This window comes from Euprymna scolopes, chromosome 45, assembly GCF_053919585.1.
Source record: "Euprymna scolopes isolate OS-2025 chromosome 45, ASM5391958v1, whole genome shotgun sequence".
In the NCBI taxonomy this organism is placed as follows: Eukaryota; Metazoa; Mollusca; class Cephalopoda; order Sepiida; family Sepiolidae; genus Euprymna; species Euprymna scolopes.
Window position 1 is genome coordinate 49,745,183 of NC_136526.1, and position 72,089 is coordinate 49,817,271.

General features: G+C 33.1%; 1 protein-coding gene and 2 pseudogenes across 1 annotated transcript; all 3 read left to right on the top strand.

The window, feature by feature from the left end:
• Nucleotides 1-31,534: 31,534 nt before the first annotated feature.
• Nucleotides 31,535-31,692, top strand: LOC145269953 (U2 spliceosomal RNA; annotated as a pseudogene).
• Nucleotides 31,693-32,064: 372 nt separating this feature from the next.
• On the top strand, nucleotides 32,065-39,398 carry LOC145269578 (uncharacterized). The gene has a single exon (XM_080125322.1). It carries the CDS (start codon nucleotides 32,422-32,424, stop codon nucleotides 33,874-33,876), a length of 1,455 nt encoding a protein of 484 aa, XP_079981448.1. The 5' UTR covers nucleotides 32,065-32,421; the 3' UTR covers nucleotides 33,877-39,398.
• Nucleotides 39,399-52,621: 13,223 nt separating this feature from the next.
• LOC145269954 (U2 spliceosomal RNA) lies at nucleotides 52,622-52,779 on the top strand (annotated as a pseudogene).
• Nucleotides 52,780-72,089: the final 19,310 nt, after the last annotated feature.

Here is a 72,089-nt window from a genome sequence, read left to right on the forward strand (position 1 = left end):
GTCTTTTTGACTTAACTCAGTTTAATAACTAATGTATTATCTGCAGAGAAAAATTATTATCTTAAGGCTATCTCATTTATTTATAAGTAATTTGGATAAACCAGGTACTTCAGGGGAAAAAAAATATATATGCCTAACTTAGATTTCGGACAACAAATCGTAAAGTAGTTATTATCGAGTATATACCGGACAACACTATAATTGCCAGTGGGGTGGGGTAGGATGGTTTATCGTAACTAATCTAGTGGTGTTAGATTCGGTGTCTTTACCATTATAGAATTCTCTGTTCGTCGGATCTAGAGTTATTGGTTATTTTAAATTTACATTTATGTCTACATCTGGCCATCAGTTCATCTCGTTTGTTTAGGAGATTACTGTGTTGGTACTTCAGGGTTCTTATTTTTTCCTCGAGGCATAAACTGCATCTCTGCCGAAAGCCGTTTGGAATGTCCGAATGACATAGGATTGACCATGAAATCACTGGGGATCGATTCTCATTTTTTAATAACCACCATTGTTTAGCTAACTCGGTTTTATTCTTAAGTTCTGGGTTATTGAAAGAATGTTTGTGGTCATAAAAACGTTGTTTCCAGCTTCCGGCGGAGATACCGAAGTAAACTTTTTTTTCCCTGTTATTATCTTCTGGGTGGATCGTGGCCTTATAAACCACGCACTCAACTTTACAATTACCGTCCAGTGGGCAGTTATTTTTCACTTGGCAGTTACATTTGTCTACTGTAGCCTTATTTCTATTAGAGTTGTTTAATATTTTATTATTATGAGTGCTAATTATTCTGTCCATGTGTTTAGTGCACGAGTAACTTATTTTAATAGTTTTTCTATTAAATATCTTCCTAAGTGGATTATTTATGGTAAAATGTTTATCTATTAGGTTAAAAAATACTTTCCCTATGTTTATGTTGGATAGTTGACAGTAAGGGGGATTAAACCATATTATTTTCCGGCCTCTGTTCTTAGATTTATTTTTGTTTTTATTTTCCTTCTTAATATATGTGAGTTTTTCACTGCATCCGCTTATCTCTAGTGCTCTATTGTATAATTTTTTATTTGCTTCAAAAATTTCTTTGTTAGCCGAAAGTTTATTAATCCTAGTGTTAATCGTTTTAGGTATTTGTTTAATTATGCAACTTGGATGGTTAGATCTAGTATTAATATAAGAAGGTGTGTTATTATCTTTATTGAAAGGCTTGTATATCCCCTTTCTTAAGTCTAGAGTTATGTCTAGATAATTAACTTCTTTACAATTTGGGGTAATATCTATTTTAAATCCTAGGTATTTGAAGGCTCTTACTAATTTTTTATGTATTTTCGATACCATGGGGCCGTCACTATTAGGGATAACAATTAGTCGATCATCCCTGTATAATCCCACTAAGTTAGGCTCTATAATTCTGCTAATAGTGTACATTATAAATATGCCCACTAGGTCGGCAATCTGGGCTGAGTCAAAAGCCCCCATCGGGACGTCAAACTCGTTGTTATTCGATTTGATCCATGTTTCCTGATTGTTTAAAAGGATGGATCTGCGACAAGCCATAATCAGTTTTACCTGATCATCGGATACATCCACGAAATTCCTAGCATAATTAATGCTGTTCATGAGTAATTCCTTGGAAATTGAGGGATAGAAATCCATGATATCGAATTGGATGAAACAAGCATTTCTCTTACTTTCAATCGATTTAAACCATTCGATAGTATCCGAAGAATCCTTCCACAGATTGAATTTAGTGGCCTCCAGGGTTACCTTAATAATGTTCCTGATAATCTCCCTAGATCCATGACCGAGTTCCGATTTAGTGGAGTTGATCAGTCTAGACTGCTTCTTGATGTGGAAATTTTTCTTGTGGTCCTTGATGAGTATGTATGCGTTTCTCTTATCTATTTTTCCCACTCTATCTTCTATACCCAGTTTGGATGCTAATACTTTGGTTTCTTCATTGATTGTATTTTCAGTGTCGAGGGTATCCTTTTTATAACTATTACAGATGTTCTCCAGAATAGTTTTCTTGTATTCAGATGGGCACATCTTGTAAATATTCGTTGATTTATCAGCCTTCACCCACACTTTGTTAGACTTTTTAATCTCTGCGATGTCATTTTTCAGGATTGACTGGAATTTGTTTGAATGCCTCCGGAACTTAATTCTTTTAACTAAGTCAAATAGATCAGTCTCGAATGGCTTTAAATAACCCAGAACTTAAGAATAAAACCGAGTTAGCTAAACAATGGTGGTTATTAAAAAATGAGAATCGATCCCCAGTGATTTCATGGTCAATCCTATGTCATTCGGACGTTCCAAACGGCTTTAGGCAGAGATGCAGTTTATGCCTCGAGGAAAAAATAAGAACCCTGAAGTACCAACACAGTAATCTCCTAAACAAACGAGATGAACTGATGGCCAGATGTAGACATAAATGTAAATTTAAAATAACCAATAACTCTAGATCCGACGAACAGAGAATTCTATAATGGTAAAGACACCGAATCTAACACCACTAGATTAGTTACGATAAACCATCCTACCCCACCCCACTGGCAATTATAGTGTTGTCCGGTATATACTCGATAATAACTACTTTACGATTTGTTGTCCGAAATCTAAGTTAGGCATATTTTTTTTTCCCCCCGAAGTACCTGGTTTATCCAAATTACTTATAAATAAATGAGATAGCCTTAAGATAATAATTTTTCTCTGTAGATAATACATTAGTTATTAAACTGAGTTAAGTCAAAAAGACCAAATACTAAAACTAGATATTATTAGATTTGATACAAATCAACACAAAAATATAATTATTTTACTTATTTCTTTATGCGTGCATGAGAATAATTTTGTTGTACGGAGTGAATAAAAATATATATTAACCGAAACTAGATACGTCCTATCGAATTGGGGGCGGCCAATATTACATTTTCCCACTTCTTAATCAATTAAGAATTGAAATATTAATTACAACGACCGCTATAATAACCAATAAAATTATTTACATAAAAATATATAAAATATTAAATACATAAGACTCAATTTTTTAAATTCATAGTATTATATTACAAATACAATATTTAAATGAATTATAAGATAATATTTATTTCTAACTAATTTTTACATAATAACATACACATAGTTTTAAAACTTTATATATAATATTCTTTTTATTTTTATTTTCTTACTTTTATTTATTTATTTTTATTTTTTATTTTTTTATTGATTTATTTATCTTTTAATAGACCTACTTTCCATGACTCAATTAACTATAGGACGCGTGTACAAACATCCAGTTTATTTCCCTTACTTTTCTCAGAGTTTCTAGACTAATATGACAGTTAACATTAGATCACTGTCTCCTCTTCTTTTCTTCCTCTTTTTTTCTTCTTTTTTCCATTACGCGCTGTTCTATTTCTTTCACTATATATCCGTATACTTTCGCCCCTTTCTTCCTAGGTTAGTAAACGCGTGTCAAGGCATTTACATGTCAGAACGTACATCTTAGAGGCGTGTGTGTGTGTGTATGTGTATGTGTTGCGTGTGTGTGTGTGTGTGTGTGTGAGAGTGTGTGTATCTATGGTTACATCGAGCTGCCGCTTATAAGTGTCTAATCTAATATTTTTATTTGTTATTTTTAATTTTTATTTTTTTAAATCCCTACCACCCTCTCTATAAAATGTATTAAGTTGATTGCTACTACCACCACCTTTGGTTTTTTGAGGGTCGAAGCCCGATCTTTTCTTTCCTTTTTTTTCAGTATAAAAAATGTAATTGTCTGATTTAGATGCTTGAAAATACCATAAGGTTGAAATAAATTATTGCATCGACAATTATGTAATTTCCGTGTTATAATTTTTATCTTATTGCTCTGTTTACCACATTGAGCTCTTATACCCGGATTTCCTCTGGATTTATTCCATTATAACACTATATATATATATAAATTGCTGGCGAATATTCGAGCATGTTTGCTATTTGACGTTTTTACAAACAACCGACGACATGTGCGTGTGCCAATGTCAAGGTCGAATCACCTGTGTTAGTTGAAATGCGCACTTGTCACCGCCAGGCGGCGTCGTCTGCTACAGGGTATCTATTCTTTACTTGATCCATGATATTAAATTCAAATATTACGCGATATGAAGTTTAAAACCGATTTTTTTTATATAACAGGTTTCCAATAATAATAAAAAATATATTCATATAATATAATATATGACTCTTGAGATAATAAAAATTGCAAAAGAAAAATCGACAAAAAAAAATTCGTTTCGATTTGATTATTTAAAATGACAGAGGTTGTAATCAAAATTTGTGCTTCTTTTCAAAAATATACGGAATCCTGTAAGCACAAGCATTTGTAGATACATGTATCAACAGAACAGGTTAAAATTAATTTTATCGTCAGTCCAGTTCGTTATTAAAAATCTATTTGCTTTACAAAAGGTAAGTAAGTCTTATATTATTTTTTATACATTTTTATTGTTTTTTTTTTATTGTATATTTTATTTATTCAGAAATGTCTGATAAATTTATCATTTAATGTATACATTTTTAATTCTTTGCGAGCTTTTTTCTTATATATTAAAATCATTAACACGGACTAGTTGTTTTTCGTAATATATGAGAAATTATATTTTTGTGAACTTATGCACTTATTTTACCGTTCTAAAATAATAACGATAGTAAAATAACGTCATTTGCAAACAAATTTTATAGTAATAATGCTCTTCCATAGAAATTACAATAACACACGAACTGATGACGCCGTGTTTTTTGTTTAGTTTGATGACGTAGTACACAACATTTTGGAAGTGCCTATAAAACTAACTTTAATTTTAAAATTTCGATGTTTGGAAAACAGTTCATAATACATATTTCATTATAAAAGTTCTATTTTTGTTTGACAAAAATTAAAACAGTTAATAAATAAATAATAATAATAAAAAAGTCCATTAAGTTCAAAACCAGACTGTTTGAATAAAACTTAAAAAAAAAAAAAGTTCATTCAATACATTTTTGGTCATCCGTAGCTGAAAATATGTCGCACACGCACGTCACTTCGGCCAAATGGCTTTGTAAACAAAAGAAAACGAATCTTCAGGATTACCGGAAATATATTGCCTAGTATCCGAAAAGTTATTTGTTTGCAAAAAATTTAAATGCGATAATCGGTTTCAACATATCCTAAAACTTGTAGAAGTCGTTCTCTTAAAGGTGATTGTTTACATGGAAATCAAATTTGGTTTAAACGACTACTTGGTTATCCCCCTCCCCCCAAGAAAAAAAGAGAAAGAAGAGCGAAATCGAATACAGAAGGGGAGATAATTAAAAAAAAATCTATTTCCGACTTTCAATCGACGGAAAGGAAAGCTTTTGTTTATTCAAAGATTCTTTAAATACGACTTTCCACCGAAAAAAAAAATAATAATTTTAATTTTTCAAATCATATGTTTTAGCCTTCGTTTTTTTTTTTTTTTTTTTTTTAAGGCAAACAAATTATGTGTATTTGATTCAGAGTAAGTATCAATTCCTTCAATTTTTTTGTCAATGTTTTTGTTCCATTTGATTTTAACGAAAACACACACTTTTAAATTTCATTTATTAATCCAAAAATAATTCCCTTTTTAACGACATTTATGTTCAGTTTATTTCCATTAATATTTCAATCGAACTTCAAACTTATTTATTTAATGTTAATCATTTTATCAAACGTTTAGCCTTCCATAAAACAATATTATGTTTAGAAGGTAAATATGAAAAATCTTTCCCACCTCGAATAATGCTTTAAAATTACAAGTTTTATAAGTTTTCGGAGGCGCTGAAAAAGAAAATAACTTTTTAAATTACGGCAGAAGAGTTGTTTCCAAGATATGAAGAAATGTTAGTTTTAAAAAGCGGGGGATCACTTTTCTATAATAATTTAACCTAAAATGAGAACCCATTTTATGGCCACGTTTTTGGGGATGGGTTGGGGGGTACTTTTTTTACAACCTTGGAAAATCCTTTAAAATTACACTAACGTTTGAAATTTCAGCAAACAAGTAGTTTACAAGATATGAAGAAATGCACCCATTTTTTTTGGAGGGAGTGGAGGGCGCTACCCGTTTATGTTTTTCATTTTTTTGGGGTTTTTTTTTTGTAGGGGGGTATTCAATTATAGAACTTGTATAGATTTTAACAGGCGTTTCTGCAGCTTAATTAACCGTTTTAACGTGAGTAACGTGCCGACATCAACCGATCAGAAGAACTGTTTCCGTAACTTTCCAACATTAAGCGAGCAAAAGAATCGTTTAATATTTCACAGAAATTCTGCTTACATGTGGTGTTGGTGGGGGTGGTCGGATGATGGGTGTTGTGGCGGCTGTGGGTGGAAAGAGAGCTGGCTTTCCAACCCCAAAATGTGTACATCAAGTGGGTTCTCACTTTACGTTAAATCATTATAGAAAAGTGATCCCCCACTTTATCTAAACTAACATTTCTTCATAGCTTAGAGACTACTGGTTTGCCTTAATTTTATACGCCCCAAAAATCCTTTAAAAGTGGTAATTTCAAGGATTTTTCGAGGGTGGAAAGAGTCGTCATATTTAGCATTTAGAAAAATGTTACGTTGTTTTCTCATTAAAATATCCAATCATGTATTTCATTATATGTAATATTGTATTTTAAAAGAATGTCTTACTTAACAATTAAATTCATTTAAATACAATACAAATGGAAAATTAATAATGATAAAAAAATTTGATTTATCTAATTATTTGTGATCTATTTGCGTTAAGAAAGATTTTAAAGTTTCAATATGAAATAGAATCATTTCAGTTGCCATATGTATATTGTATATTAATTACTTAAATAGAAATTATATTCGAATCAAACAAAATGTTAATATTACAAGTAAACGGCTTTACAAATATCTTTGTTTTGTTTTTAATAAAAATGTTGAATAAAAAAATATTTCCCTAAATATATTTTATGAAAAATGTATGAATAAAAATTCATCTGAAGTTCAGAACATTTGAAAATCTTATAAGTTAATAGATTTTTTGGTACTTATGCACTATTTGACTCGCACGCTAAAATAATAACATTATTTAGAAAGCCGTTCTTTACATAGGATGTATTTTGTAACTATTCTCAGTTCACGTTAACATTCACTAGGTGTATCAGAATTTTTTGGGAATTTTTGACACACCTAACACAAAACTGCTCATAAAATATAAAAAACTCGTAATTCCTCTTTTTAAAGTGGGTTGTTTATTTTCTTTATGGAATATGTTTCCAAAATAAACTATAAAGTTGTTTAACAAATAATAGAAATATTTTTTTTTTAAACAGTGTTTACAAAGTTCCTGCACACGTGCATGCAGCCATTTTTATACACATGAAATCAATTGAATTTTACGAGGTAAATTTTTTTCAATTTTTTCACTTTAAAAATCTATCCAAATTTTTCTATTGGTTCAATTTTTAAGATATTTTCGGTTTCAATGTGACATTTTATGTTCTTTCCAATTAATTGAATATAATATTATAGACAGTCGTTTTTTTTTTTAATTCACCCCCCCCCCATTTTGAAATTTCTATTAAAATGAAAATAATTCATTTTCTCACCTCAAATATATATATCATAAATTGAAGCTAAAAGATCAATAAATAAAATAAGCTAATTTAAAACAGAAATAGAACATTTATTTGCAAATTTTCCTGAAAAGTCTAAAGTTCAAAACCTTTTTTAAATTACGTTCATTTTTTTTAAGTGAAACCTTACAATCTTGTTATATTGTTCAGAAAATTTCGTAGATTTAAAACATTTTTTTCTATTTCATTCAATGTTTTTTTTCGAGATATTTAAAAAAAATTCACTCGATATTGATTAGTATTTTTGTAGGTAAGTGATTTTTGGAATGTATATATATACATATTTTATCAGAATACGTTAAAATTCGTTGATTTTCTTTTAATCTTCTTAAAAGAAAACTGATTTTTAAAAAATATTGCATAATTTGCTATTAAACCAGTTATTTTTTTAAAAGTTAGTCTTTGCTCCTTTAAGTAAAGAAAACAATTAGGGTTTGAATTACATTTTTCAAGTAGTTGTAAGCTTCGAAAGATAGGAGGTCAAATTATCCAATTTTTTATCACGGATTGTTAATGGCGTTTTCTGACACTGCTAAACATTCACGCCCCCATACAATGTGTTCCTTTCTTCTTCCAACTATTTCTGTGGATTAATATTGATTGAACGCTAAGCTATCAGATTATAAAAATTAAATGAAAAAAAGATTTGAAAGGGGTTCAATTACACATACAATATTCTAGTAAATTGATCCCCCATTTCTTGAACTTGCATTGATAATAGTTTCGTTTTGACGTTGGATCCTTCATTCTACAGCCCCCTCCCCAACTATTATTATTATTATTATTAATAATAATAATTTGTGATTTTTTTTTAATTTTGGAAAATTAAAGTCTGCCCTCGCACCCATCATTATTTTATTTACTTTTAACCCCCACCACCATCGCCATCATAATTATTGGCTCACAATGAGCTTTCAGAAGGTCATCCAAGATCTCTCCTTAAAAATAACCTGTGGTGTTCCCTGGAAGCTGGGTTACAACAAGTCTCCCCAGATTTCCAGTACTCTTCACCTCTTTCGATAACATTAGCAAATATATTTGCATTATCGCAACAGCTGGTTGCCATTGATTTGCTGGCAGCGGCCATTGGTCTCCACTGAAATCTGAGTGGCAATAAGCCTCCTCAGGGTCGCAGTTCTCTTCAATATTGTCAAGCAGAGGTCTGGGCAGTGCTTGTTTGTTGGTTTTACCTTCCACCTTGACCTTTCTTAACTATTTGACATCACTCATGGGGGGGTGATGAGGCAATGGGAAGGGATAAGGGAGGGGTAGACAACTTATAGATATGCAGCTTCAATGTACTAGGTTCCATGTAATGCTTCGTCATGTTTTGCCTCTGCAGCAGTTTGTCCGGCCTGCACATGAGACTCATGTGTATTAATCTCCACATGCAAGGGTTTTCCTTAATATTTCAACTGTTTTCATTATTGTTATTCATTGTATCTTTCCATTCATTCCTCTGATTCCAAATTCTCCCATTTTTTTCAAATTTTTTAGGAATTGTTCCTAGTGCTCCTATTATTATAGGTATTATCTTGATTTTCTTCATCATCCATATTCCTTTCAGCTTTCTGGCTTGCTCTGTGTAATTGCCCAGTTTATCCTTTTCTTTGATATTCACCCTCTGCTCACCTGGAACAGCAAATTCTATGATTTGATAGGACTTTTCTTTCTTGTTAATTATTATGACATCTGGCTCTCTTGCTTGAATGGGTTTATTTATTTGTATATCCATGTCCCACATGATTTTGTGATTATGATTTTCAACTACTGTTTCCAGCTTATACTTGTACCACTTGTCTGTGTGTTCGCGATGCAGTTGTTTGCATAATTTCCAGTATGCTGCACACGTCACTTGGTTGTGCCCAGTTTTGTATTCCTATTGGGCCAGTTTGCTGCATTCACTTACTATATGGTTTATCATTTTGTCTCTTAATCCACACAATCTGCATTTGCTGTTTTCTTGTGTTTTGTTGATTTTTGCCTTGATGTGGTTTGTTTTTATTGAGTTAGCTTGTGCTGCAGTTATTAGATATTCAGTTTTTAAGTTAATGTGTTCTTTTCTCATCCATGTCCAAGTGTTTTTGTTAGTCTCATCTTTTGTCATTCTTATGAATCTTTCATGTCGCTGTTTCTCTTCCCATTGTTCTTGTTTTGTCTTATTCTTTGTCTCTGCACAATCATGTATTTTTCTAGTTGTTTTTGTTTGTGCAATTCACACACAGTCTTCAATACAAACTAGCCCTCTCCCGCCATTTTTCTTTTTCACATAGAGTCGATCAACATCCTCCTTTGGGTGTAGTGCATTGTGCATGGTTATGAATTTCCTGGTGTTCTGATTGAGCTGTCTCAGTTCTTCTGTAGTCCATCCTATGAACGGTCCAGAATATCTTATTAGTGATAGTGCTCAGATAATTATACCTTTTAATAGGTTTCTGCGATATAATTTTGTTTCCAGGGGTTTTTCTTGATCTTCTGATGTATTCCTTTCCAATTCTTTCTTTCATTTCTGTTGACTTGATGGTGTCTGCTTCCAGAGCTCCCAAATATTTATAGGCGTCTATTATTATTATTATTATTATTATTATTATTATTATTATTATTCCCCTAGTGCCCTCATCTCCGTTTGGTTATTAGTTTTTATTATTATTATTTTGCGATTCTTTTTTTATTTGGGGAAAAGTTCGGTCTGCTCCCCCGTCACTATTTTGTTAATTGCGACTTTTTCAGAGATTATTTAGATTAAATCAAATAGCATTTTTGGTAAATGTTACCCCCATCCCACCGTACACACACACACACACTCTCTTTCCAAGAAACAGGTATTCATGAGACGCAACATGACCTAACATTTCCCAACAATGTTTGTGTTATTAGCACTATGAAGTTCTTATAATGGCTACTTCATCAGAATCCCCAGATATATTTACTCACAAAATGGCTACAGACAGGAGTATATTTATTTCTTATAAAATGTGATGGTGCATTTAAAAATAGGTTTTAATTGTATTGATTTTGCAGAATATGTATGAAATTATTATCTTTTCTTGAAACTTATCTTTTAATTCATTGCTATTTTGCAGGATATCATTCATTTATGAGAACAACGAATATCATTGGATTTGAATGGATTTACATGTAACATGGAACTGCATTGCAAAATATATTTTAAAATTTTCTGTAAATCCTCTAATCAATGTGAATAATATGTGTTTTCTTTTCGTCAAATTACATCTTATGATATATTAAAGAAAACGTTTCCTTGTTAAGTGTATTCAATTTCTCACAAAGTGCTGAGATTCAAACTGTACTAAAAAAATATCAAATAATACATGTTTTAAAATAAGCTTGAAATCCAATACTTCAGAATATATAGTTCTTTCTAACAAATAAGAAAAATTCATATGCAAACCATATTCTTGTGAAGTATCTGGATTTTCTTGTACAAATAAGTAAATATATTGCCGCACATGTGTATGCATACATGAGAGAAGCTCATACGTATATCCTTGTTTTTTTAAGAGAAAAAATATGATGCAACACTTGCAAACACCCACTGGAGAGAAACAATATTCTTGTGAAATATGTGGATCTTCATTTGCAAGAAAACAAAACATGTTGCAACATATGCGAACACACCCTGGAGAGAAACCATACTCTTGTGAAGTGTGTGGCTCTTCTTTTACAACGAAACAAAGTATGTTGCAACATATGCGAACACATACTGGAGAGAAGCCATATTCTTGTGAACTATGTGACTCTTCTTTTACACAGAAAGAAAGTATCTTGCAGCATATGCGAAAACACACTGGAGAGAAACCTTATTCTTGCGAAGTATGTAGCTCTTCTTTTACAACAAAACAAAATATGTTGCAACACATGCGAACTCATACTGGAGAGAAACCATATCCTTGTGAAATATGTGGGTCTTCATTTGCAAGGAAAGCAAACATGTTGCAACATATGCGAACTCATACTGGAGAGAAACCATATTCTTGTGAAGTGTGTGGCTCTTCTTTTACAACGAAACAAAGTATGTTGAAACACATGCGAACACATACTGGAGAGAAACCATATTCTTGTGAAGTATGTGGTTCGTCTTTTACAACGAAACAAAGTATGTTGAAACACATGCGAACACACACTGGAGAGAAACCATATTCTTGTGAAATATGTAGCTCTTCTTTTACACAGAAAGAAAATATGTTGCAACATATGCGAACACACACTGGAGAGAAACCATATTCCTGTGAAGTATGTGGCTCTACTTTTGCACAGAAAGAAAGCATGTTGAAACACATGCGAACACATACTGGAGAAAAACCATATTCTTGTCAAGTATGTAGCTCTTCTTTTACAATGAAACAAAGTATGTTGCAGCATATTCGAATACATACTGGAGAGAAGCCATATTTTTGTGAAGTATGTAGATCTTATTTTACACAGAAATGCAATATGTTGCAACATATGCGAACACACACTGGAGAGAAGCCATATGCTTGTGAAATATGTGCCTCTGTTTTTACAACGAAACAAAGTATGATGAAACATAGGCGAAAACATACTGGAGAGAAACCATATTCTTGTTAAATATGTAGCTCTTTTACACATAAAGAAAGTATCTTGCAGCATATACAAAAACACACTGGAGAAAAACCTTTTTCTCGTGAAGTATGTAGCTCTTCTTTTACACAAAAATCACATACGTTGACACATATGCGAACACATACCAACCATCCACTATGACTATGCAATCCCTACAGCCACATACCTAGAAAACGGAGCTATAAAACCCGACATTGTAATATGGGACAAGAAGGAGAAGGAAGCAACCTTGGTGGAAGTTAGTGTCCCGAATGATGCTGGGTTAAACAGAGCTGAGAGGGAAAAGATTACTAAATACCAGGGTCTTATGTATGACATGAAAAGAAACTGGAACCTTAAGAAGATCTCTATCATTCCAGTAATTATAGGAGAACCGGACTTATGAAAAAGAATTTTACAAACTATCTTACAAATATACTAGGTAAACCAAGTGCAAAGGAGATTCAAACAATTGCACTTAAAGGGACGGTTAGAATCTTAAAAAGATCTCTCGGTTGGAGTGTCTAAAATAGCAGGTGTATGTTTGGCATCTGGTAGGATGCCCCATCCCTGGCTTAAACAAAATGATAAGAAAAATGAAAAAATAGAGAGAAACTATATCCTTGTGTAATTCGTGGTTCATCCTGTTTTTTTGTCATTTTTCTTAACCTTTTTCTTCTAGGGGATGGGACATCCAACCAGGTGTCTGACATTTACCCCTATTTTAGTGAGTCCAACCAAGAGGTCTTTTCAGTATTCTTGCCGTCCCTTTCAGTGAAATCGTTTGTATTTCACTTGCACTTGGTTCACCGGCTATGCTTGCTATGTAATTTTTAAAGTTCTTTTTCATATGTCCAGTTGCTCCTATGATGACTGGTATAATTGAAACGTCTTTTAATTTCCAATTTCGTTTCATATCATACATAAGTCCCTGATACTATGTTATCTTTTCCCTCTCAGCTCTGTTAAGCCCTGTATCATTGGTTACACTGACCTCTATTATGGTCCCTTTTTGTTTGCTCTGTCCCAAATCACTATATCTGGTTTAACAGCTGCGTTTGCTAGATATGCACCCGTAGGGATTATGTAGTCATAGTGATTGGTGTAGTTGTCATTCCCTACTGTTCGTTCGGGTATATGTTTCCAGGATTTTTGTACTATACTGAATGTTGAGTTTCTTACATATTTGAAGGTATTTTCAAACTCCGTTATGGCGATCTGTATAATAACCATCTCCAAGTAGGACTTTGAAACTAGAAATCAGGTGGCCCACACTCTCAACCTCTGTGCTATATAGCCTGAATTTATTATTGTTGCTTAGACCACTCATCTTTTTGAAGGCGTTCGTCATGAGGCCCTGGTCTTGTGCAGCCAATATCAACATCTCTTGGTCGTAATTGAGGGATCCTCTTTTGAGCCAGTCCAGGGAACCATCCCTATCGATATATTCTTGGGATAGTTCAGTCGGTATGTAGTTTGCACGTTCATGGTTGATTCATTCTTCTGTTTTAACAATATGGAACTGGCTAGTGTATTTTTTCCGACTTTTCTGGGCTATGTCAGTGGCAGGCTTGTTGGTGTTCTCTACATCATTTGTAAGGCAATCCTTTCCAAAATGAGTGGGAAGTTGTATTATAGATGTTGTACTATTGCTCGGTTCTCATAATGGTCTTTAATTTTCATCAGCTTGGTGTTACAGGAACTTATGTACTGACCTATGCTGACGATTGTGGCTCTGTGTTGATGATTGACTTCCGAGAATCCCATACCTCCTCGCCTGGGTAGATACAAACGAGGCATGCACTGATTTCGATAAATAACTCGGTACAAGGTTAACATTTTCCTTGTCTTTGTGTCAAGCCAATTTATGTCTTTTTGAGACCAGTCAATAATGCCAAAACGATAAGTTTATACTGGCATGGCAAGTTGGTTAATTGCTGTAACTTTGTTCTTGTTTGTGATTTCAGTTTTGCAGATTTTTCTTACCAGGCGTAAATATTATTGGCTTTGTTTCTCTCTCATCTTGGAATGCTGGATGGACTCATTTTCATCAATGCCGAGGTATTTGTATGTTTCCTGTTCATCCAGTTCTCTGATTTCACTATTTTCATTGTGCTGGATGTTTTCAGTAGATATCTTCTTGCCAGCTTTCAGAGTACGTTTAGCACACTTATCCAGCCCGAGCTTCATATTTTATGTCATGGGAAAAAATGTGCACAATTTTTAGTAGATGATCTAAATCCTTATCCGAGCTAGCATACAGCTTAAGATCATCCATGAAAAATAAACGGTTTATTACCTTGGAGGATTCTCTTTGGCGGCTGTAGCTTAGATTATAAGCACCTTGGCAGTTCTTTAGAAGCTTACTTAGAGGATCAATTGCTAAGCAAAAGAGTAGAGGAGATAAGCTGTCTCCTTGGATGATTCCTTTTTTATTTTTATATTTGGAATCAATATCATTCCCCCGCTAGTGTTTAAGGTAATGGATGTTTGCAACTCCTTCATTTGGGCAGCTATACTTTTTCGTATGGTCGGCTGGATTTTGTATAATTCGAGGAATTTTAGTATCCACGACTGGGTTACACTATCAAATGCTTTCTGACAATATATCCATGCCATATTTAGATTTCTTTTTCTTTTCCTGCAATCTTCCAAAATGGTTTTATTGATGAGCAATTGATCTTTGGTGCCCAGGCAGTTTTTCCTACGTCCTGTTTGTTCCTCCTCAAGATAATCTCCGGATGAAAGATGTTCATATATGCTGTCAGCTATTAATCCAGTGAATAGCTTGTAATCATGGTTATGCAGCATATTGGGCGATATTTGCTGGGGTTTTTAGTTTCTGTGGCTTTAACTATTAAGCTTGTATCGCCTTTTAATAGACATGATGGTGGCGCTTCATGAGGTTTTAACAGTCTGATGAAACATCTGCTATAATGATCATGCAATGCTATTAGCCGTTTCAACCAGAAGTTAGATATGTTGTTGATGTCAGGTTTCTTGTGATTTGAAGCTCTTTCCAGTTTTGATCTTATTTTATCTGGCGTTATTTCTGGCTCTGGCATTTCTCTTGTTTTTATTTGCAGTGATAATATCCTCGATCAACTGGGTCTCTTCGTTATGTACTTCCTCTTTTTCAAATAAGGGTCTCCAGTAATCGTCTAATTCCTGTTTACATGGGGGATCTCGGATTTTAATTTCTTCTCTTATTAGATTCCTGTAGAAAGTTCTGGGATTGTGTGTAAAAAGTTTATTCTGTAGAATGAAACACAGTATGCTATGAGATATGCGAATACATACTGAACCTGAAGTCCTTCCTAACTAATATTCCTGGTGAACCAAGAGCAAAAGAGGTCCAGACAATTTCACTAAAGTGAACAGCGAGGATAATAAAAAGAGCTCTCGGTTGGTTTCAACAAAAAGCAGGGCAATGTTGCCAGCTGGGTTGGCTGCTCCATACCCAGAAGTACAATCTTCAAAGGAAGACAATTTTAAAAAAAAGAGAGAAGCCATATTCTTGTGAAGAGTGATCTTCTTTTACAACAAAAGGACCAGACAAGTCATCAGCATCGTGTAGCATTCAATAGCACCAGACAATATTTGATGAGTTTCCAGAATCGCACTTCAAAATTTTCAACATAGGAAACAAGAGCTAGCAGACACACTTCCATCATAAAACTGACCAAGAATTAATAGAATTACTGCTTTACAAATGAGACGGAATCGGAGACCAAGTCTGCTACTGAAATAGTCCAAAGAAGTCGACAAAATAGACCAAAAACTTCCTTTGTGAAAAACTGGAAGAAAAAGCTAACCAACAACGCGCCAAGTATTATCGGGATGAATTACACGCAAGACTTTATAGATAAAGACTCAACTATAAAAATAATAATAGCTGTCCAAGATTAAGGCATGATGACCCATGTGGTTAAGAAAAATACTAATCTAAGCAATGACAAAAAGTGCAGGGTCTGCCACACAGAAGTAGAGGGTATAAACCACCTGACATTTAACTATGGTTCTGTCGTGAGCTGGCTACTATATGATCCAACATAATTGAATGCGTAATAATCTCCATTGAACAATTAGTAAAATGTTGAATATCAAATGTAGCAGCAAGTCCTGGGAAGATTCACCAGAAAGAACAATTGCAAATAAGTCATACACTATTTACTATGAGTATTAAGTCTCTAGGGTTTTGTACCTAAACATTGGAGCTAAAGAATCTGATGGGGTAATATGCGACAAGAATGAGAAAGAAGCTACGAAAATAGAAGGTAGTTTTCCCATGATGTTTGGTAAAACAAAACTGAAAGGGAAAATATGACGAAATACCAAGTTTGTCTGTTACAAAGAAACTGGAATCTTCGGAAGATCTCGAGTGTTTCAGTAATTATACAAGCAACTAAACTGAAGGGAAAGTATTTCAACAACTATCTTGGAAATATAGTCAGTGAACTAAGTGCAAAGGAGATTCAAAAAATTCTAAAGGGTAATAAGAACTTTAAAAAGATCTTTCGGTTGGAATATATGAATCTGTAGATGAATGTGTTGCATCTGGTTGGAAGCCCTATTTCCAGCTTGAACAAACTGAGTAGAAAATTTATAAAAAACAGAGAAACAATAATCCTGCATAATTTGCGACAACTCTTTAAGAAACAACGTACATTGCAACACACATGAACACATATTTGAAAAAAAAAACTTGATAATTTCTTATTTTTGTATACTTTTTAAAATAAATCAAACATTTTGCATATGTACACATGGCAAACAAAAATACATTCTTAGGGTATCATCGATTACATTTTCCATAGATACACAATGTTGAAGCAAAGTGAACCACATACTCAATAGAAACTACATTTCAGTAAAATATGTAGCTCTTCCTCTTCAGACAAATCAAATTTGCTGATGCTAAAGAAGCACATTCTCATAAAATATTTACATAATTTACAATGTAACTTTAGATGTACAGTTTTTCATATCCCTCTAGTTGCAAGTACGTGTTCTATTATTTCCTTTCGTTTTTACTCTTATAAAAATGTAGTGCAATACTTGTACGTATCATTCATTAATTGTATAATAAACTCAAAAAAGTGAATAATTAGTTGTAGGTCACGTTTTTTATGATTAATTATGCATGGAGAATATTTTATTTTGTTTTCTTTCATGATTTGTTTTCATCTGTATGCTAAGAATTTGCAAGGGTGGATGGTGTGTAACTTATTTCCAACCGTTCTTTCTAGCATATGTCCAAAGAGCTCACTGCTTTCATTCGATATTCAACTTCTTACATATCGTAGCTATTAACACCATTTATTATGTCGTATTATATAGTAGCTGTCCTTATAACAAGAACTTACAACTAAATGTCAGGTGGCCCACACACTCTAGTTCTGTGTTGCAGAACTTTCAATTGTTGTCATTGCTGCTACACTTTTAGGATTGAAAAGTACTCGTTTGATTATTTTGATTTGATGAAACATTTTCCTCAGACAAAACTGATTTGAAAAAATGTTTATCTCCTGTATAATCCGTTCCTCTACATACAATTGGGATAATTAATCTAGTCTTAATCCATCATTGCTTTATGAAATATAGACTTTTTTGCTATTATGTTTTTTTTTCTTAAAGACATTGGAATAAAGTTTTTGCCTCGATAAATATGCTCTTCATAGCTGGGAAGAATGTCCAAAAGTAAAATATACAGCTAAGATTTAAGGCTTAGATCTGCAGAAAAAATGCAAATATCTTGCTATAAAAGATCATATGCTACAATTAGGAAACACGTGTACGGCATATAGTAAAAAAATGTAAACTATAAACTACAAAGAAAAACAAGGTAATTGTCATTAACCAACTCGTCATGCAACTGATAATATTGAGCTTTAAAATTATTGATAGGCAATAAAATGGTAAAAATAGGCATTAAAACGAGAATATTTTGACACTGTACACAGTAACGTACAGGAACCAGCGTCTATTTTGGTTTTCATTTGTATCTGCCGAAATTGGAACATTATAAAGACACTAATGTCTGATTACTTTCCTGAATTTCTAACTCATGATGGTGTGTGTATATATATATATATATATATATATATATATATATATATATATATATATATATATATATATATATATATATAAATAATAAATAAAATGGACGTTTTTTTTACTATTGTAATTTCAATCATTTCCAACTTCGTAATAACAGTCTTCATTTCTAGCGGGAACTGGCTGATGTAATCGCCATATTTATCATGTCCGAGTACTTTTAAATCCTCAAAAGAAAAAAATATAAATTGCTCCAAACCAGTTTGATTCAATTTTCCCTGATTTATCCTTCGGTTCTTGGGATTGTTTTGGAAACATTTAGCGGAGAGGATGGAGTAGTTAGGACGGCAAAAATCAAGCAAGGATGTGGCGCAATACAGGTTCACTCACTAAAGAACCTCTTTCCTCTGGAATTGTTGTCTTACAGGGATAATCCAGTTCAAGCCTTTCCGTCTTCTGTTGATTAGCCTATGGACGGTCTTAGCACTCCCCCTCCGGAGGCAGAAGCGATCTGGCCTTGTCGCATATGTAGTTCTCCACAGGGTAATGAAGCTATGATCTGCTGTGATAATTGTGACAACTGGTGCCATTTTAAGTGTGTGAGAATTCAATCCCCCCTCCTGTAAGGCAGAAATGGTAATGTCAAGGTTACGCCCCTTAGAGACGGCGCCAAGGAAGGCCTAGACTTCTCCCAGAATAGTCTAGGATTTCTTTGATTAATTTACACACACACACACACATATATATATATATATATGAAAAAAAAAATGAAACAATATATATTGATACGTTTATTGACCTTTTGCGTGTTCTTATTTCTACTTAATTTTTTTTCCTTATCCTTTGGGGAGTGTGTGAAAGAAATTGAAGAGGTTAGCGATTGTTGGAGGAAATGAATTTGTGTACTTGCCTTATTATTAACAAAAGGAAATGACGTTGTTGTTATTTGACCATTTTTAAAGGCTTTCCCTTGGATCATGTGATCATTGGTCACATGATACTTCTGCATATATTGGGGAGAATACTCACCATCTGTGGTTGTTTTTCCTTTTTCTTTGGATCTGAAATTGTTTGGACGTCCTTTTTTGACTTCTTCCATATTCTTCATATTGACTTGTTATTATTGAACCTTAAGGGTTTTATTGACACTTCAAGGATTGTATTGATTGGACTACCTAGTTGGCGATTGATACAATTAACAGACTGTGTGTCGCGGAAGGGGCAATTCTTCCGCAACTAAGGTAAGTTCACTTGTTCCTTCCTTGGCTAGAACGGTCGATAACCCCTCCGATCTTTTTCATAATTATTTTTTCGAAACTATTTTATTTAATGAAATATGCCACAGAGAAAAAATGCTGCCTAAATATACATATAACTATTAATAAAGAAGAGCGAGCCAAACAACAATCATCTCAGAATGACACAAAATCAGAAACAATTCAAATTGAAATAGTAAAAAAAAATCTATAATAACAAACGCACAATTCTATGAAAAAAAAAAGAAAAATGAGCCTACGAACACCTTACTTAATATTTTTGAACTATCGCAGTAATATATAGATAAATATTGCTCTATCGACTGGTTTAAACCTGTATTGAAGTTTGCAATGAAAAAGTAGGATGCAGGGGATATAACTCCATCTAATTCTTGAAGTTTGCCAAAATTTTACGAGATTCTTTTTTGTTACAGTATTAAATAATTTTAGGTACTTCTATTTCCTGTTTACAACCAATGAAAGAGAAAGTTTTATTTCTTCTTGAAATACTACTTGCCAGAAAAATTACATTTTGAATTTTTTAATCATATATTTTATCAATCGTTTTTTGTTTGAAGCTGTAGACGGAAGATGGACTGACCGGTTTCTGAATTCATGATAAAGTCGAGAACATGTGTTAAAACACCTTTCTCTAGCAAGGAAAAAATACATAAGCAAATAGCTATGATTCGGGAACAATTACAAACATTTAAAATAACAATTTTTATTAACGAGAAAAGTATCATGTTTGTGTGTGCTATAGGTGCAATTCACAGTCCTTGAATGTGCGGTGTCTTCCCATGTGGGCGAAATAAAAAAAAAAGATTGGGGTATATTAATGATGCTGTGAAGTGTGTATATTTTATAATACAAAAATTCGGGAACATCATTCACGTGGAAAAATAATATTGCTTGGTTGGAAATTTATTGCTGGGAGCTTCTAGTGACTGAAGAAATCCTTCGAAACTGAAGAAGTTATTAATGTCAGGGTAATTTAACAAAGAACAGTTTACAAATGCGAGACTAGAGAGAAAAAGTTTGTTAACATAAAGTATTCATCCATTGTTGCTTGTGTTAGCTTCCTTAGTAAGAGATTTCTTCTGTTTACAGTGTTTTATATGACACTTTAATTTGTGCCACTTGTTGTATAAGCGTATGCACCGCCAGAAATAGCAGAAAACTCAAGTTGTTGTGTAAAACGAAATTAAATTTATTAAAATCCATTATTTCTGAGTAACTTCCCCCCCCCAGAAAGATACAACCCTGAATTTTATCATATAGAAAGCAGGATAATGTAAAAGGTTTCATACTATTTTTAATAGAATTTTAAAATTTCACCAAAAGTACAAAAAAAAAACCCGACATTTTTGTCTAGATCAATAACATATCCCCCGTTTTGGCGGTGCACGGTGCATATAAGCAGTTGAGTCCAGATGGTGGTAATTTCGAGCTGATTACTCAAGCTGCAAAAAACTGGCTGGAGACCACGGAATCGTTGCTGGTACTTGTGTAAAGTCTGCCTCAACTCAGCAGCGCTTATGTCAACAGATCATTAAATCTAAGGGAGGTAATCTAGTATTGAAATTCAAGTTTTCCTTTTAACTGCCGAATAATCCGCCAAAATTACCGTGCATAATGCATTTTTTTCTATCTTGATAACTACTTATCTCTGCAACATTTCAATGCGATTTTCGTATTCAGCATAGTCGAAAACCTAAAGATGTCGTCATTTTAAAGAAAATTGTGGAGGTGGACCTAAACGAAACATTTACCAATAATATATTTTTTAAATCTTGATTGTTTATACTTGTGGTTTTATTATGCATAAAAATTGCCTCGGCCTAGAAGGATTTCACCTTCACTGACCACCGACATACATCGCACTGTAAATAAATATTGAATTGTATTAAAAACGTACAAAGAAAAAAAAATAGCTCAAGCCGTATAGAATTAACCTTTTTTATATAAGTTTTATTCAAAAAGTCTTTATTTGAACTTAATGGACTGTTTTTTGTTGTTGTTTTTTGTATTTATTAACTGTTTTATTCTTTTTATCAAACAAAAATAGAACTTTTATAATGAAATATATATTATGGATTTTTTTTTCAAACATAAAAATTTAAAAATTAAAGTTAGTTTTATTTAAAAAAAAAGAAAGAAAGACGAGGTGTTTTTTTTCGATTAAATTATAAACTTTATTTGAACTTTCAACAAACTTTTACAGGCATAAAAAATAGACTTTATAGATATTTTATAATAATTTTTTTAAATATATTTAACGAAAAGTTTTTTTTTTATCATTTCATTGTTGAATAAAATTTCAAAATGATAAATGGTGAAAAAAAATATCTCGAAAAAACAAACAAACAAGAAAAAACACTATTAGCAGAATGTACACTATTAGCAGAATTATAGAGCCTAACTTAGTGGGATTATACAGGGATGATCGACTAATTGTTATCCCTAATAGTGACGGCCCCATGGTATCGAAAATACATAAAAAATTAGTAAGAGCCTTCAAATACCTAGGATTTAAAATAGATATTACCCCAAATTGTAAAGAAGTTAATTATCTAGACATAACTCTAAACTTAAGAAAGGGGATATGCAAGCCGTTCAATAAAGATAATAACACACCTTCTTATATTAATACTAGATCTAACCATCCAAGTTGCATAATTAAACAAATACCTAAAACGGTTAACACTAGGATTAATAAACTTTCGGCTAACAAAGACATTTTTGAAGCAAATAAAAAATTATACAATAGAGCACTAGAGATAAGCGGGTGCAGTGAAAAACTCACATATATTAAGAAGGAAAATAAAAACAAAAATAAATCTAAGAACAGAGGCCGGAAAATAATATGGTTTAATCCCCCTTACTGTCAACTATCCAACATAAACATAGGGAAAGTATTTTTGAACCTAATAGATAAACATTTTACCATAAATAATCCACTTAGGAAGATATTTAATAGACAAACAATTAAAATAAGTTACTCGTGCACTAAAAACATGGACAGAATAATTAGCACTCATAATAATAAAATATTAAACAACTCTAATAGAAATGAGGCTACAGTAGACAAATGTAACTGCCAAGTGAAAAATAACTGCCCACTGGACGGTAATTGTAAAGTTGAGTGCGTGGTTTATAAGGCCACGATCCACCAAGAAGATAATAACAGGGACAAAAAAGTTTACTTCGGTATCTCCGCCGGAAGCTGGAAACAACGTTTTTATGACCACAAACATTCTTTCAATAACCCAGAACTTAAGAATAAAACCGAGTTAGCTAAACAATGGTGGTTATTAAAAAATGAGAATCGATCCCCAGTGATTTCATGGTCAATCCTATGTCATTCGGACGTTCCAAACGGCTTTAGGCAGAGATGCAGTTTATGCCTCGAGGAAAAAATAAGAACCCTGAAGTACCAACACAGTAATCTCCTAAACAAACGAGATGAACTGATGGCCAGATGTAGACATAAATGTAAATTTAAAATAACCAATAACTCTAGATCCGACGAACAGAGAATTCTATAATGGTAAAGACACCGAATCTAACACCACTAGATTAGTTACGATAAACCATCCTACCCCACCCCACTGGCAATTATAGTGTTGTCCGGTATATACTCGATAATAACTACTCTACGATTTGTTGTCCGAAATCTAAGTTAGGCATATATTTTTTTTTCCCGAAGTACCTGGTTTATCCAAATTACTTATAAATAAATGAGATAGCCTTAAGATAATAATTTTTCTCTGTAGATAATGCATTAGTTATTAAACTGAGTTAAGTCAAAAAGACCAAATACTAAAACTAGATATTATTAGATTTGATACAAATCAACACAAAAATATAATTATTTTACTTATTTCTTTATGCGTGCATGAGAATAATTTTGTTGTACGGAGTGAATAAAAATATATATTAACCGAAACTAGATACGTCCTATCGAATTGGGGGCGGCCAATATTACATTTTCCCACTTCTTAATCAATTAAGAATTGAAATATTAATTACAACGACCGCTATAATAACCAATAAAATTATTTACATGAAAATATATAAAATATTAAATACATAAGACTCAAGTTTTTAAATTCATAGTATTATATTACAAATACAATATTTAAATGAATTATAAGATAATATTTATTTCTAACTAATTTTTACATAATGACATACACATAGTTTTAAAAGTTTATATATAATATTCTTTTTATTTTTAGTTTCTTACTTTTATTTATTTATTTTTTTATTTATTTTTTTTTTATTGATTTATTTATCTTTTAATAGACCTACTTTCCATGACTCAATTAACTATAGGACGCGTGTACAAACATCCAGTTTATTTCCCTTACTTTTCTCAGAGTTTCTAGACTAATATGACAGTTAACATTAGATCACTGTCTCCTCTTCTTTTCTTCCTCTTTTTTTCTTCTTTTTTCCATTACGCGCTGTTCTATTTCTTTCACTATATATCCGTATACTTTCGCCCCTTTCTTCCTAGGTTAGTAAACGCGTGTCAAGGCATTTACATGTCAGAACGTACATCTTAGAGGCGTGTGTGTGTGTGTGTATGTGTATGTGTTGCGTGTGTGTGTGTGTGTGTGTGAGTGTGTGTGTGTGTATCTATGGTTACATCGAGCTGCCGCTTATAAGTGTCTAATCTAATATTTTTATTTGTTATTTTTAATTTTTATTTTTTTAAATCCCTACCACCCTCTCTATAAAATGTATTAAGTTGATTGCTACTACCACCACCTTTGGTTTTTTGAGGGTCGAAGCCCGATCTTTTCTTTTCTTTTTTTTCAGTATAAAAAATGTAATTGTCTGATTTAGATGCTTGAAAATACCATAAGGTTGAAATAAATTATTGCATCGACAATTATGTAATTTCCGTGTTATAATTTTTATCTTATTGCTCTGGTTACCACATTGAGCTCTCATACCCGGATTTCCTCTGGATTTATTCCATTATAACACTATATATATATATATAAATTGCTGGCGAGTATTCGAGCATGTTTGCTATTTGACGTTTTTACAAACAACCGACGACATGTGCTTGTGCCAATGTCAAGGTCGAATCACCTGTGTTAGTTGAAATGCGCGCTTGTCGCCGCCAGGCGGCGTCGTCTGCTACAGGGTATCTATTCTTTACTTGATCCATGATATTAAATTCAAATATTACGCGATATGAAGTTTAAAACCGATTTTTTTTATATAACAGGTTTCCAATAATAATAAAAAATATATTCATATAATATAATATATGACTCTTGAGATAATAAAAATTGCAAAAGAAAAATCGACAAAAAAAAAAATTCGTTTCGATTTGATTATTTAAAATGACAGAGGTTGAAATCAAAATTTGTGCTTCTTTTCAAAAATATACGGAATCCTGTAAGCACAAGCATTTGTAGATACATGTATCAACAGAACAGGTTAAAATTAATTTTATCGTCAGTCCAGTTCGTTATTAAAAATCTATTTGCTTTACAAAAGGTAAGTAAGTCTTATATTATTTTTTATACATTTTTATTGTTTTTTTTTTATTGTATATTTTATTTATTCAGAAATGTCTGATAAATTTATCATTTAATGTATACATTTTGAATTCTTTGCGAGCTTTTTTCTTATATATTAAAATCATTAACACGGACTAGTTGTTTTTCGTAATATATGAGAAATTATATTTTTGTGAACTTATGCACTTATTTTACCGTTCTAAAATAATAACGATAGTAAAATAACGTCATTTGCAAACAAATTTTATAGTAATAATGCTCTTTCATAGAAATTACAATAACACACGAACTGATGACGCCGTGCTTTTTGTTTAGTTTGATGACGTAGTACACAACATTTTGGAAGTGCCTATAAAACTAACTTTAATTTTAAAATTTCGATGTTTGGAAAACAGTTCATAATACAGATTTCATTATAAAAGTTCTATTTTTGTTTGACAAAAATTAAAACAGTTAATAAATAAATAATAATAATAATAAAGTCCATTAAGTTCAAAACCAGACTGTTTGAATAAAACTTTAAAAAAAAAAAAAAGTTCATTCAATACATTTTTGGTCATCCGTAGCTGAAAATATGTCGCACACGCACGTCACTTCGGCCAAATGGCTTTGTAAACAAAAGAAAACGAATCTTAAGGATTACCGGAAATATATTGCCTAGTATCCGAAAAGTTATTTTTTTGCAAAAAATTTAAATGCGATAATCGGTTTCAACATATCCTAAAACTTGTAGAAGTCGTTCTCTTAAAGGTGATTGTTTACATGGAAATCAAATTTGGTTTAAACGACTACTTAGTTATCCCCCCTCCCCCCAAGAAAAAAAGAGAAAGAAGAGCGAAATCGAATACAGAAGGGGAGATAATTAAAAAAAAAAATCTATTTCCGACTTTCAATCGACGGAAAGGAAAGCTTTTGTTTATTCAAAGATTCTTTAAATACGACTTTCCACCAAAAAAAAATAATTTTAATTTTTCAAATCATATGTTTTAGCCTTCGTTTTTTTTGTTTGTTTAAGGCAAACAAATTATGTGTATTTGATTCAGAGTAAGTATCAATTCCTTCAATTACTTTGTTAATGTTTTTGTTCCATTTGATTTTAGCGAAAACACACACTTTTAAATTTCATTCATTAATCCAAAAATAATTCCCTTTTTAACGACATTTATGTTCAGTTTATTTCCATTAATATTTCAATCGAACTCCAAACTTATTTATTTAATGTTAATCATTTTATCAAACTTTTTAGCCTTCCATAAAACAATATTATGTTTAGAAGGTAAATATGAAAAATCTTTCCCACCTCGAATAATGCTTTAAAATTACAAGTTTTATAAGTTTTCGGAGGCGCTGAAAATGAAAATAACTTTTTAAATTACGGCAGAAGAGTTGTTTCCAAGATATGAAGAAATGTTAGTTTTAAAAAGCGGGGGATCACTTTTCTATAATAATTTAACCTAAAATGAGAACCCATTTTATGGCCACGTTTTTTAGGATGGGTTGGGGGGTACTTTTTTTACAACCTTGGAAAATCCTTTAAAATTACACTAATGAATTTCAAATTCAAGCAAACAAGTAGTTTACAAGATATGAAGAAATGCACCCATTTTTTTTGGAGGGAGTGGAGGGGGCTACCCGTTTATGTTTTTCGTTTTTTTTTTTGTAGGGGGGTATTCAATTATAGAACTTGTATAGATTTTAACAGGCGTTTCTGCAGCTTAATTAACCGTTTTAACGTGAGTAACGTGCCGGCATCAACCGATCAGAAGAACCGTTTCCGTAACTTTCCAACATTAACCGAGCAAAAGAATCGTTTAATATTTCACAAAAATTCTGCTTACATGTGGTGGTGGTGGGGGTGGTCGGATGATAGGTGTTGTGGCGGCTGTTGGTGGAAAGAGAGCTGGCTTTCCCACCCCAAAATGTGTACATCAAGTGGGTTCTCACTTTACGTTAAATTATTATCTAAACTAACATTTCTTCATAGCTTAGAGACTACTGGTTTGCTTTAATTTCCTACGCCCCAAAAATCCTTTAAAAGTGGTAATTTTTAAGGATTTTTCGAGGGTGGAAAGAGTCGTCATATTTAGCATTTAGAAAAATGTTACGTTGTTTTCTCATTAAAATATCCAATCATGTATTTCATTATATGTAATATTGTATTTTAAAAGAATGTCTTACTTAACAATTAAATTCATTTAAATACAATACAAATGGAAAATTAATAATGATAAAAAAATTTGATTTATCTACTTATTTGTGATCTATTTGCGTTAAGAAAGATTTTAAAGTTTCAATATGAAATAGAATCATTTCACTTGCCATATGTATATTGTATATTAATTACTTAAATAGAAATTATATTCGAATCAAACAAAATGTTAATATTACAAGTAAACGGCTTTACAAATATCTTTGTTTTGTTTTTAAGAAAAATGTTGAATAAAAAAATATTTCCCTAAATATATTTTATGAAAAATGTATGAATAAAAATTCACCTGAAGTTCAGAACATTTGAAAATCTTATAAGTTAATAGATTTTTTGGTACTTATGCACTATTTGACTTGCACGCTAAAATAATAACATTATTTAGAAAGCCGTTCTTCACATAGGATGTATTTTGTAACTATTCTCAGTTCACGTTAACATTCACTAGGTGTATCAGAATTTTTTGGGAATTTTTGACACACCTAACACAAAACTGCTCATAAAATATAAAAAACTCGTAATTCCTCTTTTTAAAGTGGGTTGTTTATTTTCTTTATGGAATATGTTTCCAAAATAAACTATTAAAGTTGTTTAACAAATAATAGAAATATTTTTTTTTAAACAGTGTTTACAAAGTTCCTGCACACGTGCATGCAGCCATTTTTATACACATGAAATCAATTGAATTTTACGAGGTAAATTTTTTTCAATTTTTTCACTTTAAAAATCTATCCAAATTTTTCTATTGGTTCAATTTTTAAGATATTTTCAGTTTCAATGTGACATTTTATGTTCTTTCCAATTAATTGAATATAATATTATAGACAGTCGTTTTTTTTAAATTCACCCCCCCCATTTTGAAATTTCTATTAAAATGAAGATAATTAATTTCTCACCTCAAATTTATATATCATAAACTGAAGCTAAAAGATCAATAAATAAAATAAGCTAATTTAAAACAGAAATAGAACATTTATTTGCAAATTTTCCTGAAAAGTCCAAAGTTACAAACCTTTTTTAAATTACGTTGAATTTTTTTTTAAGTGAAACCTTACAATCTTGTTATATTGTTCAGAAAATTTCGTAGAATTACAACATTTTTTTCTATTTCATTCAATGTTTTTTCTAGATATTTAAAAAAATTCACTCGATAAAGAAGAAAAATATATTAAATAAAAAAACTCATGTATTTCTTTAAGAGAATTAAAAAAATAAAAAATTGCTTGACTGTTTTTTTTATCGGCAAAAACTGATGAGTGAAATGGGATTATTTTCAACTATGGTGGCCTATATTTAGTAACTTTCGTTTGCATCATGCAATAGAAAGAGACATTAATTTCAATTAGAAGAAAAGCAGACATGTGTCTCCCTTTATTTCAATTGTGAAAAACATCTGATAGTGCGTTTTTTTAATCCATGCATAAAAAAGTATTTTATTTAAAAAGGACATGGAATATAAAATATGAATATGGATAAATTCTTAACAATGAAGAATGGAAGAACCCATTGAATAGTTGTTTTTTATAGGTAAGTGATTTTTGGAATGTATATATATACATATTTTATCAGAATACGTTAAAATTCGTTGATTTTCTTTAAATCTTCTAAAAAGAAAACTGATTTTTAAAAAAATATTGCATAATTTGCTATTAAACCAGTTATATATATTTTTTTAAAAGTTAGTCTTTGCTCCTTTAAGTAAAAAAAAAACAATTAGGGTTTGAATTACATTTTTCAAGTAGTTGTAAGCTTCGAAAGTTAGGATGTCAAATTAGTCAATTTTTTATCACGGATTGTTAATTGCGTTTTCTGACACTGCTAAACATTCACGCCCCCATACAATGTGTTCCTTTCTTCTTTCAACTATTTCTGTGGATTAATATCGATTGAACGCTAAGCTATCAGATTATAAAAATTAAATGAAAAAAAGATTTGAAAGGGGTTCAATTACACATACAATATTCTAGTAAATTTATCCCCCATTTCTTGAACTTGCATTTGACGTTGAATCCTTCATTCTACACCCCCCTCCCCCACTATTATTATTATTATTATTATTATTATTATTATTATTATTAATAATTTGTGATTTTTTTTTTAATTTTGGAAAATTTAAGTCTGCCCTCGCACCCATCATTATTTGATTTACTTTTAACCACCACCACCATCGCCATCATAATTATTGGCTCACAATGAGCTTTCAGAAGGTCATCAAAGATCTCTCCTTAAAAATAACCTGTGGTGTTCCCTGGAAGCTGGGTTACAACAAGTCTCCCCAGATTTCCAGTTCTCTTCACCTCTTTCGATAACATTAGCAAATATATTTGCATTATCGCAACAGCTGGTTGCCATTGATTTGCTGGCAGCGGCCATTGGTCTCCACTGAAATCTGAGTGGCAATAAGCCTCCTCAGGGTCCCAGTTCTCTTCAATATAGTCAAGCAGAGGTCTGGGCAGTGCTTGTTTGTTGGTTTTACCTTCCACCTTGACCTTTCTTAACTATTTGACATCACTCATTGGGGGGGTGAGGCAATGGGAAGGGATAAGGGAGGGGTAGACAACTTATAGATATGCAGCTTCAATGTACTAGGTTCCATGTAATGCTTCTTCATGTTTTGCCTCTGCAGCAGTTTGTCCGGCCTGCGCATGAGACTCATGTGTATTAATCTCCAGATGCAAGGGTTTTCCTTAATATTTCAACTGTTTTCATTATTGTTATTCATTGTATCTTTCCATTCATTCCTCTGATTCCAAATTCTCCCATAGGTATTATCTTGATTTTCTTCATCATCCATATTCCTTTCAGCTTTCTGGCTAGCTCTGTGTAATTGCCCAGTTTATCCTTTTCTTTGATATTCACCCTCTGCTCAGCTGAAACAGCAAATTCCATGATTTGATAGGACTTCTCTTTCCTGTTAATTATTATGACATCTGGCTCTCTTGCTTGAATGGGTTTATCTCTTTGTATGGCCATGTCCCATAGGATTTGTGATTTTCATTTTCAAGTACTTTGCCAGCTTATACTTGTACCACTTGTCTGTGCATTCACGATGCAGTTGTTTGCTTAATTCCCAGTATACTGCACACGTCACTTGGTTGTGCCCAGTTTTGTATTCCTATTGGGCCAGTTTGCTGCATTCACTTACTATATGGTTTATCATTTTGTCTCTGAATCTACACAATCTGCATTTGCTGTTTTCTTGTGTTTTGTTGATTTTTGCTTTAATGTGGTTTGTTTTTATTGAGTTAGCTTGTACTGCAGTTATTAGATATTCAGTTTTTAAGTTAATGTGTTCTTTTCTCATCCATGTCCAAGTGTTTTTGTTAGTCTCATCTTTTGTCATTCTTATGAATCTTTCATGTCGCTGTTTCTCTTCCCATTGTTCTTGTTTTGTCTTATTCTTTGTCTCTGCACAATCATGTATGTTTCTAGTTGTTTTTGTTTGTGCAATTCACACACAGTCTTCTATACAAACCAGCCCTCTCCCGCCATTTTTCTTTTTCACATAGAGTCGATCAACATCCTCCTTTGGGTGTAGTGCATTGTGCATGGTCATGAATTTCCTGGTGTTCTGATTGAGCTGTCTCAGTTCTTCTGTAGTCCATCCTATGAACGGTCCAGAATATCTTATTAGTGATAGTGCTCAGATATTTATACCTTTTAATAGGTTTCTGCGATATAATTTTGTTTCCAGGGGTTTTTCTTGATCTTCTGATGTATTCCTTTCCAATTCTTTCTTTCATTTCTGTTGACTTGATGGTGTCTGCTTCCTGAGCTCCCAAATATTTATAGGCGTCTATTATTACTATTATTATTATTATTATTATTATTATTATTATTCCCCTAATGCCCTCATCTCCCTTTGATTATTAGTTTTTATATTTATTATTTGGCGATTCTTTTTTTATTTGGGGGAGAAGTTCGGTCTGCTCCCCCGTCACTATTTTGTGAATTACGACTTTTTCAGAGATGTTTTAAATTAAATTAAATAGTATTTTTGTAAATGTTACCCCCATCCAACCCGACACACACACACACACACTCTCTTTCCAAGAAACAGGTATTCATGAGACGCCACATGACCTAACATTTCCCAACAATTTTTGTGTTATTAGCACTATGAAGTTCTTATAATGGCTACTTCATCAGAATCCCCATGATCTGATTTATTAAAAATTGTTTCAAGGAATCTGCTGAACAATATTGTAAAGCTAAAGAATTAATAAAATCATTTTCCATTGCATTCTTGGCCTTTTGGTCAAGATCAAAGTGTAGTATCTGTTCTTGTGATGCTGCATTTCTATTTCTTGTTCTTTTTCAGTGGAGGAGAGATTCTTCACGACTGAGACAATTTTCATTTTTGTACCTTTTCTCCACATTAAAAAACGACCCTGGTGTCTAACTCTGTCCCGTGGGGAGGCATAGTAAATAGGTACCATTTTCAATAAGGTGTGGGACCTTTTTTAAGGGTCACATCTTAGTTTGTTAGTATTATTATCATATTTTTTATTTTGTATGCCAAATATCGGTAACATCTGCAGTTACTTCAAATGCAATTTTGTGTAAATCTGCAATTAAATGGTACGAATATTGCAGAGATATATTTACTCACAAAATGGCTACAGACAGGAGTATATTTATTTCTTATAAAATGTGATGGTGCATTTAAAAATAGTTTTTAATTGTATTGATTTTGCAGAATATGTATGAAATTATTATCTTTTCTTGAAACTTATCTTTTAATTCATTGCTATTTTGCAGGATATCATTCATTTATGAGAACAACGAATATTATTGGATTTGAATGGATTTACATGAAACATGGAACTGCATTACAAAATATATTTAAAAAATTTTCTCTAAATCCTCTAATCAATGTGAATAATATGTGTTTCCTTTCGTCAAATTACATCTTATGATATATTGAAGAAAACGTTTCCTTGTTAAGTGTATTCAATTTCTCACATAAACTGTACTAAAATAATATCAAATAATACATGTTTTAAAATAAGCTTGAAATCCAATACTTCAGAATATATTGTTCTTTGTAGCAAATAAGAAAAATTTATATGCAAACCATATTCTTGTACAAATAAGTAAATATATTGCCAGACATGTGTATGCATGCATGAGAGAAACTATATATGTTATACATATATCCTTGTTTTTTTTAAGAGAAAAAATATTATGCAACACATGCAAACACACACTGGAGAGAAACAATATTCTTGTGAAATATGTGGCTCTTCTTTTACAACAAAACAAAGTATGTTGCAACATATGCGAACACACACTGGAGAGAAACCATATTCTTGTGAAGTGTGTGGCTCTTCTTTTACAACAAAACAAAGTATGTTGCAACATATGCGAACACATACTGGAGAGAAACCATATCCTTGTGAAATATGTGGCTCTTCTTTTACAACAAAACAAAGTATGTTGCAACATATGCGAACACATACTGGAGAGAAACCATATCCTTGTGAAATATGTGGATCTTCATTTGCAAGGAAAGCAAACATGTTGCAACATACGCGAACTCATACTGGAGAGAAACCATATTCTTGTGAAGTATGTGGCTCTTCTTTTATAACAAAGCAAAAAATGTTGAAACACATGCGGACACATACTGGAGAGAAACCATATTCTTGTGAAGTATGTGGTTCGTCTTTTACCACGAAACAAAATATGTTAAAACACATGCGAACACACACTGGAGAGAAGCCATATTCTTGTGAAATATGTGGCTCTTCTTTTACACAGAAACAAAATATGTTGCAGCATATGCGAAAACACACTGGAGAGATACCTTATTCTTGCGAAGTATGTAGCTCTTCTTTTACAACAAAACAAAATATGTTGCAACACGTGCGAACACATACTGGAGAGAAACCATATCCTTGTGAAATATGTGGATCTTCATTTGCAAGGAAAGCAAACATGTTGCAACATATGCGAACTCATACTGGAGAGAAACCATATTCTTGTGAAGTATGTGGCTCTTCTTTTACAACAAAGCAAAGTATGTTGAAACACATGCGAACACATACTGGAGAGAAACCATATTCTTGTGAAGTATGTGGTTCGTCTTTTACAACGAAACAAAGTATGTTGCAACACATGCGAACACACACTGGAGAGAAGCCATATTCTTGTGAAATATGTGGCTCTTCTTTTACACATAAACAAAATATGTTGCAACATATGCGAACACATACTGGAGAGAAACCATATTCCTGTGAAGTATGTGGCTCTACTTTTGCACAGAAAGAAAGCATGTTGAAACACATGCGAACACATACTGGAGAAAAACCATATTCTTGTCAAGTATGTGGCTCTTCTTTTACAATGAAACAAAGTATGTTGCAGCATATTCGAATACATACTGGAGAGAAGCCATATTTTTGTGAAGTATGTAGATCTTATTTTACACAGAAATGCAATATGTTGAAACATATGCGAACACATACTGGAGAGAAGCCATATGCTTGTGAAATATGTGCCTCTGTTTTTACAACGAAACAAAGTATGATGAAACATAGGCGAAAACATACTGGAGAGAAACCATATTCTTGTTAAATATGTACCTCTTCTTTTACACATAAAGAAAGTATCTTGCAGCATATACAAAAATCACATATGTAGCAACATATGCGAACACATACCAGAAAGAAACCATATCCTTGTGTAATTCGTGGCTCATCCTGTTTTTGTTCATTTTTCTTAACCTTTTTCTTCTAGGGGAGGGGACATCCAACCAGGTATCTGACATTTACCCCTATTTTAGTGAGTCCAACCAAGAGGTCTTTTCAGGATTCTAGCCGTCCCTTTCAGTGAAATCGTTTGTATTTCACTTGCACTTGGTTCACCGGCTATGCTTGCTATGTAATTTTTAAAGTTCTTTTTCATAAGTCCAGTTGCTCCTATGATGACTGGTATAATTGAAACGTCTTTTAATTTCCAATTTCGTTTCATATCATACATAAGTCCCTGATACTATGTTATCTTTTCCCTCTCAGCTCTGTTAAGCCCTGTATCATTGGTTACACTGACCTCTATTATGGTCGCTTTTTTGTTTGCTCTGTCCCAAATCACTATATCTGGTTTAACAGCTGCATTTTCTAGCTATGCACCAGTAGGTATTATATAGTCATTCCCTACTGTACGTTCGGGTATAGTTTTCCAGGATTTTTTACTACACTGAATATTGAGTTTCTTACATATTTTCCAGTGAAGGTATTTTCAAACTCCGTTATGGCGATCTGTATAATAACCATCTCCAAGTAGGACTTTGAAACTAGAAATCAGGTGGCCCACACTCTCAACCTCTGTGCTATAGAACCTGAATTTATGATTGTTGCTTAGACCACTCATCTTTTTGAAGGCGTTTGTCATGAGGCCCTCGTCTTGTGCAGCCAATATCAACCTCTATTGGTCGTAATTGAGGGATCCTCTTTTGAGCCAGTCCAGGGAACCATCCATATTGATATATTTTTGGGATAATTCAGTCAGTAGGTATTTTGCCCGTTTATGGTTGATCCATTTTTCTGTTTTAACACTATGGGACTGGCTAGTGTATTTTTTCCGACTTTTCTGGGCTATGTCAGTGGCAGGCTTGTTTGTGTTCTCTACATCATTTGTAAGGCAATCCTTTCCAAAATGAGTGGGAAGTTGTATTATAGATGTTGTACTATTGCTCGGTTCTCATAATGGTCTTTAATTTTCATCAGCTTGGTGTTACAGGAACTTATGTACTGACCTATGCTGACGATTGTGGCTCTGTGTTGATGATTGACTTCCGAGAATCCCATACCTCCTCGCCTGGGTAGATACAAACGAGGCATGCACTGATTTCGATAAATAACTCGGTACAAGGTTAACATTTTCCTTGTCTTTGTGTCAAGCCAATTTATGTCTTTTTGAGACCAGTCAATAATGCCAAAACGATAAGTTTATACTGGCATGGCAAGTTGGTTAATTGCTGTAACTTTGTTCTTGTTTGTGATTTCAGTTTTGCAGATTTTTCTTACCAGGCGTAAATATTATTGGCTTTGTTTCTCTCTCATCTTGGAATGCTGGATGGACTCATTTTCATCAATGCCGAGGTATTTGTATGTTTCCTGTTCATCCAGTTCTCTGATTTCACTATTTTCATTGTGCTGGATGTTTTCAGTAGATATCTTCTTGCCAGCTTTCAGAGTACGTTTAGCACACTTATCCAGCCCGAGCTTCATATTTTATGTCATGGGAAAAAATGTGCACAATTTTTAGTAGATGATCTAAATCCTTATCCGAGCTAGCATACAGCTTAAGATCATCCATGAAAAATAAACGGTTTATTACCTTGGAGGATTCTCTTTGGCGGCTGTAGCTTAGATTATAAGCACCTTGGCAGTTCTTTAGAAGCTTACTTAGAGGATCAATTGCTAAGCAAAAGAGTAGAGGAGATAAGCTGTCTCCTTGGATGATTCCTTTTTTATTTTTATATTTGGAATCAATATCATTCCCCCGCTAGTGTTTAAGGTAATGGATGTTTGCAACTCCTTCATTTGGGCAGCTATACTTTTTCGTATGGTCGGCTGGATTTTGTATAATTCGAGGAATTTTAGTATCCACGACTGGGTTACACTATCAAATGCTTTCTGACAATATATCCATGCCATATTTAGATTTCTTTTTCTTTTCCTGCAATCTTCCAAAATGGTTTTATTGATGAGCAATTGATCTTTGGTGCCCAGGCAGTTTTTCCTACGTCCTGTTTGTTCCTCCTCAAGATAATCTCCGGATGAAAGATGTTCATATATGCTGTCAGCTATTAATCCAGTGAATAGCTTGTAATCATGGTTATGCAGCATATTGGGCGATATTTGCTGGGGTTTTTAGTTTCTGTGGCTTTAACTATTAAGCTTGTATCGCCTTTTAATAGACATGATGGTGGCGCTTCATGAGGTTTTAACAGTCTGATGAAACATCTGCTATAATGATCATGCAATGCTATTAGCCGTTTCAACCAGAAGTTAGATATGTTGTTGATGTCAGGTTTCTTGTGATTTGAAGCTCTTTCCAGTTTTGATCTTATTTTATCTGGCGTTATTTCTGGCTCTGGCATTTCTCTTGTTTTTATTTGCAGTGATAATATCCTCGATCAACTGGGTCTCTTCGTTATGTACTTCCTCTTTTTCAAATAAGGGTCTCCAGTAATCGTCTAATTCCTGTTTACATGGGGGATCTCGGATTTTAATTTCTTCTCTTATTAGATTCCTGTAGAAAGTTCTGGGATTGTGTGTAAAAAGTTTATTCTGTAGAATGAAACACAGTATGCTATGAGATATGCGAATACATACTGAACCTGAAGTCCTTCCTAACTAATATTCCTGGTGAACCAAGAGCAAAAGAGGTCCAGACAATTTCACTAAAGTGAACAGCGAGGATAATAAAAAGAGCTCTCGGTTGGTTTCAACAAAAAGCAGGGCAATGTTGCCAGCTGGGTTGGCTGCTCCATACCCAGAAGTACAATCTTCAAAGGAAGAAAATTTTAAAAAAAAGAGAGAAGCCATATTCTTGTGAAGAGTGATCTTCTTTTACAACAAAAGGACCAGACAAGTCATCAGCATCGTGTAGCATTCAATAGCACCAGACAATATTTGATGAGTTTCCAGAATCGCACTTCAAAATTTTCAACATAGGAAACAAGAGCTAGCAGACACACTTCCATCATAAAACTGACCAAGAATTAATAGAATTACTGCTTTACAAATGAGACGGAATCGGAGACCAAGTCTGCTACTGAAATAGTCCAAAGAAGTCGACAAAATAGACCAAAAACTTCCTTTGTGAAAAACTGGAAGAAAAAGCTAACCAACAACGCGCCAAGTATTATCGGGATGAATTACACGCAAGACTTTATAGATAAAGACTCAACTATAAAAATAATAATAGCTGTCCAAGATTAAGGCATGATGACCCATGTGGTTAAGAAAAATACTAATCTAAGCAATGACAAAAAGTGCAGGGTCTGCCACACAGAAGTAGAGGGTATAAACCACCTGACATTTAACTATGGTTCTGTCGTGAGCTGGCTACTATATGATCCAACATAATTGAATGCGTAATAATCTCCATTGAACAATTAGTAAAATGTTGAATATCAAATGTAGCAGCAAGTCCTGGGAAGATTCACCAGAAAGAACAATTGCAAATAAGTCATACACTATTTACTATGAGTATTAAGTCTCTAGGGTTTTGTACCTAAACATTGGAGCTAAAGAATCTGATGGGGTAATATGCGACAAGAATGAGAAAGAAGCTACGAAAATAGAAGGTAGTTTTCCCATGATGTTTGGTAAAACAAAACTGAAAGGGAAAATATGACGAAATACCAAGTTTGTCTGTTACAAAGAAACTGGAATCTTCGGAAGATCTCGAGTGTTTCAGTAATTATACAAGCAACTAAACTGAAGGGAAAGTATTTCAACAACTATCTTGGAAATATAGTCAGTGAACTAAGTGCAAAGGAGATTCAAAAAATTCTAAAGGGTAATAAGAACTTTAAAAAGATCTTTCGGTTGGAATATATGAATCTGTAGATGAATGTGTTGCATCTGGTTGGAAGCCCTATTTCCAGCTTGAACAAACTGAGTAGAAAATTTATAAAAAACAGAGAAACAATAATCCTGCATAATTTGCGACAACTCTTTAAGAAACAACGTACATTGCAACACACATGAACACATATTTGAAAAAAAAAACTTGATAATTTCTTATTTTTGTATACTTTTTAAAATAAATCAAACATTTTGCATATGTACACATGGCAAACAAAAATACATTCTTAGGGTATCATCGATTACATTTTCCATAGATACACAATGTTGAAGCAAAGTGAACCACATACTCAATAGAAACTACATTTCAGTAAAATATGTAGCTCTTCCTCTTCAGACAAATCAAATTTGCTGATGCTAAAGAAGCACATTCTCATAAAATATTTACATAATTTACAATGTAACTTTAGATGTACAGTTTTTCATATCCCTCTAGTTGCAAGTACGTGTTCTATTATTTCCTTTCGTTTTTACTCTTATAAAAATGTAGTGCAATACTTGTACGTATCATTCATTAATTGTATAATAAACTCAAAAAAGTGAATAATTAGTTGTAGGTCACGTTTTTTATGATTAATTATGCATGGAGAATATTTTATTTTGTTTTCTTTCATGATTTGTTTTCATCTGTATGCTAAGAATTTGCAAGGGTGGATGGTGTGTAACTTATTTCCAACCGTTCTTTCTAGCATATGTCCAAAGAGCTCACTGCTTTCATTCGATATTCAACTTCTTACATATCGTAGCTATTAACACCATTTATTATGTCGTATTATATAGTAGCTGTCCTTATAACAAGAACTTACAACTAAATGTCAGGTGGCCCACACACTCTAGTTCTGTGTTGCAGAACTTTCAATTGTTGTCATTGCTGCTACACTTTTAGGATTGAAAAGTACTCGTTTGATTATTTTGATTTGATGAAACATTTTCCTCAGACAAAACTGATTTGAAAAAATGTTTATCTCCTGTATAATCCGTTCCTCTACATACAATTGGGATAATTAATCTAGTCTTAATCCATCATTGCTTTATGAAATATAGACTTTTTTGCTATTATGTTTTTTTTTCTTAAAGACATTGGAATAAAGTTTTTGCCTCGATAAATATGCTCTTCATAGCTGGGAAGAATGTCCAAAAGTAAAATATACAGCTAAGATTTAAGGCTTAGATCTGCAGAAAAAATGCAAATATCTTGCTATAAAAGATCATATGCTACAATTAGGAAACACGTGTACGGCATATAGTAAAAAAATGTAAACTATAAACTACAAAGAAAAACAAGGTAATTGTCATTAACCAACTCGTCATGCAACTGATAATATTGAGCTTTAAAATTATTGATAGGCAATAAAATGGTAAAAATAGGCATTAAAACGAGAATATTTTGACACTGTACACAGTAACGTACAGGAACCAGCGTCTATTTTGGTTTTCATTTGTATCTGCCGAAATTGGAACATTATAAAGACACTAATGTCTGATTACTTTCCTGAATTTCTAACTCATGATGGTGTGTGTATATATATATATATATATATATATATATATATATATATATATATATATAAATAATAAATAAAATGGACGTTTTTTTTACTATTGTAATTTCAATCATTTCCAACTTCGTAATAACAGTCTTCATTTCTAGCGGGAACTGGCTGATGTAATCGCCATATTTATCATGTCCGAGTACTTTTAAATCCTCAAAAGAAAAAAATATAAATTGCTCCAAACCAGTTTGATTCAATTTTCCCTGATTTATCCTTCGGTTCTTGGGATTGTTTTGGAAACATTTAGCGGAGAGGATGGAGTAGTTAGGACGGCAAAAATCAAGCAAGGATGTGGCGCAATACAGGTTCACTCACTAAAGAACCTCTTTCCTCTGGAATTGTTGTCTTACAGGGATAATCCTGTTCAAGCCTTGCCGTCTTCTGTTGATGAGCCTATGGACGGTCTTAGCACTCCCCCTCCGGAGGCAGAAGCGATCTGGCCTTGTCGCATATGTAGTTCTCCACAGGGTAATGAAGCTATGATCTGCTGTGATAATTGTGACAACTGGTGCCATTTTAAGTGTGTGAGAATTCAATCCCCCCTCCTGTAAGGCAGAAATGGTAATGTCAAGGTTACGCCCCTTAGAGACGGCGCCAAGGAAGGCCTAGACTTCTCCCAGAATAGTCTAGGATTTCTTTGATTAATTTACACACACACACACACATATATATATATATATATGAAAAAAAAAATGAAACAATATATATTGATACGTTTATTGACCTTTTGCGTGTTCTTATTTCTACTTAATTTTTTTTCCTTATCCTTTGGGGAGTGTGTGAAAGAAATTGAAGAGGTTAGCGATTGTTGGAGGAAATGAATTTGTGTACTTGCCTTATTATTAACAAAAGGAAATGACGTTGTTGTTATTTGACCATTTTTAAAGGCTTTCCCTTGGATCATGTGATCATTGGTCACATGATACTTCTGCATATATTGGGGAGAATACTCACCATCTGTGGTTGTTTTTCCTTTTTCTTTGGATCTGAAATTGTTTGGACGTCCTTTTTTGACTTCTTCCATATTCTTCATATTGACTTGTTATTATTGAACCTTAAGGGTTTTATTGACACTTCAAGGATTGTATTGATTGGACTACCTAGTTGGCGATTGATACAATTAACAGACTGTGTGTCGCGGAAGGGGCAATTCTTCCGCAACTAAGGTAAGTTCACTTGTTCCTTCCTTGGCTAGAACGGTCGATAACCCCTCCGATCTTTTTCATAATTATTTTTTCGAAACTATTTTATTTAATGAAATATGCCACAGAGAAAAAATGCTGCCTAAATATACATATAACTATTAATAAAGAAGAGCGAGCCAAACAACAATCATCTCAGAATGACACAAAATCAGAAACAATTCAAATTGAAATAGTAAAAAAAAATCTATAATAACAAACGCACAATTCTATGAAAAAAAAAGAAAAATGAGCCTACGAACACCTTACTTAATATTTTTGAACTATCGCAGTAATATATAGATAAATATTGCTCTATCGACTGGTTTAAACCTGTATTGAAGTTTGCAATGAAAAAGTAGGATGCAGGGGATATAACTCCATCTAATTCTTGAAGTTTGCCAAAATTTTACGAGATTCTTTTTTGTTACAGTATTAAATAATTTTAGGTACTTCTATTTCCTGTTTACAACCAATGAAAGAGAAAGTTTTATTTCTTCTTGAAATACTACTTGCCAGAAAAATTACATTTTGAATTTTTTAATCATATATTTTATCAATCGTTTTTTGTTTGAAGCTGTAGACGGAAGATGGACTGACCGGTTTCTGAATTCATGATAAAGTCGAGAACATGTGTTAAAACACCTTTCTCTAGCAAGGAAAAAATACATAAGCAAATAGCTATGATTCGGGAACAATTACAAACATTTAAAATAACAATTTTTATTAACGAGAAAAGTATCATGTTTGTGTGTGCTATAGGTGCAATTCACAGTCCTTGAATGTGCGGTGTCTTCCCATGTGGGCGAAATAAAAAAAAAAGATTGGGGTATATTAATGATGCTGTGAAGTGTGTATATTTTATAATACAAAAATTCGGGAACATCATTCACGTGGAAAAATAATATTGCTTGGTTGGAAATTTATTGCTGGGAGCTTCTAGTGACTGAAGAAATCCTTCGAAACTGAAGAAGTTATTAATGTCAGGGTAATTTAACAAAGAACAGTTTACAAATGCGAGACTAGAGAGAAAAAGTTTGTTAACATAAAGTATTCATCCATTGTTGCTTGTGTTAGCTTCCTTAGTAAGAGATTTCTTCTGTTTACAGTGTTTTATATGACACTTTAATTTGTGCCACTTGTTGTATAAGCGTATGCACCGCCAGAAATAGCAGAAAACTCAAGTTGTTGTGTAAAACGAAATTAAATTTATTAAAATCCATTATTTCTGAGTAACTTCCCCCCCCCCAGAAAGATACAACCCTGAATTTTATCATATAGAAAGCAGGATAATGTAAAAGGTTTCATACTATTTTTAATAGAATTTTAAAATTTCACCAAAAGTACAAAAAAAAAACCCGACATTTTTGTCTAGATCAATAACATATCCCCCGTTTTGGCGGTGCACGGTGCATATAAGCAGTTGAGTCCAGATGGTGGTAATTTCGAGCTGATTACTCAAGCTGCAAAAAACTGGCTGGAGACCACGGAATCGTTGCTGGTACTTGTGTAAAGTCTGCCTCAACTCAGCAGCGCTTATGTCAACAGATCATTAAATCTAAGGGAGGTAATCTAGTATTGAAATTCAAGTTTTCCTTTTAACTGCCGAATAATCCGCCAAAATTACCGTGCATAATGCATTTTTTTCTATCTTGATAACTACTTATCTCTGCAACATTTCAATGCGATTTTCGTATTCAGCATAGTCGAAAACCTAAAGATGTCGTCATTTTAAAGAAAATTGTGGAGGTGGACCTAAACGAAACATTTACCAATAATATATTTTTTAAATCTTGATTGTTTATACTTGTGGTTTTATTATGCATAAAAATTGCCTCGGCCTAGAAGGATTTCACCTTCACTGACCACCGACATACATCGCACTGTAAATAAATATTGAATTGTATTAAAAACGTACAAAGAAAAAAAAATAGCTCAAGCCGTATAGAATTAACCTTTTTTATATAAGTTTTATTCAAAAAGTCTTTATTTGAACTTAATGGACTGTTTTTTGTTGTTGTTTTTTGTATTTATTAACTGTTTTATTCTTTTTATCAAACAAAAATAGAACTTTTATAATGAAATATATATTATGGATTTTTTTTTCAAACATAAAAATTTAAAAATTAAAGTTAGTTTTATTTAAAAAAAAAGAAAGAAAGACGAGGTGTTTTTTTTCGATTAAATTATAAACTTTATTTGAACTTTCAACAAACTTTTACAGGCATAAAAAATAGACTTTATAGATATTTTATAATAATTTTTTTAAATATATTTAACGAAAAGTTTTTTTTTTATCATTTCATTGTTGAATAAAATTTCAAAATGATAAATGGTGAAAAAAAATATCTCGAAAAAACAAACAAACAAGAAAAAACACTATTAGCAGAATGTACACTATTAGCAGAATTATAGAGCCTAACTTAGTGGGATTATACAGGGATGATCGACTAATTGTTATCCCTAATAGTGACGGCCCCATGGTATCGAAAATACATAAAAAATTAGTAAGAGCCTTCAAATACCTAGGATTTAAAATAGATATTACCCCAAATTGTAAAGAAGTTAATTATCTAGACATAACTCTAAACTTAAGAAAGGGGATATGCAAGCCGTTCAATAAAGATAATAACACACCTTCTTATATTAATACTAGATCTAACCATCCAAGTTGCATAATTAAACAAATACCTAAAACGGTTAACACTAGGATTAATAAACTTTCGGCTAACAAAGACATTTTTGAAGCAAATAAAAAATTATACAATAGAGCACTAGAGATAAGCGGGTGCAGTGAAAAACTCACATATATTAAGAAGGAAAATAAAAACAAAAATAAATCTAAGAACAGAGGCCGGAAAATAATATGGTTTAATCCCCCTTACTGTCAACTATCCAACATAAACATAGGGAAAGTATTTTTGAACCTAATAGATAAACATTTTACCATAAATAATCCACTTAGGAAGATATTTAATAGACAAACAATTAAAATAAGTTACTCGTGCACTAAAAACATGGACAGAATAATTAGCACTCATAATAATAAAATATTAAACAACTCTAATAGAAATGAGGCTACAGTAGACAAATGTAACTGCCAAGTGAAAAATAACTGCCCACTGGACGGTAATTGTAAAGTTGAGTGCGTGGTTTATAAGGCCACGATCCACCAAGAAGATAATAACAGGGACAAAAAAGTTTACTTCGGTATCTCCGCCGGAAGCTGGAAACAACGTTTTTATGACCACAAACATTCTTTCAATAACCCAGAACTTAAGAATAAAACCGAGTTAGCTAAACAATGGTGGTTATTAAAAAATGAGAATCGATCCCCAGTGATTTCATGGTCAATCCTATGTCATTCGGACGTTCCAAACGGCTTTAGGCAGAGATGCAGTTTATGCCTCGAGGAAAAAATAAGAACCCTGAAGTACCAACACAGTAATCTCCTAAACAAACGAGATGAACTGATGGCCAGATGTAGACATAAATGTAAATTTAAAATAACCAATAACTCTAGATCCGACGAACAGAGAATTCTATAATGGTAAAGACACCGAATCTAACACCACTAGATTAGTTACGATAAACCATCCTACCCCACCCCACTGGCAATTATAGTGTTGTCCGGTATATACTCGATAATAACTACTCTACGATTTGTTGTCCGAAATCTAAGTTAGGCATATATTTTTTTTTCCCGAAGTACCTGGTTTATCCAAATTACTTATAAATAAATGAGATAGCCTTAAGATAATAATTTTTCTCTGTAGATAATGCATTAGTTATTAAACTGAGTTAAGTCAAAAAGACCAAATACTAAAACTAGATATTATTAGATTTGATACAAATCAACACAAAAATATAATTATTTTACTTATTTCTTTATGCGTGCATGAGAATAATTTTGTTGTACGGAGTGAATAAAAATATATATTAACCGAAACTAGATACGTCCTATCGAATTGGGGGCGGCCAATATTACATTTTCCCACTTCTTAATCAATTAAGAATTGAAATATTAATTACAACGACCGCTATAATAACCAATAAAATTATTTACATGAAAATATATAAAATATTAAATACATAAGACTCAAGTTTTTAAATTCATAGTATTATATTACAAATACAATATTTAAATGAATTATAAGATAATATTTATTTCTAACTAATTTTTACATAATGACATACACATAGTTTTAAAAGTTTATATATAATATTCTTTTTATTTTTAGTTTCTTACTTTTATTTATTTATTTTTTTATTTATTTTTTTTTTATTGATTTATTTATCTTTTAATAGACCTACTTTCCATGACTCAATTAACTATAGGACGCGTGTACAAACATCCAGTTTATTTCCCTTACTTTTCTCAGAGTTTCTAGACTAATATGACAGTTAACATTAGATCACTGTCTCCTCTTCTTTTCTTCCTCTTTTTTTCTTCTTTTTTCCATTACGCGCTGTTCTATTTCTTTCACTATATATCCGTATACTTTCGCCCCTTTCTTCCTAGGTTAGTAAACGCGTGTCAAGGCATTTACATGTCAGAACGTACATCTTAGAGGCGTGTGTGTGTGTGTGTATGTGTATGTGTTGCGTGTGTGTGTGTGTGTGTGTGAGTGTGTGTGTGTGTATCTATGGTTACATCGAGCTGCCGCTTATAAGTGTCTAATCTAATATTTTTATTTGTTATTTTTAATTTTTATTTTTTTAAATCCCTACCACCCTCTCTATAAAATGTATTAAGTTGATTGCTACTACCACCACCTTTGGTTTTTTGAGGGTCGAAGCCCGATCTTTTCTTTTCTTTTTTTTCAGTATAAAAAATGTAATTGTCTGATTTAGATGCTTGAAAATACCATAAGGTTGAAATAAATTATTGCATCGACAATTATGTAATTTCCGTGTTATAATTTTTATCTTATTGCTCTGGTTACCACATTGAGCTCTCATACCCGGATTTCCTCTGGATTTATTCCATTATAACACTATATATATATATATAAATTGCTGGCGAGTATTCGAGCATGTTTGCTATTTGACGTTTTTACAAACAACCGACGACATGTGCTTGTGCCAATGTCAAGGTCGAATCACCTGTGTTAGTTGAAATGCGCGCTTGTCGCCGCCAGGCGGCGTCGTCTGCTACAGGGTATCTATTCTTTACTTGATCCATGATATTAAATTCAAATATTACGCGATATGAAGTTTAAAACCGATTTTTTTTATATAACAGGTTTCCAATAATAATAAAAAATATATTCATATAATATAATATATGACTCTTGAGATAATAAAAATTGCAAAAGAAAAATCGACAAAAAAAAAAATTCGTTTCGATTTGATTATTTAAAATGACAGAGGTTGAAATCAAAATTTGTGCTTCTTTTCAAAAATATACGGAATCCTGTAAGCACAAGCATTTGTAGATACATGTATCAACAGAACAGGTTAAAATTAATTTTATCGTCAGTCCAGTTCGTTATTAAAAATCTATTTGCTTTACAAAAGGTAAGTAAGTCTTATATTATTTTTTATACATTTTTATTGTTTTTTTTTTATTGTATATTTTATTTATTCAGAAATGTCTGATAAATTTATCATTTAATGTATACATTTTGAATTCTTTGCGAGCTTTTTTCTTATATATTAAAATCATTAACACGGACTAGTTGTTTTTCGTAATATATGAGAAATTATATTTTTGTGAACTTATGCACTTATTTTACCGTTCTAAAATAATAACGATAGTAAAATAACGTCATTTGCAAACAAATTTTATAGTAATAATGCTCTTTCATAGAAATTACAATAACACACGAACTGATGACGCCGTGCTTTTTGTTTAGTTTGATGACGTAGTACACAACATTTTGGAAGTGCCTATAAAACTAACTTTAATTTTAAAATTTCGATGTTTGGAAAACAGTTCATAATACAGATTTCATTATAAAAGTTCTATTTTTGTTTGACAAAAATTAAAACAGTTAATAAATAAATAATAATAATAATAAAGTCCATTAAGTTCAAAACCAGACTGTTTGAATAAAACTTTAAAAAAAAAAAAAAGTTCATTCAATACATTTTTGGTCATCCGTAGCTGAAAATATGTCGCACACGCACGTCACTTCGGCCAAATGGCTTTGTAAACAAAAGAAAACGAATCTTAAGGATTACCGGAAATATATTGCCTAGTATCCGAAAAGTTATTTTTTTGCAAAAAATTTAAATGCGATAATCGGTTTCAACATATCCTAAAACTTGTAGAAGTCGTTCTCTTAAAGGTGATTGTTTACATGGAAATCAAATTTGGTTTAAACGACTACTTAGTTATCCCCCCTCCCCCCAAGAAAAAAAGAGAAAGAAGAGCGAAATCGAATACAGAAGGGGAGATAATTAAAAAAAAAAATCTATTTCCGACTTTCAATCGACGGAAAGGAAAGCTTTTGTTTATTCAAAGATTCTTTAAATACGACTTTCCACCAAAAAAAAATAATTTTAATTTTTCAAATCATATGTTTTAGCCTTCGTTTTTTTTGTTTGTTTAAGGCAAACAAATTATGTGTATTTGATTCAGAGTAAGTATCAATTCCTTCAATTACTTTGTTAATGTTTTTGTTCCATTTGATTTTAGCGAAAACACACACTTTTAAATTTCATTCATTAATCCAAAAATAATTCCCTTTTTAACGACATTTATGTTCAGTTTATTTCCATTAATATTTCAATCGAACTCCAAACTTATTTATTTAATGTTAATCATTTTATCAAACTTTTTAGCCTTCCATAAAACAATATTATGTTTAGAAGGTAAATATGAAAAATCTTTCCCACCTCGAATAATGCTTTAAAATTACAAGTTTTATAAGTTTTCGGAGGCGCTGAAAATGAAAATAACTTTTTAAATTACGGCAGAAGAGTTGTTTCCAAGATATGAAGAAATGTTAGTTTTAAAAAGCGGGGGATCACTTTTCTATAATAATTTAACCTAAAATGAGAACCCATTTTATGGCCACGTTTTTTAGGATGGGTTGGGGGGTACTTTTTTTACAACCTTGGAAAATCCTTTAAAATTACACTAATGAATTTCAAATTCAAGCAAACAAGTAGTTTACAAGATATGAAGAAATGCACCCATTTTTTTTGGAGGGAGTGGAGGGGGCTACCCGTTTATGTTTTTCGTTTTTTTTTTTGTAGGGGGGTATTCAATTATAGAACTTGTATAGATTTTAACAGGCGTTTCTGCAGCTTAATTAACCGTTTTAACGTGAGTAACGTGCCGGCATCAACCGATCAGAAGAACCGTTTCCGTAACTTTCCAACATTAACCGAGCAAAAGAATCGTTTAATATTTCACAAAAATTCTGCTTACATGTGGTGGTGGTGGGGGTGGTCGGATGATAGGTGTTGTGGCGGCTGTTGGTGGAAAGAGAGCTGGCTTTCCCACCCCAAAATGTGTACATCAAGTGGGTTCTCACTTTACGTTAAATTATTATCTAAACTAACATTTCTTCATAGCTTAGAGACTACTGGTTTGCTTTAATTTCCTACGCCCCAAAAATCCTTTAAAAGTGGTAATTTTTAAGGATTTTTCGAGGGTGGAAAGAGTCGTCATATTTAGCATTTAGAAAAATGTTACGTTGTTTTCTCATTAAAATATCCAATCATGTATTTCATTATATGTAATATTGTATTTTAAAAGAATGTCTTACTTAACAATTAAATTCATTTAAATACAATACAAATGGAAAATTAATAATGATAAAAAAATTTGATTTATCTACTTATTTGTGATCTATTTGCGTTAAGAAAGATTTTAAAGTTTCAATATGAAATAGAATCATTTCACTTGCCATATGTATATTGTATATTAATTACTTAAATAGAAATTATATTCGAATCAAACAAAATGTTAATATTACAAGTAAACGGCTTTACAAATATCTTTGTTTTGTTTTTAAGAAAAATGTTGAATAAAAAAATATTTCCCTAAATATATTTTATGAAAAATGTATGAATAAAAATTCACCTGAAGTTCAGAACATTTGAAAATCTTATAAGTTAATAGATTTTTTGGTACTTATGCACTATTTGACTTGCACGCTAAAATAATAACATTATTTAGAAAGCCGTTCTTCACATAGGATGTATTTTGTAACTATTCTCAGTTCACGTTAACATTCACTAGGTGTATCAGAATTTTTTGGGAATTTTTGACACACCTAACACAAAACTGCTCATAAAATATAAAAAACTCGTAATTCCTCTTTTTAAAGTGGGTTGTTTATTTTCTTTATGGAATATGTTTCCAAAATAAACTATTAAAGTTGTTTAACAAATAATAGAAATATTTTTTTTTAAACAGTGTTTACAAAGTTCCTGCACACGTGCATGCAGCCATTTTTATACACATGAAATCAATTGAATTTTACGAGGTAAATTTTTTTCAATTTTTTCACTTTAAAAATCTATCCAAATTTTTCTATTGGTTCAATTTTTAAGATATTTTCAGTTTCAATGTGACATTTTATGTTCTTTCCAATTAATTGAATATAATATTATAGACAGTCGTTTTTTTTAAATTCACCCCCCCCATTTTGAAATTTCTATTAAAATGAAGATAATTAATTTCTCACCTCAAATTTATATATCATAAACTGAAGCTAAAAGATCAATAAATAAAATAAGCTAATTTAAAACAGAAATAGAACATTTATTTGCAAATTTTCCTGAAAAGTCCAAAGTTACAAACCTTTTTTAAATTACGTTGAATTTTTTTTTAAGTGAAACCTTACAATCTTGTTATATTGTTCAGAAAATTTCGTAGAATTACAACATTTTTTTCTATTTCATTCAATGTTTTTTCTAGATATTTAAAAAAATTCACTCGATAAAGAAGAAAAATATATTAAATAAAAAAACTCATGTATTTCTTTAAGAGAATTAAAAAAATAAAAAATTGCTTGACTGTTTTTTTTATCGGCAAAAACTGATGAGTGAAATGGGATTATTTTCAACTATGGTGGCCTATATTTAGTAACTTTCGTTTGCATCATGCAATAGAAAGAGACATTAATTTCAATTAGAAGAAAAGCAGACATGTGTCTCCCTTTATTTCAATTGTGAAAAACATCTGATAGTGCGTTTTTTTAATCCATGCATAAAAAAGTATTTTATTTAAAAAGGACATGGAATATAAAATATGAATATGGATAAATTCTTAACAATGAAGAATGGAAGAACCCATTGAATAGTTGTTTTTTATAGGTAAGTGATTTTTGGAATGTATATATATACATATTTTATCAGAATACGTTAAAATTCGTTGATTTTCTTTAAATCTTCTAAAAAGAAAACTGATTTTTAAAAAAATATTGCATAATTTGCTATTAAACCAGTTATATATATTTTTTTAAAAGTTAGTCTTTGCTCCTTTAAGTAAAAAAAAAACAATTAGGGTTTGAATTACATTTTTCAAGTAGTTGTAAGCTTCGAAAGTTAGGATGTCAAATTAGTCAATTTTTTATCACGGATTGTTAATTGCGTTTTCTGACACTGCTAAACATTCACGCCCCCATACAATGTGTTCCTTTCTTCTTTCAACTATTTCTGTGGATTAATATCGATTGAACGCTAAGCTATCAGATTATAAAAATTAAATGAAAAAAAGATTTGAAAGGGGTTCAATTACACATACAATATTCTAGTAAATTTATCCCCCATTTCTTGAACTTGCATTTGACGTTGAATCCTTCATTCTACACCCCCCTCCCCCACTATTATTATTATTATTATTATTATTATTATTATTATTATTAATAATTTGTGATTTTTTTTTTAATTTTGGAAAATTTAAGTCTGCCCTCGCACCCATCATTATTTGATTTACTTTTAACCACCACCACCATCGCCATCATAATTATTGGCTCACAATGAGCTTTCAGAAGGTCATCAAAGATCTCTCCTTAAAAATAACCTGTGGTGTTCCCTGGAAGCTGGGTTACAACAAGTCTCCCCAGATTTCCAGTTCTCTTCACCTCTTTCGATAACATTAGCAAATATATTTGCATTATCGCAACAGCTGGTTGCCATTGATTTGCTGGCAGCGGCCATTGGTCTCCACTGAAATCTGAGTGGCAATAAGCCTCCTCAGGGTCCCAGTTCTCTTCAATATAGTCAAGCAGAGGTCTGGGCAGTGCTTGTTTGTTGGTTTTACCTTCCACCTTGACCTTTCTTAACTATTTGACATCACTCATTGGGGGGGTGAGGCAATGGGAAGGGATAAGGGAGGGGTAGACAACTTATAGATATGCAGCTTCAATGTACTAGGTTCCATGTAATGCTTCTTCATGTTTTGCCTCTGCAGCAGTTTGTCCGGCCTGCGCATGAGACTCATGTGTATTAATCTCCAGATGCAAGGGTTTTCCTTAATATTTCAACTGTTTTCATTATTGTTATTCATTGTATCTTTCCATTCATTCCTCTGATTCCAAATTCTCCCATAGGTATTATCTTGATTTTCTTCATCATCCATATTCCTTTCAGCTTTCTGGCTAGCTCTGTGTAATTGCCCAGTTTATCCTTTTCTTTGATATTCACCCTCTGCTCAGCTGAAACAGCAAATTCCATGATTTGATAGGACTTCTCTTTCCTGTTAATTATTATGACATCTGGCTCTCTTGCTTGAATGGGTTTATCTCTTTGTATGGCCATGTCCCATAGGATTTGTGATTTTCATTTTCAAGTACTTTGCCAGCTTATACTTGTACCACTTGTCTGTGCATTCACGATGCAGTTGTTTGCTTAATTCCCAGTATACTGCACACGTCACTTGGTTGTGCCCAGTTTTGTATTCCTATTGGGCCAGTTTGCTGCATTCACTTACTATATGGTTTATCATTTTGTCTCTGAATCTACACAATCTGCATTTGCTGTTTTCTTGTGTTTTGTTGATTTTTGCTTTAATGTGGTTTGTTTTTATTGAGTTAGCTTGTACTGCAGTTATTAGATATTCAGTTTTTAAGTTAATGTGTTCTTTTCTCATCCATGTCCAAGTGTTTTTGTTAGTCTCATCTTTTGTCATTCTTATGAATCTTTCATGTCGCTGTTTCTCTTCCCATTGTTCTTGTTTTGTCTTATTCTTTGTCTCTGCACAATCATGTATGTTTCTAGTTGTTTTTGTTTGTGCAATTCACACACAGTCTTCTATACAAACCAGCCCTCTCCCGCCATTTTTCTTTTTCACATAGAGTCGATCAACATCCTCCTTTGGGTGTAGTGCATTGTGCATGGTCATGAATTTCCTGGTGTTCTGATTGAGCTGTCTCAGTTCTTCTGTAGTCCATCCTATGAACGGTCCAGAATATCTTATTAGTGATAGTGCTCAGATATTTATACCTTTTAATAGGTTTCTGCGATATAATTTTGTTTCCAGGGGTTTTTCTTGATCTTCTGATGTATTCCTTTCCAATTCTTTCTTTCATTTCTGTTGACTTGATGGTGTCTGCTTCCTGAGCTCCCAAATATTTATAGGCGTCTATTATTACTATTATTATTATTATTATTATTATTATTATTATTCCCCTAATGCCCTCATCTCCCTTTGATTATTAGTTTTTATATTTATTATTTGGCGATTCTTTTTTTATTTGGGGGAGAAGTTCGGTCTGCTCCCCCGTCACTATTTTGTGAATTACGACTTTTTCAGAGATGTTTTAAATTAAATTAAATAGTATTTTTGTAAATGTTACCCCCATCCAACCCGACACACACACACACACACTCTCTTTCCAAGAAACAGGTATTCATGAGACGCCACATGACCTAACATTTCCCAACAATTTTTGTGTTATTAGCACTATGAAGTTCTTATAATGGCTACTTCATCAGAATCCCCATGATCTGATTTATTAAAAATTGTTTCAAGGAATCTGCTGAACAATATTGTAAAGCTAAAGAATTAATAAAATCATTTTCCATTGCATTCTTGGCCTTTTGGTCAAGATCAAAGTGTAGTATCTGTTCTTGTGATGCTGCATTTCTATTTCTTGTTCTTTTTCAGTGGAGGAGAGATTCTTCACGACTGAGACAATTTTCATTTTTGTACCTTTTCTCCACATTAAAAAACGACCCTGGTGTCTAACTCTGTCCCGTGGGGAGGCATAGTAAATAGGTACCATTTTCAATAAGGTGTGGGACCTTTTTTAAGGGTCACATCTTAGTTTGTTAGTATTATTATCATATTTTTTATTTTGTATGCCAAATATCGGTAACATCTGCAGTTACTTCAAATGCAATTTTGTGTAAATCTGCAATTAAATGGTACGAATATTGCAGAGATATATTTACTCACAAAATGGCTACAGACAGGAGTATATTTATTTCTTATAAAATGTGATGGTGCATTTAAAAATAGTTTTTAATTGTATTGATTTTGCAGAATATGTATGAAATTATTATCTTTTCTTGAAACTTATCTTTTAATTCATTGCTATTTTGCAGGATATCATTCATTTATGAGAACAACGAATATTATTGGATTTGAATGGATTTACATGAAACATGGAACTGCATTACAAAATATATTTAAAAAATTTTCTCTAAATCCTCTAATCAATGTGAATAATATGTGTTTCCTTTCGTCAAATTACATCTTATGATATATTGAAGAAAACGTTTCCTTGTTAAGTGTATTCAATTTCTCACATAAACTGTACTAAAATAATATCAAATAATACATGTTTTAAAATAAGCTTGAAATCCAATACTTCAGAATATATTGTTCTTTGTAGCAAATAAGAAAAATTTATATGCAAACCATATTCTTGTACAAATAAGTAAATATATTGCCAGACATGTGTATGCATGCATGAGAGAAACTATATATGTTATACATATATCCTTGTTTTTTTTTAAGAGAAAAAATATTATGCAACACATGCAAACACACACTGGAGAGAAACAATATTCTTGTGAAATATGTGGCTCTTCTTTTACAACAAAACAAAGTATGTTGCAACATATGCGAACACACACTGGAGAGAAACCATATTCTTGTGAAGTGTGTGGCTCTTCTTTTACAACAAAACAAAGTATGTTGCAACATATGCGAACACATACTGGAGAGAAACCATATCCTTGTGAAATATGTGGCTCTTCTTTTACAACAAAACAAAGTATGTTGCAACATATGCGAACACATACTGGAGAGAAACCATATCCTTGTGAAATATGTGGATCTTCATTTGCAAGGAAAGCAAACATGTTGCAACATACGCGAACTCATACTGGAGAGAAACCATATTCTTGTGAAGTATGTGGCTCTTCTTTTATAACAAAGCAAAAAATGTTGAAACACATGCGGACACATACTGGAGAGAAACCATATTCTTGTGAAGTATGTGGTTCGTCTTTTACCACGAAACAAAATATGTTAAAACACATGCGAACACACACTGGAGAGAAGCCATATTCTTGTGAAATATGTGGCTCTTCTTTTACACAGAAACAAAATATGTTGCAGCATATGCGAAAACACACTGGAGAGATACCTTATTCTTGCGAAGTATGTAGCTCTTCTTTTACAACAAAACAAAATATGTTGCAACACGTGCGAACACATACTGGAGAGAAACCATATCCTTGTGAAATATGTGGATCTTCATTTGCAAGGAAAGCAAACATGTTGCAACATATGCGAACTCATACTGGAGAGAAACCATATTCTTGTGAAGTATGTGGCTCTTCTTTTACAACAAAGCAAAGTATGTTGAAACACATGCGAACACATACTGGAGAGAAACCATATTCTTGTGAAGTATGTGGTTCGTCTTTTACAACGAAACAAAGTATGTTGCAACACATGCGAACACACACTGGAGAGAAGCCATATTCTTGTGAAATATGTGGCTCTTCTTTTACACATAAACAAAATATGTTGCAACATATGCGAACACATACTGGAGAGAAACCATATTCCTGTGAAGTATGTGGCTCTACTTTTGCACAGAAAGAAAGCATGTTGAAACACATGCGAACACATACTGGAGAAAAACCATATTCTTGTCAAGTATGTGGCTCTTCTTTTACAATGAAACAAAGTATGTTGCAGCATATTCGAATACATACTGGAGAGAAGCCATATTTTTGTGAAGTATGTAGATCTTATTTTACACAGAAATGCAATATGTTGAAACATATGCGAACACATACTGGAGAGAAGCCATATGCTTGTGAAATATGTGCCTCTGTTTTTACAACGAAACAAAGTATGATGAAACATAGGCGAAAACATACTGGAGAGAAACCATATTCTTGTTAAATATGTACCTCTTCTTTTACACATAAAGAAAGTATCTTGCAGCATATACAAAAATCACATATGTAGCAACATATGCGAACACATACCAGAAAGAAACCATATCCTTGTGTAATTCGTGGCTCATCCTGTTTTTGTTCATTTTTCTTAACCTTTTTCTTCTAGGGGAGGGGACATCCAACCAGGTATCTGACATTTACCCCTATTTTAGTGAGTCCAACCAAGAGGTCTTTTCAGGATTCTAGCCGTCCCTTTCAGTGAAATCGTTTGTATTTCACTTGCACTTGGTTCACCGGCTATGCTTGCTATGTAATTTTTAAAGTTCTTTTTCATAAGTCCAGTTGCTCCTATGATGACTGGTATAATTGAAACGTCTTTTAATTTCCAATTTCGTTTCATATCATACATAAGTCCCTGATACTATGTTATCTTTTCCCTCTCAGCTCTGTTAAGCCCTGTATCATTGGTTACACTGACCTCTATTATGGTCGCTTTTTTGTTTGCTCTGTCCCAAATCACTATATCTGGTTTAACAGCTGCATTTTCTAGCTATGCACCAGTAGGTATTATATAGTCATTCCCTACTGTACGTTCGGGTATAGTTTTCCAGGATTTTTTACTACACTGAATATTGAGTTTCTTACATATTTTCCAGTGAAGGTATTTTCAAACTCCGTTATGGCGATCTGTATAATAACCATCTCCAAGTAGGACTTTGAAACTAGAAATCAGGTGGCCCACACTCTCAACCTCTGTGCTATAGAACCTGAATTTATGATTGTTGCTTAGACCACTCATCTTTTTGAAGGCGTTTGTCATGAGGCCCTCGTCTTGTGCAGCCAATATCAACCTCTATTGGTCGTAATTGAGGGATCCTCTTTTGAGCCAGTCCAGGGAACCATCCATATTGATATATTTTTGGGATAATTCAGTCAGTAGGTATTTTGCCCGTTTATGGTTGATCCATTTTTCTGTTTTAACACTATGGGACTGGCTAGTGTATTTTTTCCGACTTTTCTGGGCTATGTCAGTGGCAGGCTTGTTTGTGTTCTCTACATCATTTGTAAGGCAATCCTTTCCAAAATGAGTGGGAAGTTGTATTATAGATGTTGTACTACTTGCTCGGTTCTCATAATGGTCTTTAATTTTCATCAGCTTGGTGTTACAGGAACTTATGTACTGACCTATGCTGACGATTGTGGCTCTGTGTTGATGATTGACTTCCGAGAATCCCATACCTCCTCGCCTGGGTAGATACAAACGAGGCATGCACTGATTTCGATGAATAACTCGGTACAAGGTTAACATTTTCCTTGTCTTTGTGTCAAGCCAATTTATGTCTTTCTGAGGCCAGTCAATAATGCCAAAACTATAAGTTTATACTGGCATGGCAAGTTGGTTAATTGCTGTAACTTTGTTCTTGTTTGTGATTTCAGTTTTGCAGATTTTTCTTACCCGGCGTAAATATTCTTGGCTTTGTTTCTCTCTCATCTTGGAATGCTGGATGGACTCATTTTCATCAATGCCGAGGTATTTGTATGTTTCCTGTTCATCCAGTTCTCTGATTTCACTATTTTCATTGTGCTGAATGTTTTAAGTAGATATCTTCTTGACAGCTTTCAGAATACACTTAGCACACTTATCCAGCCCGAGCTTCATTTTTATGTCATGGGAAAAAATGTGCACAATTTTTAGTAGATGATCTAAATCCTTATCCGAGCTAGCATACAGCTTAAGATCATCCATGAAAAATAAACGGTTTATTACCTTGGAGGATTCTCTTTGGCGGCTGTAGCTTAGATTATAAGCACCTTGGCAGTTCTTTAGAAGCTTACTTAGAGGATCAATTGCTAAGCAAAATAGTAGAGGAGATAAGCTGTCTCCTTGGAAGATTCCTTTTTTATTTTTATATTTGGAATCGATATCATTCCCCCGCTAGTGTTTAAGGTAATGGATGTTTGCAACTCCTTCATTTGGGCAGTTATACTTTTTCGTATGGTCGGGTGGATTTTGTATAATTCGAGGAATTTTAGTATCAACGACTGGGTTACACTATCAAATGCTTTCTGACAATATATCCATGCCATATTTAGATTTCTTTTTCTTTTCCTGCAATCTTCCAAAATGGTCTTATTGATGAGCAATTGATCTTTGGTGCCCAGGCAGTTTTTCCTACGTCCTGTTTGTTCCTCCTCAAGATAATCTCCGGATGAAAGATGTTCATATATGCTGTCAGCTATTAATCCAGTGAATAGCTTGTAATCATGGTTATGCAGCATATTGGGCGATATTTGCTGGGGTATTTGGTTTCTGTGGCTTTAACTATTAAGCTTGTATCGCTTTTTTAATAGACATGATGGTGGCGCTTCATAAGGTTTTAACAGTCTGATGAAACATCTGCTATAATGATCATGCAATGCTATTAGCCGTTTCAACCAGAAGTTAGATATGTTGTTGATGCCAGGTTTCTTGTGATTTGAAGCTCTTTCCAGTTTTGATCTTATTTTATCTGGCGTTATTTCTGGCGCTGGCATTTCTCTTTTGTTTTTATTTGCATTGATAATATCCTCGATCAACTGGGTCTCTTCGTTATGTACTTCCTCTTTTTCAAATAAGGGTCTCATGTACTCGTCTAATTCCTGTTTACATGGGGGATCTCGGATTTTAATTTCTTCTCTTATTAGATTCCTGTAGAAAGTTCTGGGATTGTTTGTAAAAAGCTTATTCTGTAGAATGAAACACAGTATGCTATGAGATATGCGAATACATACTGAACCTGAAGTTCTTCCTAACTAATATTTCTGGTGGACCAAGAGCAAAAGAGGTCCAGACAATTTCACTTAAGTGAACAGCGAGGATACTAAAAAGAGCTCTCGGTTGGTTTCAACAAAAAGCAGGGCAATGTTGCCAGCTGGGTTGGCTGCTCCATACTCAGAATTACAATCTTCAAAGGAAGAAAATTTAAAAAAAAGAGAGAAGCCATATTCTTGTGAAGAGTGATCTTCTTTTACAACAAAAGGACCAGACAAGTCATCAGCATCGTGTGGCATTCAATAGCACCAGACAATATTTGATGAGTTTCCAGAATCGCACTTCAAAATTTTCAACATAGGAAACAAGAGCTAGCAGACACACTTCCATCATAAAACTGACCAAGAATTAATAGAATGACTGCTTTACAAAGAAGTCGACAAAATAGACCAAAAACTTCCTTTGTGAAAAACGTGAAGAATGCGTAATAATCTCCATTGAACAATTAGTAAAATGTTGAATATCAAATGTAGCAGCAAGTCCTGGGAAGATTCACCAGAAAGAACAATTGCAAATAAGTCATACACTATTTACTATGAGTATTAAGTCTCTAGGGTTTTGAACCTAAAAATTGGAGCTAAAGAATCTGATGGGGTAATATGCGACAAGAATGAGAAAGAAGCTACGAAAATAGAAGGTAGTTTTCCCATGATGTTTGGTAAAACAAAACTGAAAGGGATAATATGACGAAATACCAAGTTTGTCTGTTACAAAGAAACTGGAATCTAAGGAAGATCTCGAGTGTTTCCATAATTATACAAACAACTAAACTGTAGAAAACAGTATTTCAACAACTATCTTGGAAATATAGTCAGTGAACTAAGTGCAAAGGAGAGTAAAAAATTCTAAAGGTAATAAGAACTTTAAAAAGATCTTTCGGTTGGAATATATGAGTCAGTAGATGAATGTTTTACATCTGGCTGGAAGCCCTATTTCCAGCTTAAACAAACTGATGAGAAAATTTATAAAAAACAGAGAAAGAATAATCCTGCATAATTTGCGACAACTCTTTAAGAAACAACGTACATTGCAACACACATGAACACATACTTGAAAAAAAACTAGATAATTTCTTATTTTTGTATACTTTTTAAAATAAATCAAATATTTTGCATATGTACACATGGCAAACAAACATACATTCTTAGAGTATTATCGATTACATTTTCCATAGATACACAATGTTGAAGCAAAGCAAAGTGAACCACATACTCAATAGAAACTACATTTCAGTAAAATATGTAGCTCTTCCTCTTCAGACAAATCTAATTTTCTAATGCTAAAGAAGCACATTCTCATAAAATATTTACATAATTTACAATGTGACTTTAGATGTACAGTTTTTCATATCCCTCTAGTTGCAAGTACATGTTCTATTATTTCCTTTCGTTTTTACTCTTATAAAAATGTAGTGCAATACTTGTACGTATCATTCATTAATTGTATAATAAACTCAAAAAAGTAAATAATTAGTTGTAGGTCACTTTTTTATGATTAATCATGCATGGAGAATATTTTATTTTGTTTTCTTTCATGATTTGTTTTCATCTGTATGCAAAGAATTTGCATGGGTGGATGGTGTGTAACTTATTTCCAACTGTTCTTTCTAGCATAGGTCCAAAGAGCTCACTGCTTTCATTCGATATTCAACTTCTTACATATCGTAGCGATTAACACCATTCATTATGTCGTATTATATAGTAGCTGTCCCTATAACAAGACCTTACAACTGATTGTCAGGTGGCCCACACACTCTAGGTCTGTGTTGAAGAACCTACAATTGTTGTCATTTCTATGACACTTTTAGGATTGAAAAATACTCGTTCGATTATTTTGATTTGATGAAACATTTTCCCAAGACAAAACTGATTTGAAAAAGTTTATCTCCTGTATAATCCGTTCCTCTCAATACAATTGGGATAATTAATCTAGTCTTAGTCCCTCATTGCTTTATGAAATATAGACTTTTCTGCTATTATATGTTTTTTTAAAGACATTGGAATAAAGTTTTGCCTGGATAAATGTGCTTTTCATAGCTGGGAAGAATGTCCAAAAGTAAAATATACAGCTGATATTTTAGGCTTAGATGTGCAGAAAAAATGCAAATATCTTGCTTTAAAAGATATCATGTGCCACAATTAGGAAACACGTGTACGGCATATAGTAAAAAAAATGTTAACTATAACTTAAAAAGAAAAACAAGGTAATTGTCATTAATAAACTCGTCATGCAACTGATAATATTGAGCTTTAAAATTATTAATAGGCAATAAAAGGGTAAAAATAGTCATTAAACGAGAATATTTTGACACTGTACACAGTAACCTTCAGGAACCAGTGTCTACTTTGGTTTTCACAAGTATCTGCCGAAATGAGTTGAAACATTATCAAGACACTGTTGTGAGCCCATGGCAATGTCTGATTACTTTCCTGAATTTCTAACTCATGATGGTATATATATATATATATATATATATATATATATATATATATATATATATATATAATGGACTTTTCTTTTACTATTTTATTTTCAATCCTTTCCAACTTCTGAATGTGTGTGTGTGTGTGTGTGTATATATATATATATATATATATATATATATATATATATATAAATATCAATAAATAAAATGGACGTTTTTTACTATTGTATTTTCAATCATTTCCAACTTCGTAATAAGAGTCTTCATTTCTAGCGGGAACTGGCTGATTTCATCGCTATATTTATTATAAGTCTGAGTACTTTTCAATCCTTAAAAAAATATTATAAATTGTTCAAAACCAGTTAGATTAATTTATCCATGATGAAAACTGAAGGATTGTAAAATACTCGGACTTATAATAAACGTTGCAATTACATCAGCCAGTGCCCACGAGAAGTGACGACTGTCAGTCGGAAGTTGGAAAGGATTGAAAACAATGAATAGACAAAAAAACGTCTATTTTATGTAATGAAATATGGCATAGAGAAAAACTGCTGCCTAAATATACATATAAATATCAATAAAGAAGAGCCATCCAAACAACAATCATCTTAGAATGAATCAGGTATTTTGGTCATGATTGAAAAATGAGACAAAATCAAAGGAAAGTCAGCTTGAAATAGTAAAAAAAGACTATAATAACACAAGCACCATTCTATTAAAAAAGAAGAAAGAAAAATGACCCTACAAACACATTACTTAATATTTTGGATGAACTATGGCAGTAATATATAGATAAATAATGTCTTTATCGACTGGTTTAAACCTGTATTGATGTTTGCAACGAAAACGTAGGATGCAGGGAATATAACTCCATCTAATTCTTGAAGTTTGCCAAAATGTTACGAGATTCTTTTTTGTTACAGTTTTAAATAATTTTAGGTATTTCTATTTCCTGTTTACAACCAATGAAAGAGAAAGTTTTATTTGTTCTTGAAATACTACTTGCCAGAAAAATTACATTTTCAATTTTTAAATCATATATTTTATCAATCGTTTTTTGTTTAAAGCTGTAGACGGAAGATGGAGTACTGACCGGTTTCTGAATTCATGATAAAGTCGTGAGCATGTGTCAAAACACCTTTCTCTAGCAAGAAAAAAAATACATAAGCAAATAGCTATGGTTCGGGAACAATTACAAACATTTAAAATAACAATTCTTATTAACCAGGAAGGATAATTTTTGTGTGTGCTATAGGTGCAAGTCACGTCCCTTCTTGAATGTGCGGTGTCTTCCCATGTGGGCGAAATAAAAAAAGATTGGGATATATTAATGATGCTGTGAGATGTGTATTTTTTATAATACAAAAATTCAGGAACATCATTCACGTGGAAAAATAATATTGCTTGGTTGGAAATGTATTGCTGGGAGCTTCTCGTGACTGAAGAAATCCTTCGAAACTGAAGAAGTTATTAATATCGAGGTAATTTAACAAAGAACAGATTACAAACGCGAAATACTAGAGAGAAAAGTTTGTTAACATAAAGTATTCATCCATTGTTGCTTGTGTAAGCTTCCTTAGTAAGAGATTTCTTCTGTTTACAGTGTTTTATATGACACTTTAATTTGTGCCACTTTTTGTATCAGCGTATGCACTGCCAAACATGGCAGAAAACTCAAGTTGTTGTGTAAAACGAAATTAAATTTATTAAAATCCATTATTTCTGAGTAACCACCCCCAGAAAGATAGAACTCTGAATTTTATCATATAGAAAGCAGGATAATGTAAAAGGTTTTCTAATATTTTCCTGGAATCGGAATCGGAATCGTATAAAAATTAGGAATCGTTCCAACACTAACTAAAAGTAAAAAAAACCCACGACATTTTTATCTAGATCTATAACATACCCCCCCCCCGTTTTGGCGGTGCCTATAAGCAGTTGAGTCCAGATGGTAGTGATTTCGAGCTGATTATTCAAGCTGTGAAAACTGGCTGGAGATCACAGAATCATTACTGGGACTTGTGTAAAGTCTGCCTCAACTCAGCGCTTATGTCAACAGATCATTAAATCTCGTCAAAAAATATATTTAAAACAAATCAATTGATAACTGTTATGTAATTATCGATCTTCATTTACATTTAAACCGGGCGCTTATGTCAACAGATCATCAAATCTAAGGGAGATAATCAGCATAGACATATAAGGAAAAATAAGCAAATTTTGCAAGATATAATTTTGGACGCTGAAATAATCAATAGAACAATGAGAGAATGTTAAATGAAAAAAAAATAAAATAATTACACGATTACTGTAACCGAGTTCCGGAAATTGCTTAAACAGTTTACAAAAAGGAAACAAGTTAGCGAAGTTAATAAACGAACTTAAAATATAACAATGTTAAGTAACAAAATAAACTTATTAACGTACACAAAACAAAAGTAAACTGTTACAATGTAACGGTGGTAGTTAATCCACAACAAACATAAATAAATTTGTTAATTAACGAAAATAACGAAACTTTTTGGAAGGATATTTTGAAGTTTTTCAACCGTCAATGTAATTTTTTTTTTTTAATTTTTAAAAAATGACAGTTTAAATACTTCAAAATCTCCTTCAAAAAATTTTCGTCATCTTTGTTAATTAAAAAGTTTACTTAATTTTTGATTTTGATTAATTAAATCTAGGTACCGCCAAAAATGGCCGAAAAATCAAGTTGTTGTTTTTTAAAACTAAATTACATTTATTAAAATCCATTATTTCTGAGTACCTTTTTTTTCCAGAAAGATAAAACCCTGAATTTTATCATATAGAAAGCAGAATAATGTAAAACTTTTTCTACTATTTGTAATTAAATTTTAAATGTTAAATTTCCACCAAAAGTTAACAATTGGCGTTTTTTGTTTTGCACAAAAAACGTATATAATAGTTAAAAAAGAAAGAAAAGGTTTTTGAAAGAATTAATTTGTTTATTTCTTGTCTAACTAAGATTTATGGTGATTTTCTATGAGAATAAGCAAAAATATTATGATATAAGTACCTGGATTTAAAATAATTCCACTTATTCATATAGGCAACCAGTTACTTCAAGTCGATTTGATTAGTCTGTTTACATTTGTACTTGATAAAAAGCAAACTACGGAAGACCAAAAAAAGCCAAACAAAAAAAAACTTATTTTTCAGTGACGAAAATTTCAATGTATTATTAACGCTGAGGCTAGCCAGTACCAGATGGGTGACCATTTGCATGAGTTTGGTTTTTAATGTGTATGTGTGGGGGTCAGGCTCCCCAAAATGGGGAGGGGGCAATTTAAAGCAGAATAAAAAATATTTCAGCGCGTTTGGTCCACCGTAGTCGAAAGACGGCAAACGTTTCCAAACTTGATCGAAAAAATAATGATATTTTTAACACAATATTTATCGAATTTTTTTTTTTTTTTTTTTGTATCGATTCTAACGAAATTTTGGGCAGTCGTCTCCAAAATCCGCTTTTTAAGTAACAAATTAAAGAAAAAAAAGGAAAAAAATAAACAAGCAAAGTAAAGAATGAGCAAATGAAATATAGACCCAAAATGAATTTAAAATGATTCGAATTTATTTAAAGAAATCAGTCATGGTTGCTTATATTTTCCTAAGTAACATTTTCTGTAAGTAACATGGAATAAAAACAAATGCAAAACACAAATCTTACTTGACAGAGAGGCTGAAATAAAAGCACATGCCATAAAATATTCTTTTTTCAGTCTTTCAATAAAAAGTTCTCTTTTTTTTTTTAAAAAAGAAAAACATGCAGATAGCAAAGTTCTTTCAAAGTTCTTTTTTTCTGTCTTCTTTGTCTCTTTTCTTTTTTTTAACAAACAAAACCTTCAAAAGGTTTAAAAGAAAGTTCTCTGAAAAAGGAGGGGTCTTATTCTCTCTTTTCCTGGCTCTCTTAAAAAGGGGTTATCTTTTCTTCAGAATCCCCAGAAATAATTCTTCCTATCTCTGATAGGTTTCTTTTCCGAAATAATTTTCCTTTTCTGATAGTTAAGGTCATGTTATTTCTTCTTTGTGACAGGCTCTATCACGCTCCTTCCATTGGTCTCCTTTCTCTGAAAGGGGTTACCGTCTTCAATAAATGGTGTTTTCTGAAACACCAATTTTTACCTCTTAATATGGGCCTTCCACCCTTAATGAAGAAGTTGAGTATTTTACGTCACTCGCTGGGGCCGACGAAATTAAAAAAAAACAGGACTTCACTGTCCGATGTCTTCTATGGAACTGATTTAAAGATGGAGGAAGAAAGATTTCTGGAATTGTCCAGCCAATCAGCGTTAAGCAATGCTGATGGCTACCAAGAAAAAGGGAAAACATCGAGAGAGAGTGAGTGAGTGATAGACATACACATCTTCACTCGCTGAAAGGTCCCTCAGTTCACCAACTGCTAGATGCGGTCAAGATGAGGAGGAGGGTAGAGGTTAGGTGAAGTTTACAAGTTGGCGAAAATGCTGACACCTCCACCCTTTCCCTTTGCACTGATAATGACGAGGTCCTAAAAAAATAAAATTCCGACAATTCTTCAAAGCATGCCCTGTTTAATAATGGTCATGCATTATTCGGCTCGCTAAAAAGAAATCGTTAATTTATTTATCAAAGATTTTAAAATGGCTTTTTTCGTATAAATATTAAAAAAAAATTTTTTTTTGTTTTGCTTAACTTAAATTAATTATTTTACTTAACATATTCACCGAATTTCACACTTCAAAACTCAAAAGTGGGATAATTAAACACACTCGAAGTTCTGATATTCAGACATCAAAATAAGGTATGCAAACAAGTTTTGTTTTTTTAATCTATAATTCTGTCCCTCACAACAACATAATACCTTTTCTCCACATTAAAAAACGACCCTGGTGTCTAACTCTGCCCCGTGGGGAGGCATTGTGAATAGGTACAACAAAATAATATGTTTTGTTTAGTTTCAGATGATTATTTTAAGCATATTTGGAACCCCCTCAAAACAAGGGGGGTTTTAAGTTTAAAAAATATATATATATAAATATTGCTTATAAAAAATAAGTACACTGTTATAAAATTCATTCTTCTCTTAATAATCGCTGAAAATTTCGTATTGATGGGATAATTACCTGATTTTTGGTAGATTTTTAAAAAGACGGTCTGTCAAAAAGTACTTACCTGCCCCCCCCCCCGTTTTGGCGGTGCCTAATTAAAAGTTTATGTATTTTTATATATTTGTATAAATTTTATAAATTTTTTCTGTGTGTATATTTAGTTTATTTTACAATCAACATAGATTCGAAAAATTGTTACAAAAATCAAATATCTAACAAATATATGTCACCAAAGGCAAGATAAGGTTGTAGGATGTGAGATCGGAAGGATAGCCAATTTATAATCGGGATTTATCAATTTTTAAGACCAAGGTTGCATGTATCGAAATTTTATTGATGTAGAAAGTAGGAGTGTATTCGCAGGAATAAATAAAATATATAACAAATAATGTTACCAAAGGCAAGATAAGTTATTCTTCTACGTAGCTGAATAGGTTTGTAGTGTTTTTACTTGACATAAATATATGCGCACGCTTGCACACTCAACAATGACCCCTACTGATAATTAGGTTTATGACAAGAGAATATTCTTTTCATTATTTTGACTCTCGGGTATATATCAGGGCAGATTTGCCATTTAGCTGTACAAACATCCTCAAACCAGGTAATCACTAAAAGGGACTTTTGAAGGTCGACACCGGTATCGGGCTAAAGTTTGTTTACATGTTTTACAACCTGTAAATAGGTAAAATATAATCATATGATTATTGAAAATGTGATCATGTTATTAAAATTTAATTTAAATTCACCATGTTTTTTAACAAATAAAAAATATAATGCAAGATGAAGTTTTAAAATGGTTAAAGGTGTCTTATTTGTGGGGGAAATGACTTATTGTACAAACCTCCTTGTGTTTGTTTGTTCTATGAGTGGCACGAGTCGAGAAAGAAAGTAAACGTCTATCATAGTGGCCGTGACGTTTTCTAGTGAATGAAGTCTCACGAGATCACGTGCCTTATAAAAACAGATCACTTGTCGGTAGGAAAGAACCGAGAAATCATTTGCTGTTATAGAAGCGGCAAAATCAGTTGGGAGAATTTGTGTGAGCAGTGATTTTTGACTGTTGATCGATCACAAGCTATTTTGGCACATTTTTTTGCAATGGACAAGTTTGATCTGAGATTGATACCAGAGTTCGACAGCTACTCTACCGGACACTCGGTAGTTGAGTGGTGGAAAAAAGCTGAGCTTGTCTGCTGGTTTTGCAGGTTTTGAAAGGATCCCACATTGTCATCACATTGTCATGAACCAACTCTGAAAGAGGTTAAGAGGCACTGTACACGGCCTTTGATATGGACCCTTTTATTGCCTGGAGGCAGTTCACCGAATGGCGGCTTGGGTTGGGTGAGATGGTGGACGTCTACCTGGCAGATTTAAAGAGATTAGCTGTGCCGTTTGGTGGAGTGACTGAACGCATATTAAGTTGGGCCTTTCTCAAAGGACTCCCAGACGACACCAGCCGACTGCTACGAGCATTGTCAAGGCTCAGTGAGATTGGGCTTCAGGAATTGTTGGTTAGAGCCTGCAATATTTTAAAATAAAAAGATGCGAAGCCGGGGCTAGCAGCTGCAGAAACATCTACTCTATTAGAAGATGGCGTAAGCTGTTATAAATGTGGCAGGCCAAACAACTTTTCTAGGGACTTCTGAAGCCAAAGCAGTGTAAAGGACACGTCTGCTCAGGAAACACCAAGACACATGCATTGCTACCGGGGCAGCAAGCTAGGTCATGTAGCAAGAAATTGTCCAAGAAACGGACAAGGGGAGTAAATTATAGCGCCAGTATTCTCCCCAGATCATTGACAAATAGGGCGCTACCCACAGTGAGAGTGCACGTGAACAGGTGTGAAGGCGTTGCACTTGTAGACACAGGGTGCACGCAGACTTGTGCGCAAGAGATACTGTGACGCATGGGACAAGAAGAGGATTCCAGTACTGACAGTCGACGTGGGGGGGGGGCATGCTAGCCTTTTGCGGAGTTAGTGTCATTTGTACACATGTCGGTGATGGGCCTACAATAACCATACGAGTTCTGATTGTTAGCGGCGATCTTCTTGGTTATGACCTGCTGCTAGGAATGGATGTTATCAAGGAATTGGGTGGTGTCCGTATTGATAGTGAGGGTAGGGCACATTTCTCTAACACCTGCCTTTCTCTGGAACAGCCTGACTTTCATGCGGCATTCGACCAGCATACGAGATCCTGGACAGTTTCCTGGAAATGGTCGGACAAGCAGCCACCCAGGAAGTTGTAAAATAGGGTTCCGGAATATAAAATTCCCCCTGGAGCTTGTGGAGAATATGATAAGGAACTACAGACTTGGATAAAAAATGGATGGCTAGTTCCCTATCCAGAGAAGGAATTGGGACCCCCAAAGTGTCTGATCCCGTTAATGGTGGTTATCCAGCATAATAAACAAGGTGAGGCAGGTACTCAACTATCGGGAACGGAACGAGCACATAAATCCTTTTATAGCCCGTGCGGATGTATATACCGAGAAGGTGAGGGAATGGTGGCAAGCAGGAACTAATGTATCTGTGCTGGATCTTCGTAAAGTATACCTTCAAGTGCATGTACATCAGTCACTATGGCCTTATCAAACAGTGCTCATCAAGGGAGAGAGGGATTGCTTTACCTGCATGGGATTTGGGCTTAATGTGGCACCATCAATTATGCAAAGGATTGTTGAAACTATATTGACTAAGGATGAGCGCATTCAGCGGGCAACATCTGCATATATTGAGGATGTGTATGTGGATGAAGAAATTGTGTCTGCAACGCGCGTAAAAGAACATCGTCACAACTTTGGCCTTCTCAGCAAGGAACAAAAAAGGCTATGGGATGGTGCAAGAGTACTCGATTTGCAGGTATGGGAAGAAGATAATGTCCTGTGTTGGAAACGAGGCAATGAAATCCCAGGTATGCCCTGTGTTTTCACGCGACGGAACGATTTTCATGGTTACTGTGGGTGGCTGGCTTCGTATTGCAGTGGTATTCATCAAACGGAGAGCCTCTGACGTCACCACTGGATGGGATAACAAAATTTATGACACCCTTCTCAATGCAATGGTCAAAGAGGTCCTCACCAGAGTGTACAAAGAAGATCCAGCACGGGCAGATGGTGGGTTGACAGCCAGGACTGTAGTGTGTGGGTTGACACAAGCTCTTTTGCAATTGGCGTGTCATTAGTCCATGATGGAGCCATAGTGGAAGACGCTTGCTGGTTACACCCAGAAAAGGACTCCCAACACATAAACCTGGAATAACTCGATCCACTTATCAAGGGAATAAACATTGCAATCTTTTGGAAGACAACCAACCTGTGACTATTCACAGATTCTACTTGCGTCCATAAGTGGATTTCAGACTATCTTACCGGACGGGCTAGAGTATGAAGCAAAGCAATGAGCGAGATGCTCATCCGTTGATGGCTCACCACGATCATGAGCCTGGTGAACGAATATGCACTATCAATGGAGGTGTCCCTGGTCAGATCCAGCATAAACAAGGCAGATTGTTTAACAAGGGTACCTCAAAGATAGCTTGATGCCATAAAAAGAACTGTTGAACCTCCCTGTGCAGCATCTATGATCCCTGGTCAATCTAATCAGATTAAGGAAATCCACCAACAAAGTGGGCATCCTGGAGTCAAGCGGATCCTATATTTCGCTAAGTTGGTTGAACCAGGAGTGCAAAGGGCAGACGTCCTGGAAGTGGTCAAAAACTGCATGGAATGCCAGTCCATTGATCTGGCACCCATTCACTGGGAAAAGGGGAAGTTGGAAGTTAGGAACCACTGGAGCTGGCTAGCGATAGACATTACTCACCACAATGGCAAGGATTTCCTGCAGTCCATCAAGGTTTGCCATATGGCGTATGCTGCGTCGACAAGATACAGTCACTATTGTCTGTCAACTAAGCAATATTTTCCTTGAACATGGAACTCTAACAGAGATATTGCTTGACAATGGTGCTGCATTTACCAGTGAACAGTTTAGAACATTTACTGACAGCTGGGGAGTAAATCTGAGGTTTTGATACGTCCATGTACCTAGTGGAAATGGGATCATTGAATGGAATTATCAAACCGTCAGAACAATTGCGGCTGGATCAGGCTGCAAAGTGTTTGAGGCAGTTTATTTGTACAATGTAACACCGGAAAATGATGTTTCGTCCTTTACAGTGCCAGCTGATACATTGCATAGGAATCACGTCAGGGTGAAGGGCATAGAGACAAACCTGCTGCCTGAACTGGAAATAGCAAGGGAGAGAGTGAGGAAAGGGAATGTTGTGTGGATCAAGAACCCGCAGGGCAAGTGCACGACAAGGTATGGATTTGGGTGCGTCACTGAAATAATCATCCCACAAGCGGTGCGGGTCGACAGCGTGCCCCGTCATGTTAAAGACATACAGTTAGTAATGCAACTATCACTAGAGGAAACAAACAAATCAGAGTCAGAATCTAGCGAAGCATCGCTTTGGATTGCAGCACCATCATCAGACAGTGACTCAAAGATTAGTAGCCTCCCAGAAGACACAGAGATGCTCGACCCTCAAATCGCAGATGAAAGCACAAGTGAAGATGAGGCATGTGTTGCCCCCTCGAAGAAGCACCCGGCAAAGTCGATCCCCATCCCCTTGCTATCTCTGATCAGGGGGGAGTGTGGGGAAAATGGCTTACTGTACAAACGTCCTCGTGTCTGTCCTGTGAGTCACGCGCGTTGAGAAAGAAAGAGTGCATCATGGCGGCCGTGACATTTTGTAATGAATGAAGTCTAGTGAGATTATGTGCGTGTGCCTTACAAAACAGGTCACTTGTCGGTGGGAAATGACAGAAATCATTTGACGTTTGAGAAGCGGCAAAATCAGTTGGCAGAATTTGTGTGAGCAGTGATTTTTGCCTGTTGATCGACCACATTATTTTATTTAAAATTAAAAAACATTAACTAATAAAAATTCTTGGGTACTTTTGTAGTGTTGGTGCTTCACATATTAAGTTTAAAAGTGATCGTCTCGCTTCTAGACGCTCGAATTTCAAACTCCAGACTCTCTGAGTTTCTCCGCTCCTGTCTCTTTTAACTCTAAAGTTTTTCTAACTATTTCTAGTACTTTCTATTTTCCATGACGTCATACACATGTTAAAACATGTGCCTTCTTTCACGTGTTCTGGACATGCATGTCCAAAACTTTTCTTTTTTTTACAAAAGGAATTTTAACCTATATATCTAATTTATTTAACCCATATTTTATTATCCACATTCTTTCTAACAATTAAATAGTTTATTTATTATTTATTTCATCAAAATTAACAATTTACTGGACATTCCATTTAAACCTATTGTTCTTTAAAACTTGTATCCAATGTTCTATTTCTGCTTTCTCTCATTTTATTTTCATTTTAAGTAATCTCTCTATTTTTATACTTACATGAAAAGGGGACAGCCCTTATCATGTAACAATAATAACGTTATTATTTTGAAAACCATTCTTAATGAGGCGGTGAGGGTGTTTTATAACTAGTCTGTGCTTCCACCTTACAATTAACAAAAAAAAATATATATTGTGAAACTTGAATTTAAACTGAAAAACAAAAACTATAAAAATAGCACGGTATCATTTGCCATTGTATGCATCCGAGAACAATATCTACAGTAAAATTAAACCAAAATTTGGTGCTTATGGATTTTTGATATTACGCTATTTTTAAATAGTTTTTTTCAGGTTACATTACTTGGCCTTTGGGACAAGATCAAAGTGTAGTATCTGTTCTTCAGATGCTGCACTTCTATTTCTTGTTTTCTTTCGGTGGAGGAGAGATCCTTCACGACTGAGACAATTTTTATTTTTGTACCTTTTCTCCACGTTAAAAAACGACCCTGGTGTCTAACTCTGTCCCGTGGGGAGGCATAGTAAATAGGTACATTAAAGTTTCATGATATCTTTTTTTTTTTTTTTTTTACCTGTAAGGTGTAAGTACAGAATAGTTACAAAACATCCTCCCCATGTTAAGAATGACTTTCAAAATAATAACATTATTATTTCAGCACAGTAACAAAAAAATGCATACGTACCCAGAATTTTATTTTTTATTGTTCAATGGTTTTAATGTTAAATTATAAAACAAAATATATTTAATCATTTTAAAACTTCATCTTGCATTATTTGTTAAACAACGTGGTTAATTTAAATTAAATTTTAATAACATGATCACTTTTTCAATAATTATGTGATTATATTTTACCCATTTAAAGTTTGTGAAACATGTAAAAAAAAAACAAAAAAAAACTTTCTGCTAAGATACCGGTGTCGATTTTAAGAGTCCCTTTTAGTGATTACCTGGTTTGAGGATATTTGTACACCTAAACGACAAATCTGCCTATATCAGTTAATATCTTCTATGTTTTTGGCACTTGTACAGTTTAATCAAGACATTAAAAAATGAAAATATCGAGAAAAAAAGGGGGGGGGGAAGGTTATATTGTACGTATTAGTGTTAGACTGAAGATCTCCGAAAAAAAAAAAATCACTTAATTTTATCGAGTAGTTTTTTTTTTTTTTTTTTTTTTTTACATGGAAAAACACGTTTTTATGACAGAGCACGTTCAAGATAGACATCTAGCCATCTTGGAATGTTTTCACACGCCACAGGGAGATAACTCAACTTAAAGAGCCGACACTCCCTTCCCATCTTTAATACTAGCTTTTCTTCTTAAAAATCGAACTTTTGCTGGGTATCATAACAAATTGTTTTTTCGCTGTAAAAAAAAATAAAAATAAAAATA

Excerpts from the sequence above, each read along its gene's own strand:
- LOC145269578 (XM_080125322.1), top strand. The coding sequence starts at position 32,422 with ATGCATGAGAGAAACTATATATGTTATACATATATCCTTGTTTTTTTT.